General features: G+C 40.8%; 2 protein-coding genes across 2 annotated transcripts in view; both read right to left on the reverse strand.

Moving 5' to 3' along the window:
• Window positions 1–17,888: 17,888 nt before the first annotated feature.
• Window positions 17,889–52,968, reverse strand: crispld1b (cysteine-rich secretory protein LCCL domain containing 1b). The gene is made up of 15 exons (XM_017711718.2): window positions 52,831–52,968; window positions 50,932–51,230; window positions 39,411–39,529; window positions 34,980–35,112; window positions 33,167–33,282; window positions 30,723–30,823; window positions 29,540–29,707; window positions 26,139–26,199; window positions 25,029–25,095; window positions 23,472–23,602; window positions 23,336–23,379; window positions 21,840–21,912; window positions 21,645–21,714; window positions 20,349–20,482; window positions 17,889–18,415 (listed from the first exon to the last, which is right to left on the reverse strand). Exons 2-15 carry the CDS (start codon window positions 51,187–51,189, stop codon window positions 18,364–18,366), a joined length of 1,527 nt encoding a protein of 508 aa, XP_017567207.2. The 5' UTR covers window positions 51,190–51,230; window positions 52,831–52,968; the 3' UTR covers window positions 17,889–18,363.
• Window positions 52,969–69,638: 16,670 nt separating this feature from the next.
• pi15b (peptidase inhibitor 15b) overlaps window positions 69,639–72,089 on the reverse strand; it is a 13,936-nt gene continuing 11,485 nt past the window's right edge. The window contains exon 5 of the mRNA XM_017711717.2: window positions 69,639–71,433. Within this exon, the coding sequence (XP_017567206.1) occupies window positions 71,298–71,433 (136 nt within the window). The 3' untranslated portion in view covers window positions 69,639–71,297. The remainder of the gene's footprint in view (window positions 71,434–72,089) is intronic.

Genomic DNA, 72,089 nt, shown 5'->3' on the forward strand with positions numbered 1-72,089 from the left:
CAAATCACAGCCGGGATGTTATTTCAGGATAACACACTCCCTCTCAGGTTCTACTGCTTAAACTAGTTTAGTACATTTTTCTGTAAATCAACAGTGTGAAGTGCATCTATGTACCATGTTAGCATGAACACCAACCCTGTTTTAAACACGTATGGCATGCAGTCATTAGTGTGACAGATGTGGGGAATCAGGGAGCTCAATTTGAGGGCACGCCTGGTCTGAACCCAGCATGTAGAGGAAGTGTGTTCGGGTCAGTCCTGCTGGCATTGGCGTCTGTTCAGCCGCTGTCAGAGAGGAAAAACATGTCAATCAGCGGCGAAGGCCTGCAGCCAGACTTTCACCGGCCTTCAGGAGAGACCCAGCAAGACATGTGGAATTAATCTGGGTCCACTGAGGGCAGTGCAGCTTACAAAGACGTGGTATACACGGCTGTGGCTTAGAGGTGCGCTGACCGTCAAAAGTTTGGGGCCGTCTCGCTTTTCAAATAGATTTTTAAAAATGTTTTCTTTGCCGGTTAACATATTAAAGCCTAAGCAAGTTTATTTAGAAAAAAAAGCTACATCATACGTAGATTTATGCCAGTGTTACTGTGAGGATAGTGCTGTATGCATTATTCGTTTGCTGTGATGTCAGCAGTCAAACCTTTCAGGATTATCCAGCACGTTCTTTAAAAAACAGCTTGAAAAGAAAAATGTCAGATACGGTACCTACTGTTTTCATGGGTCGTGACTGAGTAGCTTGTCAGATGTCAGAGCTTGTCAGTTGCTACTGCACTAGACGGCAGCCTCATTCAGCTCAGCTCGGCTCTGACCGTACATGCAGGTGCGTTTAGTGTGTTCCGTTTTAGAAGAAGGCAAGGAGTCCTCAAACTTCTGACTTGACACCACAGAAACCTGAAGGGGGTGGCGGAAAAAGTTGGATTCAAGAGATTTGCCTTGCGTGACACCCTGAGGCTGCAGGAGTCACATGAGGAACAGGACGAAACGTTGCCTGTACCTACCGAGACGAAGAGAACAGAAATCCATATGGCTTTTTTAATGTACGCATTCATGAGTGAAGCCTTCGGAATCCAGGGCAGGCAAAAATGAGACATATCTAAGACAAAGACATCAAGTTCAGTCAGTAGGAGGCCATTTGTATGTATGGGTCATTCTACAGAAATGTCCACTTCTCTGTCTCTCCATAGGAGTCACTGGTGTTACCGACCCTCTTTGGTGTTACTCATAATAAAGGAAACACCGGAGACGTTTGTGTGGCTGCTACAGAGCCTCAAACCACATGTCAGGGAACGTCCACTAAAATATGTCATTTAATCCATCTGTGTTCTGCTTTTTCACACTGACCTCAGAATAAAGTCGGTCGCACCAGTGACGTCAGCTAGAAGCTTCATATGAGATCACGAGCTGAATGAGAAGATCTCTGAGAACTGAGAGACACGGTGGACTCACCATGAGCTTTTCTCCATAGATCCTCAGAAAGCAGGTCAAAGGGGGTTGAGTGACGTCACCGATGTGACTTTTATTTCAAAATAAGCGTTTTTTGTGTTACACCAGCGACACGACTCCTGGGGACCACAACTTTCATTATATATCTCATAATATTTATTTGATATTTGTTTTCATGTAATTTAATTTATGTATTCCATAGTCATGTAGAGATTATTGGAGTCAAAATATGCAGAAAATATGGCCTCAGCCTTTACATGTGGCACTTTTGTGGTGCTTGGAATTCTCGATAATTGATTATACCAATATTGCTAAATTGATGCTCAGCAAAGTGTAATTGTTAAAATTGTTATTTGTTTTATTTTGAAATATAAATGAATTGTAACCCTAATATATTTTTTAAGTGTAATATGTCTGTAAATGTTAGGGACACAAAAATGGATGTTGAATACATTTGTAGAATGACCCATATACGTGTGTGTGTGTGTGTGTGTGTGTGTGTTTGTGTGTGTGTGTGTGTGTGTACGGGTTTTGAGGTGTTTAAGGACTCACCAAAAGCAAAAGTGTATGAGAAAGGCATGCAGATACAATAGAAACGCATCCTGTCCTCTGGATAGATGTGAGTAGATGCGTGTGGTTTGAGGCCGAAGCAGCTGGTTTATTTTCCTTCTGCTCAGCTGAACCTCACAGCTCCCCTCAGGTCTACACACACCGTTTCTGCTGCATTCGCTCTTTCTTTGATAATCAGGAAGAAAGCGTTATAAACTGCGCCAAACTTCCCCCCCCGAAGCCAGTTGGATTTTGGCTGCTTTCTGTTTTCCCAGCGTCCCCTGCGTCCCTGCGTAAAGGCCTCCCTTGTTATCCAAGACTTGATGAGAGTGAATTTAAAACGCCGAAAACAGGGACAGAAAAAAAGCTCATAATGTTTGCTCAAGCATATAATAGACTTTAAAAAATTAACCAGCTCGCTTTGTGTTCTGCTGCAGTCCATGATAACAGTGATTAAATTAGAAGCGGTCTCGGAACAGCCTGTGCAGTTTTGTCGTACGATGTGAAACAACAGCGTGGGGAGTATTTATTTAGGCTCAGAACACAGTCTTACAGTCAGACTACACACATCCTGTTGCTACGACATTAGGGTTCACAGCAAGTTTAAAACTGCAGCATTCTTGACGTTTGCAGCATTAACAAATGAATTATCTGATGTTTGGGGGGTCTCATTGTGTCTTTTTGCTCTCTTGGGTCATGAGTGGGCTGCACAATGCTTCATTTGTCGTTACAAATGACTGCAGCCGTATGTCGAAATGACACAAATCAAATCAAACATTTACTGCAAAGGTTAGTGCACAATTTCTATTTGCTTTCTATTTTTTCCCATTTGAAAAAAAAAAAATTCTTAAAATATAGAATGTGCCATAACTTTTGCACAGTCCACATTCTATCCTATTTTTAACCCTCAATATGTCAAATTCAGCAAATACACAGTAAAATAGACAAAAAGTCAAGTCAAAGTTTATTTATACAGCATTTTTACAACCAGGTGTCGCAAAGCAGCTTTAGTGAAGTGAAACACCACATACACACTAGTAAACACACACACACACTAGGGGGCAGTGAGCACACTTGCCTGGAGCGGTGGGCAGCCCTATCCACAGTGCCCAGGGAGCAGTGGGGCGTTAGGTGTCTTGCTCAAGGACACCTCAGTCATGGACTGTCGGTGCTGGGGATTAAACCGGCCAGCTCCCTAACCTCCAGCCCACGACTGCCCCCAGTTTGAGTCTGTGCAGCAGCAGCATCAACAGGAGGGTCAGTTCAGGCAGGTGAGGTTAGCTTTCTTTACAGTGATGCTGATGGGATACCAGGTGTTTCAATACAGTCATTATACTTACAATCCCAAACAACCTGCATGTGTCTTCTGAGTATGTTTTGCCTTACAACACCTTGCAAGTAGCTCTCCACTATGACTGTAAATAAGTAAGTAAATAAATAAATAAATAGACAGACCAAATATTACATCTATCTATCTATTTATCTAAAACTACTACATCATATTTATAACCACTCCATGTTGATGCTTCTTGTGAAGTAGCATTTAGAGGCATTTGATGTTTCAGACGTCTGGCTCCTGTCACCATCACTGTGAACAATTCTATCTTTACGTTTATCTAGGATAATGCATTTCATGTCAAACTCTGATTGACTCTGTTTACACGTTAAAGATGTACTTATGTAGGAATTTTGACCAATTGTTAAAAGAGTTAGGAGAACTTAACTAAACTAATAAGTGAATTGTAGCTGTGCAAAAAGAAAAAAAACCCTGAAAACTTTTTTTACAGCGATGCGCTTACAGAGTAAAATGTTCAGAATGAGAAGAAAATAGAAGCACGAAAAGAGGCCCTCTGAAAGAAATGTCAGTGCAGCCCTGTTAACCTCAGATAACTGAGAAAATATGAATGTAGGCCAAATCAAAGCGAGAAAAGAATACAGGAAACTAAATTTATATCATTCAAGGCAGGGGAATCTTTTAGCTGCTGGACGTTACAGCGGGGGATGTGGAACTGGACTTAGGTGGCCGTCACTAAATGATCAGAGGAAAGTTTATTTTAGACTGATGGTGATTTCTCTTCAGGGCCACACAGCTGTGTTTCTGTATTGAAGGCCTGAGTGAATAGAGGATGAGTTTTGTATTAGAGTCTCCTGTAGAGGGCAGTGTGGCTCATCTATGAGAGCACATACATTCCGTTGTTGACTTTCAGACAAAGGATTATGGAGATGAGGTGGATGAGAAACCCACAGAGAGACAGGGAATTTGTGGACTGTATTTAAATATATCGCATTTTCTAATGTAGTGTAATGTAGGACTTCAACAAAGGTCAAGTAAAAAAATTACTGAGTGCTTTTTTTACAACAGGCAGTGTAAAAAGTCAGTGAGGCATGCAGGTGGGGCCTTTTGCAAGCACTGGTCAGCAGGAAGCTCCATGGTGGTCAAACTGGTCCAGAAGGTGGGCGAGCAGTGGGCACCCAATCAAGGCAGATAAAGCAGTTGCATCCGACCCCACAGGATGGGCAGGAAGATCCGATGAGAGAAAAACAGCCTCTAATGGTCTAATTTAATTAGAGTGATGTGCTCCAACTGCTTACAAATGTTTTTGAAAGCGAATTCAAAAAACAGGAAATGTCACAGGAACCAGGAGTATCTATATGTAATATGTCCTGTGTGTGGAAACCCCATTTCCAAAAAAGTTGGTACGCTGTGCAAAACGTAAATAAAAACAAATTGCAACGATGTGCAAATCATTAAAACCCTATATATAATTGAAAATGCTTCAAAGACAACAAGTTAAATGTTGAAACTGAGAAATTTTATTGTTTTTTGAAAAATATATGCCTATTTTGAATTTGATGCCATCAATACATTCCAAAAAAGTTGGGTCTGGGGAGAACAAAAGGCTGGCAAAGTTGTGTAATGCTAAAATTAAGGTGAGGAGTGGACACCACTCTGTGAAAGACTGCACCATCAAATAGAGCAACAATTCAAGAAGAACGTTTCTCAACATAAAACAGCAAAGAGCTTCTGCTTTTCATCGTCTATGGTGCAGAATATCATTAAAGACTCAGAGAATCTGGAGAAATCTCTGTCTGTGAGGGACGAGGCTGAAAACCAGTATCTGCTGGCCGTGATCTTTGGGCCCTCAGGCAGCACTGCATTAAAAACAGACATGACTCTGTAGTGGAAATCACTGCATGGGCTCAGAAACACTTCTGAAAACCACTGTCTGTGAACACAGTTCATCACTGCATCCACAAACGCTGTTAAACTCTAAAACACAAAGAAGAACCCAAATATAAACAGGATCCAAAAACGCTGCCACCTTCTCTGGGCCTGAGCTCATTTAAAATGAGGAGTGGATAAGCGTCCTGTGGTCTTAGTTTTTTGTGATCAACATTTGAAATTCTTTTTGGAAATCATGGACACTGTCCTCTGGGCTAAAAACCACTCAGCTTGTTATCAGTGCACAGTTCAAAAGCCAGTATTTATGATGGTATGGGGGGGGGCATTAGTGGTTGACTGGAACATCTGTGAAGGCAACATTAATGTTAAATGATAAATACATGTTTTAGCAACATATGCTGCCATCCAGATGACGTCTTTTTCAGGGAAGGCCTTGATTATTTCAGCAGGACGATGTAAAACCACATTCTGCAGCACTGCTCCGTATTAAAAGAGTCCAGGTGCTGCACTGACCTGCCTGCAGTCCAGACCTGTCACCACTGAGAACATTTGGCACATTATAAAATGAAAAGTACGACAAAGGAGACCCCAAACTGCTGAACAGCTGAAATCCTATATCACCTACATAACAGGAAAACATTTCACTTTCAATACTGCGGCAGTGTCTCCTCAGTTTCCAAGCACTTATAGAGTGTTGTTAAAAGAAGAGGTGATGAAACACAGCGGTGAACATGCCGCCGTCCCAACTTTGTTGTTGGAATCAAATTCAAAATGTTTAAAATTCAAAACTTACTCAGTTTCAATATTTGATTTGTTGTCGTTGCATTGTTTTCAATGAAATATAGGACTTAAATGAAATCATTGAATATCATTTTTATTTAAATTTGGACATGGGGTTGTGTAAGAACATCTGATCTATAGACAACAGAATATATACTTACATATATAATAGAAAAATTTTGAAGGTAGGTTTTCCTCTGACTTTGCTGTAGTGGGCTTGTTTACGTCCTAATGAGCTGTTCTAGTTTTGTCACAATTTGAAGCATTAAGTAAGACGACTTCAGTTAATAATCACCAAGCCATATATTTTTAGCATGGCTTTGAAATTTGGAAGTGTTTCCAGCTCCTTTAGGGGCACGACATGTTTTTTTGAGTGAACGGCCAAGAAGCTTTTGCATCAAACAGACCATATATCACCCCTCGCCTTCCTCTCGGCTGCATTATTTAATCTGACAGGTCTAATGCGGGCCAGGTGAGGATGAGGAGCGCCTCTCTCGTGCCATTCTTTCATGGCTGTTGGCCGCGCTCCTTCAGTCCCCCTCCACCTCCGTCCCATCTGAGACAAAGACACTCTTTTATACCCATCACCCCTTCCACAGCGGCCCATGTGTGAATATTGGGGGAGAAAAAAAAGAGGAGGGCGAAATCAAACACCTTCTCCAAACAGCAAAAAGGTCAGAAATGACGTGAGCTGGTAAAGCCACCCCCCTACACCACCCCACCCCCAACCCCCTACTTTTACCCCCCCAGCATGGCTCTGTCATTAAGCAGCAAGTTCTATAAGTAGCCAGAAAGCCGCTACCCAGATAAACACTGAGAGTTGGATGCGAGCTGGACGCCGTCACAGTGGTGCATTTGTGTAACTGCTGCACAGGCAATTCACATTCAAAGTCACAAGGGGTAATAAACCCCCACACCGAGAAGCAAATAGCTCATTTGTGTTTGCTATCTTTCAATCTCAGTGCTAAAATGAGCAGCGAACTCACATGTAGCACAACGAACAACTGCTGGGCTTTGATATGCACAAGTGAATTGCACGCATACAGTACAACACACTGTAAAACAATGTGCTAACAATGCGCTATAATAAGGCACTGGAAAAAAACACAAAATGTAAATTGTGCTTTAACTCTTGCACTTGCCACATTTTGTGGCCCCGATATGTTACATTCAGCAAATGAACAGTAATAGTGCATTAAAATGTTCTCTGTAGAGGATATGATGTTCACTTGCTTTCCCTCAGAAAATGAATAAAACATGGGCTATATGGAGAGGTGCCTAAACTTTTGCAAACCACGGCCTATACACGCAGATGCTGGGACCTCCTCTGGGAAAATGTACAGCATGTTTACACGAGCTTCAGTGGCTCAGTAGCTAATGGCCTTCAGCAGCATGGCTTCTTGGAGAGCTCCCAGATGAGCTCCTCTTAAGACGAACTGGCCCTTTATCACAGCAGTGAACTGAAGCAGTGCTAGCTGACTTTACATCAGCGTAAGGTTCTGAAATAGCAGCACATAGTCCTGTAATATACCTAAAAGTTGGAATCTGAGGAGGAAAAACGGAAGGAAAACGCTCTCTGAGCGAGGAATTCCTACTCGGAAAAGCTGAGATGGTGTTGCTAAACTCTGAGCCAGACATGGTTGCTTCTCTAATTCTAATAATCCTCTAAATGAGCGAATATATGGTTGGTTAGATGTACACCGTTGACCTTCAACATTGATCACGTTGATCACCATAAACCCTGCTAGAAAAACCAGCAAAGCCAGCACGTGTTGAGTTCTGGATGCTGGTATGCTAGTTAACCAGCATGACCGTGCTGGGTGACCTGTTAAAAATATACACGTGACCACCACAGGCCAGGATCGAAGAGCGAAGTTTCGCTTGAGAAAGAAAATACATCATGAATTTATTATTCACCTAACGCTAGCTGGCTGGCCTTTTGCTCTCAATCCCTGCTTTTCATGTTCTTATCACTTTGTCGGTTGAAAGTTTCCAGCCCAACCTGCTTTCGAGACCAATCGAATGCAGCATAACTACTGCAGCTAGCTGCCAGGCTTTTCTGTGCTCCCTACAAAGGCCCTAATGGAAATCTGATGTATGGAAGTATCTTCTTCTTCTTTCGGCTGTTCCCTTTAGGAGTCGCCACAGCGGATCATCTGCCTCCATCTTGCCCTATCCACTGCCTCCTCTACTTTCACACCAACCATCTCCATGTCCACCTTCACTACATCCATAAACCTTCTCTGAGGTCTACCTCTTCTCCTTCTACCCAGCAGCTCCATCTCCAACATTTCTTTGACCAATATATCCACTATTCCTCCTCAACACATGTCCAAACCATCTCAACCTGGCCTCTCTGGCTTTATCTCCAAACTGCTGATGTATGGAAATATATGGATTCTAAAACTGCATATATGTATTTCCCTTAAATCCAACTTATATTAGTCACATATGGACAGACATGTCACAAATATGCCAACTTATTTGAAACAGGTCATTTTCACACATGGAGATGTATTTCAGAAATACATCATCATAATACAAACACATCTGATGAAACACAGATATTTAACAATATATGACAGAAAACATTACTGTATTAATATATGGATGACATATTACTTATATACACTGAAAGGCTACCTGCCTACGCTCATTGTCCACTTTATCAGCTCCACTTACTGTATAGCTGCACTCTGTAGTTCTACAGTTACAGACTGTAGTCCATCTGTTTCTCTGATACTCTGTTACCCTGTTCTTCAGTGGTCAGGACCCCCATGGACCCTCACAGAGCAGGTACTATTTGGGTGGTGGGTCATTCTCAGCACTGCAGTAACACTGATGTGGTGGTGGTGTGCTGTGCTGGTCTGAGTGGATCAGACACAGCAGTGCTGCTAGAGTTTTTAAATACCTCACCTCATCAGAGTCCTGTGGGCAGCGTCCTGTGACCACTGATGAAGGACTAGAGGATGACCGACACAAACTGCAGCAGCAGATGAGCTGTGGTCTCTGACTTTACATCTACAAGGTGGACCGACAAGGTAGGAGCGTCTAGTAGAGTGGACAGTGAGTGGACACAGCACTGCTGTGTCTGATCCACTTGCACCAGCACAACACACACTAACACACCACCACCACGTCAGAGTTACTGCAGTGCTGAGAATGATCCACCACCCAAATAGTACCTATATGTAATACATATACGTGTGTAATATGTGCCACTTAAATATGTACACAACGTGTGTTCAGATTTTCAGAATACCTCACTAAACGTTGATGCCCTCTGGTGTGACACAATACAAATGCTGTTATTTTTTAAATACACTCTGAATGGTGACTACTAAAATCATTTGGTTTATTTCTAAATTGCTGCAACATTGAAGAAGTCAGTCCAGGCTTTTTGGAAGTCGAACCATCTACAGGCAGGTTTTTAGCTCAATGTTAGGGCTCTTTCCTGAAGGAGTGACTGTAAAACTATTTTACAAATCTGTGTACAAAGTAAAATCTGTGTTAATTTGTCTGTTGCAAGTTTCAGATAAAAACAGAATGCCTTTTACAATCTCCAAATGTCCATTTTTAACCTAGAATGGCTAAAATATGTTTATGTAAATTGCAGTTCCTTTAGCACTAATGTACTCCTGGAACCCCATAGAGGTGCTAGCAGAAACGACTGTTACCATACAGGTGTTCTTTTCCTTGTTTTGACCATGTTTTGACATTTATGGCCCAAGACTGAAGACCGAGAGCTCAGTTACTGTATTTGAACATGTATTATGAATATTATTTGCTGCAGTGCTGAGCTAACATATCCACTGCATTTCTGGGGGGTGAAAAAAGGACTTGTGTTCTGTTCAGCGGAGGGCAAACTGTGCAGAGCGATCAACGTCCTATTGCGCCGAATTTCCTGCGCTGAGCTGATTTTCGCCATCCCAGGGTTTGCATAGCAGACTTCACTCTCCTTCAATCTCCTTCACTCTCCCTCACTCTCCTTCACTCTCTGTACGTTTCCTTTCCTCCTCACCTTTCCTCGCCTTCACTCTCCCTCACTCTCCTTCACTCTCCTTCACTCTCTGTACGTTTCCTTTCCTCCTCACCTTTCCTCGCCTTCACTCTCCCTCACTCTCCTTCACTCTCCTTCACTCTCTGTACGTTTCCTTTCCTCCACACCTTTCCTCGCCTTCACACAGACTCACTCTTTAACGTCTCTGATTCTCTGATTTAATTACCTTTATAAATATGAAGCTGAAAATAGTGAGGGGTGCGTGTGTGTAATGTGGGGTCAGAGACAGGTGGGCACCGAGCGGCCAGGACAACTTTCAGGACACCTTTTATAGACCAGGGCGGAAAATTTTACCCAGGATCCTCAGGGACAAAAAGTGGGGCAAAGAAGCCAAAGGGAGAGAGAGAGAGAGAGAAAGAGAGACAGAGAGAGAGAGACAGAGAGAGACAGAGAGAGAGAGAGAGAGAGAGAGAGAGAGAGAGAGACAGAGAGAGACAGAGAGACAGACAGAGAGAGAGACAGAGAGAGAGAGAGAGAGAGAGAGAGAGAGAGACAGAGAGAGAGAGAGAGAGAGAGGGAGAGAGAGAGACAGAGAGAGAGAAAGAGGGAGAGAGAGAGAGAGAGAGAGAGAGAGAGACAGAGAGAGAGACAGAGAGAGAGAGAGACAGAGAGAGACAGAGAGAGAGACAGACAGAGAGAGAGACAGAGAGAGAGAGAGAGAGAGAGAGAGGGAGAGAGAGAGAGAGAGGGAGGGAGAGAGAGAGAGAGAGAGAGGGAGAGAGAGAGACAGAGAGAGAGAGAGAGAGAGAAAGAGACAGAGAGAGACAGAGAGAGAGAGAGAGAGACAGAGAGAGACAGAGAGACAGAGAGACAGAGAGAGAGAGAGAGAGAGAGAGAGAGACAGAGAGAGACAGAGAGAGAGACAGACAGAGAGAGAGACAGAGAGAGAGAGAGAGAGAGAGAGAGAGAGAGACAGAGAGAGAGAGAGAGGGAGAGAGAGAGAGAGAGAGAGAGAGAGAGAGATCCAGTGAGTTCTGCCATTTCAGGATAAATAAATTCTGAGTGAATACACATATAATCCAAAAGCCCCACACTGACCACACGTCACTCTGGACATCACCTGAAACTGTAACCTCTCTATAAGCACGACATAATGCCTGATCTCAGCTTCTGCTGCTTCTATTCACGGCAGCTTATTTTCACATAGACACTCTTATAGAGCATAGCTGTGGGATGAAAACGCCTCCAAATAGCCACGCGAGTTGTGTGGTACACAGGTCAGTGTGGACGTTTGTGTGTAAGGCCGATGTCAGAAAATAACCCATTATCATTATGAAAACCAGAAATGCAGAGAAAAGCCCCACCGCACCACTGGAGTGACCACTGCAAGCATGTAGAGATCACATTCATTAACCCTCCGTGTGGTAGAGCAGTAAAATAGAATAAAATAAAGCCCCGGCCGCCTCTGCCCGGCTTATGTGAAGGTAGTTATTGCTGACCCACAAATATATCACATACACCCGTATGAATGCACACACCAAAGTGGTTTATAGGTATTTCCAGCTGCAGAACGGAGGCCAATGATGATTCCTAACACATGTTGGTCAGCGTGTAATCAGAAACTCGTAATTTTCAGGGGTGCACTCTGCAAAGATCAACAATCTGGAGAAAGCTCAGAATAACTTCACATCACAATAGATTATCACAGGGTAGAATTCAGGGTAGAGTTGGACTAAAACAGAGCTGTAGGTGAAAGGATCTTGTTTTAAACATCCTGTTTTGATGTACTTTACACTGCCTGTCAAAAGCACTGCCTACTTTTAAAATTAAAATTTACTCCACTGTTTACTCTATTTACTCTAATTTACTCTCGCTAGGCTTTCAGTTTGGGTCATAAATATCAAAAACTGGTTGAAAACACCTTTCTGGTACCTTCTGGTAGCACCCCCATGGACTTTTGCTAGTAGCTCTATGGGCATTTAGGACGAGGACAGCTCTCCTTTCACGAGTTCTGCAAAATAAAAATGCATGTCAGTGATTTTAAGTTAATTTTTAGTCAATAGAATCCTTTTAACAAGTATTACAGTACTACTGTTGTTCCACTGGAAGCAAAACGTTCTTGAAACACTGAGCAGATAACTGGCCAATAGTTTATCTCCTTGGTATCTAGGTAGATATCAGAGGTGTTGCGAGGAGAACTGCTACAGTAACGTTCTCTAGATGGCGCTCCTGAGCGAGTCCGAAATGAATGGGTTAGAATGGAGCATTTCACTAAAATCAGTTTGTAAAACTTAAACGCTTTTTTTATATAGAAAAATGCATTAATTTTCTGAACACAGAACAGCACAAAACATTTTAACACTGTCCAATCAGCACTCAGTAGCTGTAATGCTAACCAATCAGCTCTCAGTAGTGGGGCAGGTTAGGGAACCAGCCCTAATTAACCTCTAAATTAATCTCCTAATTAACCTCTTGGACCACCTGAATGTCTCAAAATCAAAATTCTGGGAGGTCCTTGAAAATAGTGTAAACAAAAGTGGACAAAAAGTTATGGAAAGATAATTCCACTGTAAATTTACTGCAATTTGTTTAAGCGCAGATGTCCACAACTTTCCATGTGTAGTAATATCTCACAGTGAGGTTTCCTTCAATTCTACCCTCTGCAATTTTGAGTAGTTTGTTCAGCAAATCAGCTCACAGCTCATCAGCAGATCATGCATGGTCTCGTGTGTTTTCGCAGGGTTTCCTGGCCGCTGGCCGGCCTCTGAGTTCTTGCGCAGGCTTGACCTCCTCCCCTGGCCACACCAGACTGTGAATTTTGACAGAGATCTGATGCATGCCTCTTTTCTGTGCATTTCTGGAACCTTACACAGTATCACACAGTCTCTTCACAGCAGTCTGAGAGGGGCTGCTATGACAATAGGTCAGCAAACATTCATAAACATTCATGGGTTTTTCAGTAGAAGGTGGAGAAAACATTTATAACCGGTGGGTTTCCCTCCAAGGTTCAGAACTACAAATGTAATTCGCTTGACTGTTCTCCAAACACACACACACACACACACACGCGCTCACAACTCAACTCAATTTTATTTGTATGGAGTTTACTACAGCACCTATTGTCCCAAAGCAGCTTGCCCAGAAACGAGGGTGCAGTCCTCCCAGTGAACATCACAGAAGGAGACAGAAAACTCCCTAAGAGTGATGAAACAACGGAGAGGAGCAAAGACTTCAAAGAAAAAACAGAGCATGTTTTTCTTCCCCCAAAAGCATGAAAAAGAATCAAGAACCTCTCATGGGAAGAAACTTCTAAGAGCATGAGTAGGAACACTGAGAGGAGCCAAGACTCAAAAGGAACCCTCCCACCAAGAGCAGGAGGAGGAAATGCTGAGAAGAACCATGACTCAAAACGACAAACTCCCTAAGAGAACGAAGAAGAACCACCGATTGGACCCAAGACTCGAAAGAAGAAGCCCCTAAGAGCCGGGGGGCGGAAATACTGACAAAAACTAAGACTCGAAAGGACAGACTCCCTAAGAGCACATGAAAGAACCACTGAGAGAAACCAAAACCCAAATGAAAAGCTCCACTTGACCATGAGGAACATGTACTTTAAAAAGGAGCTTCTGGGCTAAAGTATATAAGAACTGAAACTTGTAGAGGATCTAGTGGACTATCAGTTGCATTGGTATAATATATACAGTTCATCATTGTCATCATCAGCAATCACAGGTTGAAAATGATGGTTCACGATGACGGCATTGGGGGAAAAAGTGATGCAAAGCTATTCACAGTTTCAAGGCTGGTACCATCAGTATTGTTGATTTAGTGCTGTCTGGTGGTCACTGGTGAAGTGAACTGCCACACTCAAAAAAAATATTTATGGCCATCATAAATATTAAGCAAGTACTTTACATAAAACATATTAATATTCATTTTTTCAGTTTTTGAGATAATTTCAAAGGACCTTTTGTCCTTTATATTGTGTGTGAATTTCGTGATGAATGGACCAAAAGAAACGGCCCAAAATGACTTGGAAAGACGTCTGGTTCCATTGACTTACATTGAAACTACAGTAGGTTTATTCTTTCTCCTGTAAAGTTACCATTTTGGAGATACGAGGTTTTCTCCTGACAACAGCGATATATACTTTACTTATTTATATAAGAATCAACCCAATTTGGATAAATCCAAAAGTGATTTAACTGAACTGTGGAAGACCTTTTAGGTTTTTCACTAAAGGAGGAGGCAGTGCACATGAAGCGCATCATCAACCAGAATATTGCTTCAGCCGTCATGATGAACATGAAACGGCTCTTTTTATTGTTACAGTCTCCTGCCATCCTTTGTTATTCAGTCCAACTGTTAATGCACATTAACTTCACTCATGTTTTTAATGTTTCTGACCAAATATTAATGTTTCATTTTGAGAGACACTCTAGACAACACTAGTATCCTTGCTAGGTCTGCTGCCATGTCAACGGGTAAAAAAGGCAGATTAAATAAACAAAAGGAGGGATTTATTGTGAAGCTGTATTTAAAGTTGTATTCCATTAATATTCAAATCAGCAGTTCATGGTTTTTGAAACTGTAGGTGACCTCGACATGTTAGCGTGGCATGAAGTGAGACAGCGTTCGCTGCGACCTGGTCAGCGTGAGAGCTGCCCCTCAACTGGAAAGTCGTGCACATGAACATCTGCTTTAGTTAGCAGTTCAGTTGGGAGTGAACAGAAATTCTAAAGCAGGGAATTTGATCACAGCTGGAATCTATAAAATTATGTTTATTTCTTTCACATTAGACTTTAAACATGAATTATAATTTTTTTTGTATTTATGTATTTAAATTGAGTGGATAATTGACATTAATTAAATATCTTTTGAGTGCAGGAGAAGGAAAGAAAAATACTTTTAATGTAAATCAATGGAACCAGAATTTTGTCATATTGGGTCGTTTCTTTTGGTCCATTCATTGAGAAACTCACACGCAATGTAAAGGACAACAGGTCATGTCAAGTTTATATATATACCGATATATACCGTTAACAGCCTCTTAACCTTAAAAGGAAAACACATCATGAGGTTCCAGGCAGAGAAAAGGCCAAAGTTTCACAGGTAAATCCTTCTGATGTGTTAGTGTCATGTTCACTTTAGCATAAGGAGATCAATGTAGAGCAGCAGGAAACGAGAGTCGGGAAGAGTGACGGAGGCCCAGAGCTGCTCTGCTATGTGTGTGTGTGTGTGTGTGTGTGTATGTGCAGGCAGGGAGGAAATGCCATCCAGGATGTGAGATTGAAATCAATACACACACACACACACACACACAAACACACACACAATCACAATGCCCACCTTTGTCTGCAGTGCGTTTACTGTGCCAGCAGGGCTTGAGCGTTTTAGCATGAGGTGTGATCGGCTTTCGTTCTTTTTTCCTTCTGCACATCTCAGCTTGTTAAAGCGCTGGAGATCTCCAAGACTAACACAACTGCACTGTAAAAACAATGCATGGTCATCAAGGTTTAAGCTTATTTGCAAAGTATAACAAGCTGGACAGGCACTAAAGGTTCAGAGCTGTATTGAAGGGGTATTTGAACTGCCGTCATCCTAGCACACAATTAAATCGGATAAGGTCCAGTTAGAGAGCAAATGTCCAGCAGCATCAATGGCGCTCCATTAGTTTTGTACTGGAACTACAAGGCTAATGTAACTAGAACGTAATATGTGGCATAATGAAAACACATTCTTATATAATCGGATTTAAAAGACTTCGTCTATGTGGTGTGTAACACCGTACAACATTATACAGTGGGAACACCTTGAGACCTAAAGTTATAGAATGGGGCTTGGTCACTTCAGGTAAGGCAACGGCTCCATCCCTAATTAGTCTTGGTCAAATTACATTTTCTTTATTTTCAAGTGAAAAAAGAAGAAAACTCTACAGAGAACGCACTTCTGCAGATTTTAATGCGCACTTGCTGTTTTTAGAAGTGCTGGGCATTGCAGCTCTTTACAGTTAGTCAGATCGATCAGCTCAGCTCTACCACAACAGTCGACTTTCCGGCTCCCGAACGGCTCTTCATTCAAAAGATCCATTTTGCTTAGCCAAATGAATGACACAGGGTGATTCAGAAAGATTCATCCGATTTCAAAGCACCATATTTTTACAATCATCAGGCGTATAGGAACCAATCACACTCCAACTAAGAGGGGGTCATAGAGTTTCTGACTGGCTCCCTCAGTCTGAGAGGAGATGAGACCCCTGAGCAGAACGTTCTGCGTTCTCCACGTCAATAAGAGTGAATCCGTCAGAACTGTGCAGCGGGATTTTCATGGGTAGTGAAGCTCCAGCATAGAGCATTCGGCGCTGGTTCCACAGCACTGGATGATCTCCGAAATCCCACTGAAAGAGCCGTGAGAGCAGCGACGCCCGACACGCTCAGTCCAGTCTGGGATGAGTTTGACTGTGGTGTTGATGTCGTCCGTACAGCTGGAGGAGGTTCAGACTGAGACCTTGTACAATTACATAATAAACTTCAGCTCATTTAAACCGTTTACAGTTCACTGCACTGATCTGTGATGATTTACAGGAGAAATGAATCATTTTGAAATCAGATGAATCTTTTTGAATCACCCTGTATTTCTATGGTTTGAGTGGGAACTAAACCTTCATCTACTTTCTAATAAACAGCAATTGTGTTAGGTAGATTTTGGTAGGCAATGAATGGATGAATTTCAAGAGGCAGGACTTATGGGACAAAAGCATCAACCAGTCTTCAACCAACAAACAAGGCAGGTCTGAGTCAAAAAACCAGAACAACTAGCGAGCTGCATGTAGAACTATGGCCAAGAACGAACAAAAGCAGGTGTTGGGAACAACGAGGGGGCAGAACCTTTTGTGTGAATAATAACCAAACAGAAACAGCAGAACCAAAAAAAATAAGATAAATAATAATAAAATAATTATAATATTATATAATAATATATAATAACAGAGAGCTGACTCACAGCATAAAATGTGGCCTGCGCAAAGAAACTGAACTAAATTCTGCGGAAAATTCCACATTGCATGTGACACGTCATAAAGGCTATTATACAGGAAAGAAAACCACAACAGCTTTTGTAATTTTCCAGTTTATTTTAATGTAAAAATAGCACTTGCTCCTCATTTCAGTCTTATTACTCAGAGATGGGTTAAATAATAATCCATAGCCATATGCCTAACAATACTAGCATACTTTTATTCAGCATGGTGGAATAATAAATACATGTAGAAGAATTTTTTGCAGCCCCCGTGTTCTCTCACGCTCCTCTCGTGGAAAATTTCTCAAATTCTTTCGTAACAAATTCTTTCCTGGCCTGCCAGGTAACTCCAACAGCCTGACCACTGACCGCGAACACGGTCAGCAGCATTGGAACCAACGCTGCTCTACAAAATACAAAAATAGAAACATCGCCGTAGTGTGTGATATCTCTCAAAAGCTCTCGGCTATTTCAAATACTGTTTATGTGCATGCACATTCTCTTACTTGACAACATAACCATAACGTTTATGTGCTTAAAATCACTGTACAGAACCACCACCCCCACCCTGCCTACACCCGCCTCACCCCCCCAAGCCCTCGCCAAACTCCCAAACAGAGAAAAGAGACGCTGAATAGCAAACAATCGTTTACAACATGATATCAAACATAACACACGCACTGCCTATCAAAAGTTTGGGGACACTTAGTTTTCCTAAATGCTCTCAGTACGAATGAGCTTCATCGGTCATCATGGCCGTTTTGTTCCAAACGAAAAACAGAAGGAACAACTTACAAAAGTCCCGCCTTAGTTACTCCGCGGTAATTTGAGGGAAACAAGATCACACGCAAATATATATATATATATATATATATATATATATATATATATATATATATATAATTTTTTTTTTTTTGTTATTAAATTCTAATTTAGTAGCCCACCCATCGTCTTATCCCCTAATGATGTCAGCACTCGGACCTTTCAGGTGTTTGAAACACCTGTGGGCTGAAAGAGATTTAAATGTGCACTTTTAAGAACAGTTTGGACTCTCCAATCATTATTTATGCGGAAGAAGATACTTTGATGAACATGTTTAAGCTGCGAAATTCTTAAGTTAAATGTGAAAATTTAAACTTAAAAAAAAAAAGGCAAAGTGTCCCTAAAATTTGATGGTCATCGTGCAGAAAAAAGAAAGCTGGAGTCGGAAACTTGCGGACGCTTCTTGGGGCCAGATGGAGTCAATGTCAATGTCTTTTTTTTTTTCGTTTTTCCCCGTTAAGAAGACTTTTCGGCCGTAAACAAGGCTCAGCGTGAACGAACGCTGTGATGGCTGGCCGCTGCGCTACGAAGTGCTGTGTTTGGATGTGTGTCCTTGGAGTTTGGCTTCATATGACTGCAAACACTCTGAACGCCTTGCCTCCTGTGGGATTCTGCAGGCTGAGGGGGAGAAAACAGAATAATGTCTGATTTTTTCATTTGGCTTTGGAAGGACAGAGATACGTTATGTATGTGCTTCATGAGTCAAATAACCACCCCCTACTTGACAAGCCACAGCCAGGGTGGTCCGGTCTAATCTCTATAAGCTCTGGGTTCATCTGCCCATTAAACTAAATAATCTGCTTCGTCGTAAAGACAGGAGGGTTATTAGTTGAATTAGATCAGCTGATTTATTTTCGACCTGTAACCGGCAGATAGACGAGGTCATCGTTGGCACACTGTGCTACCAAGACAACCACAGAGTGTTCCACTCTTCCTTAAAGAGGTGGTTTGACCCAAAATCAAATTTAAACCATTTTCCCACTTACCTCAAAGGCAGTGAACCATCCAAGTCATATTTTGGCGTCTGTAGTTCTTTGCTTTGGTTTTGCACTAGAGCTATGAGATTAATGTAGCTAAAAAGTAATGGAAACATGTACGCACCAGTTAGCCTCATGCCTATATGGTTACTGACACTATATGACATACAGTTATTGATAAAAACGAACAAAAGTGCAGATATTCAAGCTTCAAGGTGGCTGCTGCTCCTGATTTGGATTCCAGTAACCCGCATGCCTAAATTAACAGCGCTTAGATTACACTGTGTTGAGTTGTTAAAGCTACATTACGTAAGTTTTGGGGATTTGGAGACCTCTTTGGTATTAACGAGACTCGTTAATATCATCAATTACATCATGAATTTACTGAGCACTGATTGGTCAAACCAGGAGCTGATTTTTAACTACATATAATACTGGGCTTCCTCGAGGAGAGGCTTGGAAATGGGTAAACAAACACACTGACGTCCAGAAAGTCACTGTTTATTATATATATATATATCATTATTAATTCATATTCTACAAATTTTGTTTATTCAAATATTAACACTTTTCTCAGCAAATAAACCCAAACTACACAAATAGATAGATTTTGATAAATGATAACGTTGCTGTTGCTGTTCCATGAATACGATTTTTATTCCTCTTCTTTAATTGACCAGAGTACATTTTGGTTTGTCCATCTGAATTTACATAACCAAACCGTAAGGCAAATTCAGTAACTGCATGAAATAAATGTCATTTTTATTTTATTTATTGTGAAAGCTCCTCTCAAATGAACAGAACGTGTGTTTTATGATCTCCACACGTCACTACACGCTCACAATTTACTGCTGAAAGCCAAAAATCTCCGACGCTCTTTGTGTTATCTTCTAAAAGTGATGTTTCCAGAGCAGATCACTGAAGAGACGCCGTCTGTTTATAGTTTAGAGCCCAGATTTGGGGAAAAACGGCTCAACTTTCAGTAGAAAAACAAACTGAGTTCAGCTTCTTTTATTATAAGGGTTTAAAATGACATCACGGTCTATTAGACTGGAGAGAAGAGCTACAGCCTCACACGACGCCCAGCTTCTGAATGGAGCTTATGGAATATGAACGTTATGAAGAATATGATGGAGTGCGGTTTGGAACCACCGGTGGTCCCGAGGAGCTGAAGAGATTAATAAAAAGTGCACCAGATTTAAAGTTTCACTGCTTTTTTTCATCCATAAAAACTGACTCACAATGACTTCACATTAAACCGCTTGACAAAGAAAAGAAAGAAGTTTTTCACAACATTTCCTCCTAAACTGTGCATGACATTTATCAATCATTATAGATAAATCAATAAGTGGTCCCAGCCCACCTGCTTATGTGGTTTTGGACGCTCAGTTCCCGTTCAAAGCTAAAAAAGAAATCTTCTGGCTACATTAGCCGAGTAGATCCAGTGCAAAACTAAAGAAGCACACTTCTGACGTAAAGCATGTCTTGGCTGATCAGCTACATTTAGGCTAGGGGGAAGACAGTAAAGTTGAAGTAGTACATTCTATTGGTTTAGGAGGGAAGCAGGTGAATACCTCTCTGAGGCAATTCCATTCTGGTTTGAGCCAGTATACTGCCGCCTTCTGTCCACCGGCATCACGTCCAGGTAGCCTCCAGACTCACTCTGAATCACACCGGCATGAATCGCTGCCCGACAGATACTTGAACGCTGACCAAGAAGATAGAGAACAGACAGTGTGTGTACTGTGCAACACTACTGTCAACTGGGAATCTCGATTGGCATCACATTTTAGTGCAACTGGCATTATACCCACACTATGGCTCCACTTGATGTTGGCTCTGCCCTGCTGCTCTCACACTTATCTTACATAATCACATCTGTCCCGTTTTGTTGTATTGGTTTCATTTGGGTTGTATTGGGTTCATTTGATTTCTGCCTACATGTGTTTTCCTCACGGTTTGCCTTAAAAAGTCCCCGTGTTCTCTCCTGTACTTGCTAAGCTACATGCATGCTCCTACTGTCTTCCTATTACGGGGCAGTAATCCAGCCCAGAGGCCTGTCACTCATTTAATCCAGACAGGATTTGTGACAAATCTATAGCTTCACAAAACCTAACAACTTCTGTTAACTTGTTCTGGATAACTTCCTCTGTTAACTCAGGTCAAGATATTCAAGCTATGATTAATTCTGTTGCACATGCACATGACAGCATGATGTCTAGAACAGTAATGATGTACCAGGATCATATGAGTATTAGAAGGATTTTTAGATCTTTGTATTATATATATTTATATATATTACTGCGTTTGTAATGTTATATTTCTCTGAAATGCTAATGCAAGTACTCTTATTATCCAATTTCTACATTTTTTTAATGTTTATGCTTTGGCAGATATGAAATAGAAAAACACTGGACATCGATCCACAGTTCTCATATCGGTGGATGCCATTTAATGAACAGCCCATCATGTGAAACACCATGTGGCTTATTTTCTAGGAAAAAAAAAAGAAATTTAGACCTTACTGGAGTAATATTTGCTTATATGATTTAATATTTTTATTTGTGATTGACACCACAAACATCACAAAGAGGAAGTGACCCAAAACCAATGGGGGAAGGCCCTGATTGGTCAGAAGCTTGGCCATGACAAAATCCTGAACTTAACCTTCCGTGGAGCAGGTTATGTGTGCAGCAGGAGGTGCCACTGTGATGTAGACAATGAAAGATGATCCACCGTCATGAGACAAAAAATCCAGTTGAATTGTACTAAGCTTAAAGTGAGCTGGCTAAGCAAAAGCCTAGGTTTAATACTCGGCCGGTGATGCAGCCGAAAATGTTGACAAACAATAGTAAATAATAAGGACTTACATCTGCATAGTAACGTGTCCCAATGACGCTGGCATGGCTGTCGTACAGGCAGTTACGAGGACAAAACAACCTGAAAGAGAAAACAAACAAGTAAAACGACAATGGTCTTGTTATTATGTTGTTAACTCAATGAATAACCTGCATAAATGATATTTGGCCGTCACTGTTGAGCAGTTTTGCTGCTGAAAGAGTCACCTTGGACAATGTCTGACGGGCTTCTTGAAAGGACAGTACTGAGCCACGGTCACGTCACACGCGATGGCTTTAACTGCAAAGGAAAAGATTAACCAAGATCAGCCTCAGCTGCAAAAACCTGTCAACTGCTTTCCATGTAGTTACTAAGTAATAAACCTTGCAATGAGAATTTTAGGGCTTTAATGCCCTCAATGACTAAAGCATGTACTTAATATAAATAACATGAAGTATGGATTCTAAACTTTCAATTTATCTCACATTTGTGTTTGTACATAGAAGAGAATCTACACTATGTTGCCAAAAATATGTGGGTACTCATAATAAATGAATTGTTTCAGCCACACTCATTGCTAACAGGTGTATAAAATCAAACATACAGGCAGGCAATCTTCGTAGACAAACACTGGCAGTAGAGTGTGTTGTACTAAAGAGCTTAAACATGGCACTTGGACAGGATGCCTTTGCCACAAGTCTGTGAATTTTATGCCATGCTAGATGTGCCCTAGACAACTGTAAGTGCTATTGTTGTGACACAAGCACTGTGTGTAGCAAGCTTCATGAAATGGGTTTCCAATACTAAGATGCTCTACATGTAATGCCAAGCGTCGGCTGGAGTGGCAAATCTATACGCTGCATCAGTACAAACTTGCTCTCTGGAAAGACAAATCACACATCACTATCTGGAAGTCTGATGGTTGAATCTGGGTTTAGTGGATGCCAGGAAAACGCTGCCTACCGGGATGAACAGTACCAACAATAAAGTTTGGTAGGGGAGGGATAATGGTATGGGGCTGTTTTTCAGGGTTTGTGCCCCTTAGTTCCTGTGAAGAGTGATGTTAATGCCTCAGAACACAAATACATTTTAGACGTTCAAATGCTTCCAAATTTGCGGGAACAGTTTGAGGAAGGCCCTTTTTTTTCCCAGCACGACTGAGCCCCTGTGCACAAAGCAAAGTCCATGAAAACATGATTTGATGAGTTTGGTGTGGAGGAGTTTCCGTTGGACTGCACAGACCCCTAAACCCAATCCCACGGAACACCTTTGGAATGAACTGCAATAAAGATTGGGAGCCAGGTCTTCTCGTCCGACATCAGCGTCTGAACCCTCAAATGCTCTTTTGACCGAACAGACAGAGATTCCCGCAAACACACTCCAAAATGTTGAGGAAAGCCTTCCCTGAAGGGTGGAGGCTTTTACAGCCATGAAGTAGGGGCAACTCCATATTAATGTCCACGATTTTGGAATGCGATACAAAAAAAAAAAACAAAACTCAGAGGTGTGATGATTGAGTGTCCACATACTTTTGGCCACATAGTGTATGCATTATGATTTAAATTAGATGAAAACATAGCGTTTGTGGATGGAATGTCAGACTTGAACCAGTCAATACAGAACATAAACCAAAGGTCATTATGTCATCACATCTGAAGAATGACTACTCTCGACCCCTAAAAGGCCTTTACAGGGTTTAGAGGGTTAACCAGTCTGTACTGACCTGGTACTTTTGATACGGTGAATGCATTAGCGCTGTGGTTTTTCCTGCGGAGGAAATGGATGAAAAATAAACATGAGAGCGGTGCTGCATTCCTCAGAGTTAGCACGGCCTGCAGCGTGACGCAGCTGTAACTTACGCCAGAGTCTGAACTCCGTTTTTGTAGGACTTTGCAAAGCGCTGCCTTCTGCCCACTCTCGTGATATCCAGCCAGCCTCCATCGGCGTCTATAATTCCTGCGTGTAAACCTGCTCCACAAATGCTGGATTGCTGGAAAAACAGCAGAGCGGGTGAAGAAAAAACTCCAGTGACCTTGGGAAGTTCTACAGTAGCAATTTATCTTATATAATGGACTATAATGGAAAGGAAATACGTCCAAATGGTGCTGTCATACAAAACCTTGGATCTATGAAACATAACTACACAAGAGACATACGACAAAATCTCATCTTCATTGTTTAGCGCTGAGCCAAAGAATCTGCCATTGCTGCCCTATAAAAAGGCACATATTCCACATTTCCTTGCATTTTTATATAGGCTCCACTTATAATGTCCGTGTGGTTTAATTATTTTTATATGACCAATTTCCAAACTCTCTTCATCCCTCATAGCTAAACTGCTTTTGTTACTGTGCCTTTTAAGACTGATAATAAGACATAAATAACCTCTGTTCTGATTGGCTGTCCTGTATTGTGCCTGGGCTGGAACACTACTTATAACTTGTAACATGTAAATACATTATTTTTCATAACATCACAGAAACAGTGAGTTTCAAAATGGGCTGTTTTTGCAACGTAGTTTTGGAATAGATTTTGATATTTTAATATTTGGTGTCACTTTATTTGGACCGTTCACTCTAGATAGTTTGTAAATGTTCAGTATATCTTTAAGTAACAATCAACTAAACATCAATTAAATGCAACTGAACTTCCGAGTTCAGCATGGAAGGAGTTTAATCAATCTATCCCTAAACCTAAGCCTAACAGTAATGTTGATAATCAATTTAACCTGACCAGAAGGTTAGTTAATGAGTTTTGATTTTTAATCTGTAAAGCATCTATAGGGGGCCATCCAAATAAATTGAGCCCCAGTATTTATATATTACGTTAAACTCAATATGCTTATTTCAAACAAAGTGAGGAAAATTTGGTTTTCCAAGATGTGGGTCCTTTTCTATTGGTGCACTCGTCCTAAAGTGCTCACAGAGTTAAAACGTTAGTTGGCAATTTCAAATTAGTTTATAAAATTAAAGACAAGAATTAAAAAGAACTGACAAACAGCGATCTAATTTTTTATATCACCTTTCTCCAAAATGGTCACTTTTACAGGAAAAGTGAAAAAACGACTTTACTTGCAATGCAAGTCGACGGAACCAGACTTTTTCCAAGTCAGGGCCGTTTCTTTTGGTCCACTCATCATGAAATTTTGACATGTAAAGGGCAACAGGTATTTACAAATTATGTCAAAAACTGAAAAACAACAAAAATGGTGATGCGACATTTTCTTCCGACAATAAAGACACAACAGTGACACAACAGGCTGTCAAATGCAGAGGGTCTGAGCCTGGAAAACTGAGTGTGTGTGTTTTCATATTCAGTGTCAGGTGTGTTAAACCAGGGAAATGTGCTGTAGCAAAGACTCCAAGACTGCTCAGTGTTACTGTAGTATGGAAATTGGGTCTGTATGCATCACTTACCATATCATAGTGTCCCGATCCGATCACTTTCCCATAGCTGTATAAACAACTCGCTGGACACTCGTACCTGTTAATAAAAAATGAAACTATATTTTGGCTGGGGAGCCAAAGATTCGTCACTTATTGAATAAGTGAATGTGGACACATTCTCATTAATCGGTGTCATTGTTTACTAGGGATGTGCACGCTAACTCGTTTTGATATTTGAGTATCTGTATTCATGAACCACGACCCAGAAGGAGAAGCGGCTAAGAAAACCACAGAAAAGAAAAAAAGCAACATCAATAAACAAACAAACAAACAAAAAACAGATTTTGGCTGAAATGAATGTAGAACTATCACACTTCAAGGTGACTTTTGTGTTGCAAAATTTCGCGTCACACAGAGAAACACGTTTCAAAACGTTCTATTATCCAAAAACAGCCAAAGGAATCGGTCATAACAGAGGCTGCTATTTGAGCTATTTCTGGACATAATATCATCCAAACCTACAGCGATAAAAGCAGATTTATCCCTTAGCTTCACAGGCCACGTTTGCACTGCAGACAAAAGTGGCCCAAATCCAATCTTTTTCTCCGCATGTGACACCATTTGGTTCGCGTCCTCGGATTCTTTAAACCTCGGGCTCCTCCAAACCTCTTCGAACTCGGAGCGGCTGCGACGAGTCTCTTCTAATTTTTAAAGTACAGAAACATCAGCCTAAATGTTTCTGAGTCTCAGCAGCACAAAATTATGACGAATGTCGAGTTGGACTGACGGAAAAAGTCGCATGAATTCCGACCTGGCTGTTCAGACTTAGTCCCATTGCCACAGATCGGACACGGATCGGATTTCAGTAGCACATATGAAAGCGTCTCAAATCGGAATTGCAAATGTCCGATTCAGTGCATTTCTTACTCTGCACACCGACACACATCTGTGTCCCATATGAAGAAAAAGACTGGGCCACTTTTACCTGCTGTGTAAACATAGCCAAAGTAAATTAGCTGGTTAACTGACACTGGTGGAGCACACAATAGAACCCTTAACACAAACGGTGGTCAATTATGGTCACACATCCAATGTCCATCTGGTTATACAATGTCAGAACTAAAGAACTAGAAGATGTACCTGTTGCAGGTGGTTCCTTTACACTGATCCCGTAATTTTGTATCACATGACACTTGCTGTGCTGCAAAAAAGGGACAATCAAATCAATCTGACTGCATGAGTGAATTATGCAGTGTACAGTTGGCTCTTATTAGGATTCATGTATTTTAGCCACTTAAGGTCTAAAGCTTGTTGAGATTCCTACAAAGGTGTTAATAATTGTCTAGTAGTCTTTAAGCCTTAGAAATGTACTGTAAATGACCGTTTTGTTATAATGTTTAAATGTAATTACATAATTAATTATATGGCTACAGTTGCATGCAAAGGTTTCAACACCCCAGTCAAACTGACTGCAAATATAACACATAATAAAATAATAAATAATAAAAAGAAAATAATAAGACGGAAAATCTGATATTTTTCTGCCAAATATAGTATACAGTTTGCATTTATTTAGTTTAACATAATAAAAATAAAACATAAATAATTAAATGCAACATAACCTTTTCATATTTCCCCCCAGTATGTTAAATTTGGAAAATAAACAGTGATTGTGCATGAAAATGTGCTGAGGTGTGACTTCTGTAGAGAATGTAACTTATTTTCATCAACAAATTATGCAAATTGGCCACCTTTCCATACGATTATGTGTAATTCATTACATTTACATTAACATTACATTAAATCTGCATTCTGTATCAACAGGTTCGTCTATACTTAAGATTTTTTTCTGTTTCAATGTCAGAAAATTGACCGAAAATATGGCAAAATATGAAGGATGTTGTTTCTTTCTGCAAAACAAAGCTTGTTTCAAAGAACTACATTACAGAAATAATCAACTAATGTGATGAGAAATGTTTCCTTTTTGGGGGCATGAACAGAGTTTGGGTTCCAACACACTACAGTATAGTAATGTAGTATGGATTCATATGAAAAGCCCTGAGAGCGTAAAACACAAACAGCACAGCTGCTAAACTCATCAGCGCCGACAGCCTCAACACACCAAGGGGCCGCTCGTAGAGACAGAAGCCGTTTCTAACCCCCACATCACACAAATAAACATTCCCTGAAAGAACCGGTCAAATACAAGTCCAGAGTCCTGTCCGAGGTCAGTGACATCACCCAGCCAGAACTCGTACACGCTCCATCTGCACCCACGCTTACTTTAGCACGAATGAAGTCCATCTGTAGCTCTACAGGAAGGAATTCAGAAGAAGATCCCAATACATAGCAGCAAACAGAAGAATAGCCTGGAGCGCTATGGGTGGTGGTGGTGGCCTAGGACTGGAATTCTCTCTTCCAGAAAGTGCTGACGCTTTATTTTAATGGTCCACTGTAGATGCTTCAACTAACACAGCTTTGACTAACAACCAGCTCAATTCAACATCCCACAAACCCTGAACCAGGGGTCGGCAACACGCAGAATCATTCTAACACAATTTAACAATAAATGATCTTAAACCCTGAAGACTGGCACGCAGACAGCTGGTCACCATAGCAGCGCAGACAACAGAGGTTAATTAAATATTTTTCCACTTGTTCATGCAGAAATTTCTAGTAGTTATGGAAAGTAGAAGCATGACAGTATTACGGCATCTGTCCGTTTATCTACAGAAGACAGCCAGTATTATTACTACAGAGCGCTGACTGGTTAGTGCAGGGTTTGGAAACACGCGAGTCTGGAGCCACATGCAGCTCTATTACTGCCCTGTTGTGGCTCCATAGCTGAATCAGATCATCCATCCATCCATTTCCTAAGCCGCTTCTCCATCAGGGTTGCAGAGGGTGCTGGAGCCTATCCCAGCAGTCTTCAGGCGAAAGGCAGGATACACCCTGGACAGGTTGCCAGTCCATCACAGGGCAGACAGACAGACAGACACTCACACACGGGGGCAATTTAGCACATCCAATCAACCTGACTGCATGTCTTTGGACTGTGGGAGGAAATCGGAGAACCCTGAGGAAACCCACGCAGACACAGGGAGAACATGCAGACTCCACACAGAGAGGACCCCAGTCACCCGACAGGGGAATTGAACCCAGGCCCTCCTCACTGTGAGGCGATAGCGCTACCCACCACGCACCGTGCTGCCCTTGAATCAGATCAGTAGGTAATAATAAAATAATCCTCCTTTATATAAATAAATAAAGCTCCGCTGATCCTTCAACACAGTTTAACAGTAAATGGTCTTAAACGCTGGAGTTAATGTAGAACTGCTGATTCACCCTTTAACCCTGAAGATCAGCGCAGACGACTGGTCACCATAGCAACACAGACAACAGCCTTGCCCAGCTAGTAGCTACGAAACGGCAAAGAGAGAGATTTAAGACGAACATCGATAATCTGGAAACGAATGGACTGATTAGTGTTTATAGTCACTCCAGCTGGTTTCCTGATAAGTTTAATCTGCAACGAGAAACTGAAGCACTAAAGTCACGAGGATGAAGTCAGATTCTCATTTACCAGCTTTTTGTTCAAATTTTCAGCTATAACTGATCTAAAGATTAAAGCAGAGCAAAGCCAGTCTGTTTTGTTTACATTATATTTTTTTGCATACATTTGGACATCAACACATACTGAGACATATTTACAAGCACAGAGTTAAAATGGACATACAATGCTGTGGCTCCTAAGACGGTTTGATGTTTTTTGAAAGGACAGACTGGCTCTTCTTGTCATTTGTGCTGCCGACCTCTGCCCTAAACTTGCTACATAATATCAACCTTCTCCTCAGTCAGTCGCAGAACAACATAACGGTGAAGTTATTACATAAACACCAATGGTTTTTAATAACTTGCTGTATTAACAGCATATGGTTTGTAAAGTATCACTGAGCAACACCTTGTATTTCCATTTCTGTTGTTGGTCATACAGTGTTCTCATCCTGTACAGAGAACACACTACTCGCTTTTTAATGCACAATTACTGTTTGTTTGCTGAATTTAACACAATGGGGGAAAAAGTAACATGGAATGTACAAAACCTACTACACATTTTATATTTTATGTCTATAACAGTGACAGTCAGATGTTAAATGCAGTGAACAAATAGAAACTTGCACTAAATTTGCAAGAAAATGCCATATTTAGGTGTGCCCAGGGGGCTTCCTACCCAAGGTTGAAGGACATCTTATAGTGATGGTGAGGCAAGAAGCTTTATAAGATTTTGGGGTTTTTTGTATTATAAAAACAGCATTGGCTGCTGTTTACATGGTTTCTGCATCATCCTACAGGCATGGATATGATTGCACTTCACAGTAAATGGGCACTGGTCATAAACGGGGCATTTCCCTTTGTATGTTAAGCATCACCTGAGATAACAGAAGGCAGCTCTAATCAACAAAGAAGTTTAAAACAGTTAAAAACATCTAACCCACATGTAGAATGAAGTCACGTGAGAATAAAGGGGCGGAAAATCTTACACATTTGTTCAGTGCTGGAGACGTCGTTCCTGTCCAGGCTGTGGCTGGGAGGCGGAGTTGGTGAAGGTTCTACGGGGTGGGACACCTGACTGCGGGCGGGCTCTCGCTCCGGCTCTATATAGTTATTCTCCTCCGGTTCTGGATCATAGTATCTCTGACTGCCATCGTCTTAAAAAAACAAACAAAGATCAACACAGTTAACAGTGACAGTCAGATGTTTGGGATACCTCTTGTCTGGACATTTTCATTTTCTCATGGTGCCTTTTCACTGCAGGGTCCAAAAGGCTGAAACCGCCAGGATTTTTTAATTTTGACATAAACATAAAAATAATTTAGCAAAATTTTAAACAACAATTCTGCAATTTTTCTAGATCTTTAAGCAAATTAAAGTAAATCTATGACATTGACTGTGTTGAGGCCTGTCTCCGCTCTTCCAATGAGGCTTATTCTCAGACGACTCTCAGGAGCAGTTTAAGTCATCAGAGGCGTCTGCACCAACTTGTGGAGTTATTCCCCAAATACTGGGGAATTCTGAAATTCATCTAAAAACATCAAAAAGGATGCTTTTCATTCTAATTGTTACGCTGAAAATAGAATTTGTAGTGAAATCTTTCTATTAAATTAGAAAGAAATATAGATAAATATAAATAAATAGAAGCGTTTGCACTGGTGGTGTCAGACTTTTGGACCTCACTGTATGTAAAAATCCCTGCAAATGTTCTGTTAACATAAAACAGCCATTTGTTTCAACACTAGCTTCATTATAGTGCTTCCTTTGGTATGAAGAGCATGTTTGTCTATATGATTATAGCCGTTTTTTTTTTTTCAAACTTGTTTGATATTGTGTTTGTCTATATAAACCCGCGTTGTCTTTAAAGCAGACTTTAGGAGAGGCCGAAACGGACCCGAGCCCAAGAAATCTTTATTTGAAACTGAACAGATATGAGAGATCTGAGCAGATCTGACCTTGAAAATAGAGGAGAAGAAAAACGTTAGCAGAAAGCAGAGGTAAGAGAAGAATGTGAGAATTCAAACATGAAACTTGAGCCTGAACCGAACCAATCCAACTAGACATGATGCAAACACTCAGGTCCAGCCAGGTTCTGACAAATATTTCAAGTTCTACTCTTTGGGCCTCACCAGTGACCATTTTGGTTGATTCAGTTAATGTTGACTAACATACCTTTATAGCAGAGGTTGTCTCTGCAGCCGCCTCCATAGCTGGCCGGACAGGCGGAGCATGGGTGTCCGTGTTTATACGGAGCATGACCCCACCAGTTCCCTCTACAAAAACAACACACTTTTCACAAAACTCCATCACTGCGGAGACCAAAGGTTTAAATCAGCCCTGAAGAACCACATCACAATTAAACTGACACCAACTAAGGCTATGTTTACACAGCAGGTAAAAGTGACACAGATGTTTGTCTGTGGAGCAGCGTGATCCACAAAACACACTGAATCTGACATTTTCAATTCCGATATGAGACGCTTTCATATGCGGTACTGAAATCTGATACGTACTCATAACGCGAATCAGTCTGAAAAGCCAGATTGGAATTAATGCTTTTTCAACTTTTACGTCTGTCCAACTCAACATTCTTCATAATTTCGCACTGCTGAGACTCAGAAACATTTAGGCTGATGTTTCTGTACTAAATTAGATGTTAATCTGTATTAATCTGCAATTAAATTAATCTGTAAATAAATTAGAAGAGACTCGTCGTATCCAAAGAGATTTCGAACAAAATGGCCGAACGTTTTGCAGAATAAGGCAGAGCTTGGAGATCAGAGCAAGGGTCCGTCCATCACTCGGGCTGAGGTAGCCAAGGTGGTTGGAAAACTCCTTGGTGGCAGAGCACCAGGGCTGGATGAGATCCGCCCGGAATTCCTGAGGGCTCTGGATGTTGTAGGGCTGTCTTGGCTGACACGCCTCTGCAACATCGCGTGGACATCTGGGGCGGTCCCCCTGGAATGGCAGACTGGGATGGTGATCCCGCTTTTTAAGAAAGGGGACCAGAGGGTGTGTTCCAACTTTCGGGGGATCAAACTTCTCAGCCCACCCGGTAAGATCTATGCAGGGGTACTGGAGAAGAGAGTCCGACCGATAGTTGAATCTCAGCTACAAGAGGAACAAAGCGGGTTTCGCCCAGGTCGTGGAACACTAGACCAGGTTTTTATCCTCACCAGGGTCCTGGAGGGTGCGTGGGAGTTCACCCAACCAGTCCACATGTGTTTTGTGGATTTGGAGAAGGCATTCGACCGCGTCCCTCGGGGGATTCTGTGGGGTGTGTTCCGGGAGTACGGGGTGAGGGGCTCATTGTTACGGGCCATTCAGTCCCAGTACAAACGGAGCAGGAGCTTGGTTCGTATAGCCGGCAGTAAGTCGGATTGGTTTCCAGTCAGGGTTGGACTCCGCCAGCCTGTCCGTTGTCACCGATTCTGTTCATAACATTTATGGTCAGAATTTCTCTGAACAGCCAAGTGGCGGAAGGTGTCCAGTATGGTGGCCTCAAGATTTCATGTCTGCTTTTTGCGGATGATGTGGTCTGGTTGGCGTCATCAGGCCAGGACCTCCAGCTCTCTCTGGACCGGTTTGCAGCCGAGTGTGAAGCAGCTGGGATGAAAATCAGTACCTCTAAATCTGAGACCATGGGCCTCAGTCGGAAATGGGTGGAATGCTCTGTCCAGGTCGGGAGTGAATTTTTGCCCCAAGTGGAGGAGTTTAAATATCTTGGGATTTTGTTCACGAGTGAAGGAAGGATGGAGCGAGAGGTTGACAGGCGGATTGGTGTGGCGTCTGCAGTAATGCGGACCCTATACCGGTCCATCATGGTGAAGCGAGAGCTGAGCCAGAAGGCGAAGCTTTCAATTTACCGGTCAATCTACGTTCTGACTCTCACCTATTGTCACAAGCTTTGGGTAGTGACCGAAAGAATGAGATTGGGGATATAAGTGGACAAAATGAGCTTTCTCCACAGGGTCGCCGGGCTCTCCCTTAGAGATAGGGTGAGAAGCTCGCCGATTCAGGAGAGGCTCGGAGTAGAGCTGCTGCTCCTCCACGTTGAGAGAAGCCAGTTGAGGTGGTTCAGGCATCTGACAAGGATGGCCTCTGGACGCATCCCCAGGGCCGAGGCTGTAGAATCCAAGGAGTTCACTGAACCAAAGAATCCAAAGTTTACTGAACCAAGAAGTGGCCATGGCCGAAAAACGTGCCCTTCCAACACATTCTGGGTGATGAGCTGAACTGTCAATCATTGGAATTTAAAATAATCGCTCATGTGACGCTGGCGAAGATGAAGCTGATCCTTTGGGAGCGACAGGCGTTCACTGGCCATCATGAATGTTGACCTCTGGACGAGCCACGTGAAGCTGTTCGCATGTGGGTCGGTTTATGAGCTGATCTGTTCAGACTGATGTCGCATACAGATCACATTTACAAGATAATCTGAACAGCCAAACAAAAAATAGGATTTGGTGAGAAAATCAGATTTGGGCCTCTTTCACCTGCTGTGTAAACTCAGCCTTAGAGAGCCAGCTAAGTGCGACTGAGAAAGGATTGCTAAAATGTGCAATGCTCTTCATTAATGCAGTCAGAAAAGCCTGAGAAAGAAAATATCTACTTACGGTGGAGAGTAATTGCAGACCAGATAGACAGCTTTGGCCCAGATCATGCCCCAAACATTCATGTTGTAGCACACATTGATGGCACACCCAATTTTGCTGCTGGTGGCCCAAACCAGCTGAAGTCAAACAGCAACACACAAAACAGTATCTGATCAAAAGCCTTAAAGCACAATAAGGTACAACTTTTATACAACAGTTAGTTCTGACCACTGATGACTGATTGCATCTCTACCCCTTTTTACTGCATGATTTATCTCTCCATACGTCCATCGTTTTGATGAGCGAAGCCAGTTTATACGTATATGCACACTTCTATAACCAAAGAATAGCTCAGCTAGTTTGCAATGAAGTCCCTGTAATTACTGAATAATAAGCCTTCATATGTAATAAGCCTGGGATTCCAAGGGGTTCAAAGATAGGGCAGGTGTTTTATGTTTGAAAGAGCACTGTACAAATGCACAAATACTTCTTATATTTTTAATTTAAGTTATTTAATAATAATAAATACTGGCAGACATATTGGCCACACATTTTCTTTTCCCAATTGATTATGGAAATCACTGTTAGTTACAGCCCTAGTTGCTTTACTCTAAGTAGAGTTAGAAACTGCTGGCATGAGAAATTGGCAATGTTTTTTCTCCACATGGCAAAACTGTTGTACAAAGCCGTTTGCGGCAAAATGCCCTCTTCTACTGTTTCAGTATAGCAATGATCATCACTCTCTGAAGCAATAGAAAGTCAGATTTCCCCAAAGCCTCACAGCACAAAACTCATTTTACGGCTGTGATATTATTGCTTTGAACGCTCCATCATACAGCAGTTGTTGCAATGCACCATCTTCTTTTGGGAAACATTGCCCAAGTCAGATATACGTGTTGCCACTGCAGTACTGTGCACTGAACAACAGGCTGATGTGCATATCGGGACCTAAAGAGAAATGTGTCGTATGATTTAACCTCTTAAAATAACCGTTATTGCTGTAATATTAATGTATATTTCAAAGTCTAAGCCCACTGATGATGAAACAGAGACATTCTGTTTAAAGTGGCACATTCTAAGCTTTCAATCTACAACCACATTTATATTTTGTAAATAGAAGATATTTTATTATTATGGTTTGAATTCGATGTTCGGCAGAAAGAAACAAATTAATTTTCCACATATTATTTTCAGCAACATGAAAAAAAAATGTTGAAAGCAGGCGTGAAACATCTGTTGGAGAATATAAAACATTATATGTACTTGTTTGTTGTATGTATAAGTAATTCACTATGTAACTAACTATAGACCTGTGCAAATAGAGACCGCAATTTATTTAATTTCCAGTCAAAACATCCACAAAGTACAAGATGTTTATTTTTTTTTGCAGTATCAGAAAAAAGCAGAAAACAAAATTACACTTAAGCCTCAACAATTGAATATAATGCCTTTACTAGAGCTTATATTCAATTCAGGAGTGTTGCTTTAGTTGCACAAAGAAATCTGCAGGGATCTTTTTCCACAAAAGTTCAGTCACAGAAGTTGTTGAGGTCTGGACTCTTTGACCTTCGCCTGTCTTATGCATCTTATACCAAATTTTCTCAAAAATATCTCCTGAAAAAAGAGTAGCTTGTACTAAATGACAGTTTTGACTGGAAATTAAACAAAGCTGGCACCTGACTTTTGCACAGTACTTTAATAATTCATTTTTTAGTTATATTGTTCTCTTCTGTATTGTAAACCACATATACAGCAAAACAATGACAACTCTGTACATCTTCGAGTTAAAAAGCACCTGTGCCCATGTGCACTGTGAACTCAACAGCATTTATACCTGTGTGTAGTGAGTGCAGACGGGTCCGGAGCATCTGTAGGGACAGTAGGGGTTACACTCCTGTGGATACGGGTAGCTGAAATAACGGACCTCATCATACCAGGCCTGCACATGAAAGGTTGGAGGCCTGTCTCTAAAAGTATAAAAAAACAAAGGAATAACATCAGTCACCATGCGGATTTGGCAATAACAGAGGCAGAGTCCTGTTTAAGGTGCATGTCATTGTTGTCGAAAAAACCTTGCACCGTTATAGTTTGTCACTTCTTGCCATTGCCTAAAAAGCCGCTCTTTACACTGTGTGAAAACTTCATGATGAATTGACTAACTCAATAATTAGGAGGGGTGTCCCAAAACTTGTGTAGCTTTAAAGGTGCAGTCTGTAAGATGCAGTGGCATCTAGTGGTGAAGTTGCAATCTGCGACCAACTCAACACCCCCCCCCACCCGTCTTTGTAAGCCCAGCACCAGCAGCAATCACTGATTCTTCTTCTTTCTACGTTTTTCCAACCAGCAAATTCAAGCTGCCACTTCAGCAGAAAAAGTCTAGCGCCAGAGCTTGGTGTGTCTGTTCTGAGCTACTGTAGAAACATGGTGGCCTCTGTTAAAAGAGGAGATATCAGACATGAAGGGGTTATTATGAGCCAATGAAAACACAAAGATTCGTAGTTACAGGTGATTATACACTTATAAAAACATGCTTTTGTTTACTACATTCCAGTAGCTTCTCCAAAATCTTACACACTGCACCTTTAAAGGCATTAAATGCTTTGGACATGTGTTGCTATCAACTGTAACTGTGCTGATGTAATACCTGTTCCCGCTAATTAACAACTTCCCAAGACCATGATTGGCCGAATCAGGTGTATTGAATGAGTTCAATTTAATCAGTGAACACAAAAAAAAAGAAAAAAAAAAGTAATGTTTGACGTACAAACAAAAATTCAGTAAACATTAACTGGACATGCATTTTATGCTGAGGTTACTAAGTCTGCTTATGCCATCTCTGTTCTATTAGACTGCATGAAAGTGTGTGGCATAATTAAATCAGGTCTGATTCATGTTCTGACTGTAGGCAGGCTGCTGTGATTAAAGGACAAAAATGCTGATGTTGATAAAAATTCAAATGAAAATATATTCGTTTTTCCTCTCTTTTCCATGGCACTGAAACAGACAAATACGGTTTGTGGCTTGGAGCTACGCTTGTGAAATAATCTCTTTTCAAAGAGCATCAATTATCATTTTTTTATTTATTCATCAACAGTACATATTCCTGCAGTTAACTAGTTCACCCAAAAAGGCTGATGATGAATGAAAAGCTAGTAGGAGTTCCTCAAGAAGCTCACACTAACTGGATCAGGAATCTTTCATTAAAATTCAATAAGGTCCAGAGTAATTTTCCTCAAGTGAAGGTCCAGAACATCATGATGTCTAACTTGCATTACGACTCAGTGCCATATACTGTTTACTGAAGTGGCCTAGTAGGTATATCAGCATCATACAACCAACAACTGAATATCAAATCAAATAAAGGCCAATTCAGTCAAATTTCAACAACATTTATCATCAGTTTGTCTTTTTACATCACAGTTAAGTTTGCGGATGATGACACCACCCTAACTGGACTTATATCTGATGGTGACGAAACAGCATTCCAGGAGGAGGTCCAAAGGCTGGTGGATTGATGTTCAGACAACCGCTCATTGTAGACTTCAGGAGGAGGAAGTCCGATCTGCAGCCGATCTGGGTAAATGGGGAGTGTGGAGAGGGTATCTAGTTTCAAGTTCCTGGGGGTGCACATGGACGCAGACCTCCAAAGGAGTTCCAACACCTCAGCAGTCGTGAAAAGGGCACAGCAATGTCTCCACTTCCTAAGGATCCTCAGGAGGCTCAATCTTAGGAAGGAACTGCTGACTGTTTTCTACCGCTGCTCCGTGGAGATTGTGCTGACTTGTATCTCTGTGTGGTTCTCCAGTTGCACCACGGCACACAAATAAAGGACTTACAAAGGGTCATCAACACCGCCCAAAAAAAAAAAAAAATCACTGGACATCCCCTACCATCCCTTAAGGAACTCTACAGCATCCGCTGTGTCAGAAGGGCAGACAGGATTAAAAAAGACAGCACACACCCAGGGTACCGAGTGAACTGATGCCATCTGGCAGACGTTACAGACAAATGAAAACAAGGACAAACAGACTAAAAGACAGTTTTTACAACAGGGCCACAGTTAAACACAAACATGTGACTGATCTGATTAATAAAAACATGTGACTGATCGGGTTATGGTGCAATGTCATACTGTGCTGGGCCAATGCAATTTATAACTGGAAAAAATTCAAGTTTGATGGGTCGTGTGTAATCATCTTTTCTGTTTACGTTTTGCTGAGTGTAAATTTGTATAGTATTTAAGTTATTTTATCTTATTTTAACGAGTACAATGTGCAATGACAATAAAGTTCATTCATTCATTCATTTATTTTTAGAGCACGCCATGTAACATAACTTCCTTCTGACTCACTTTCTTATCTGACTGCTGTTTCTCGCCTCATTTCTCCCCTTGATTCTCAGAGCTCACCCTAATGCACAGATCTGATTGGCTGAGTAGCGTCATGTGTGATATTCACAACGCATGTGATTGGTCTGTGAGTCTCCGGCTGCCAAAGCAATCATAAAGGCTAGAAAAGTTGCACTGATTAAAATAGGACCACCCCATCGAAATTAAATAATTCTCCAACCATTTATTGGTTATAGGCCCAGGTCCGCATAGAACAGAGTCTGGGCTCAGACTCAGACAGCGGTCCGCCTACTAGTGACCTCTGATCTAGATCTAACAAGACCACTTGCCTCCACTGTTTGTGAAATGTGTCGGGCAGTCTTGCTTTAAAAGACTGATAACATGGAAAACTGATTTTTTTCCCTTTTTTTAAATATGAGAGTTTGATGTGGTATATAAACTTTAGAGATGGACTCTGTGAGGTCGATACTGACTGGCTACTGTCCTATAGCACGACAGGTCGAAGCCAATTACTAATAGGGGTGAAAACAGGATTCCAAGGTTTGAATTGGTTTCACAACCCTAACTGCAACAAGCTCACGTGAAACAGGTGCAATCCTAGGCCCAATCCCATTTCTTATTTTTGCCCCTAACTCTTGTTTTTCGGGTGTCTTCCCGGAACTTCTTCTTGGAACTAAGTTACAAGGTGTAGAGGTTCAATTCTTCCCTACAACAAAAGAGCATTGCTTCATTAACAGCTACTAGCGCCGCTCTGTAGGCGACCCTGCCCGTCTGCAGGGACAGCAGAGGAGGGGAAAGTTCAGCTCCTCACTGCTGGGCTTTAGTTACATTTAGAGAATCATATGACTTCAAAGTGGGGGGCAGTTATTCATTATCACCCTCCCCAAGTCAGAGATTCACCAGATTCTCATTTTAATTTTTTTCCCTTCCACCTTTCATGATGCAGCAGTCCTGAGGCGCCAGAATGCTGCATCATGTAAGGTGAAATGGGAAATTTAGCTGGTTTATTGTGTTTTTAACAGAGAAAATTTGTGTGCTTCTTTTGTTTCTTGTGCTCCATCTTGTCGGCTTTTCTTTTTTTCTCATAACTCCCTGTTTGGTGTTTCTGAAAAACCTCTTTTTGGAGGGACATGTAGCCCCAACACTTCAACCCCCCCCCCATCTCAACAAATCGGGACATCCTACATGTACGTGCAGAACAGAGGGGTAGGGCTAAGTGGAGGGATGAGGGGTGAAAAAAGATTGAGCCTTACAGATTAATGGCCAAAGCTTATATACCATCAGTGGTGACGACAGTTTGGGAATTCGGACTAAATCGGCTGTCGGTCAGATGTGATCTTAACAGTGTCCGTTTTCTGCTTGAGGCAAAGTGAGAAGTAAATATGTTCAAATGGCTTGAGCGTCTCCTACAGCTGTCAGACTCGTTGCTTAGCAACAGCGTCTCAGCGGAGAGATGCAGCGTTTGTGAAAAACTTGTGATGTTATGGTGAAACGATCACAGTTAGACGCCTCTCAGCCAATCAGCTCGCGTGGCCGGAACTCACTGTTGTATAAAGTATAATTACTCATAGGTATAAGCAAATACACATGGCGCAATCTCACAAACTTATTTTATGAACTAGTTTTATTTTCAGACAAAAATTCTAGAGGTAAGATAAAAACACAGAACAAAGAGCCATGGGCACAAGCATAGGCAACTGACTCACGGGCTTACCACAAAGCTGGAGTTGGCTTCTTATTAGCATTGTCTATTCCACCTTAAATGGTCCAGCACTTACAGTTGGCATGACACCATTTCCATGATGCTAACTAAAGCTTTCTGATTCGATTCACTGGTGAGAGCCAGTGCCTGTTAGCATCCAGCTAAAGGAGTATATGCAGCGTATGAGTGCATTTGTGCTTATTTCTGACCCTCACCTGCCCCAGTGTGCCCCCAGGTTCTGACCGATCTGTGTGAGCAGGTGGGGAGGGCCGTGCTCCCACCTGCAGGTGTGAGCCCAATCCTCCGCGCTGCGCTCCAGCTCCGTGTCCCAGACCTGACACAGCACACACACACACACACACACACACAGTAAAATCAATGGGGTTAACCTTCAGAAGGTTCAAGCTGCAGTTCAAACACTACTGGTGATAAAAATTGTAGCTCTGTGTTATTTCTGACTTGTAGCTCATTGAAAGAAGCAAAGAAACAAAGCTGAATTTCCACGTATCCAGCTTTTAGCAGTTTAGCTCCACCACTGAAGTTGTAAGGAGTGTTTCAGGATATGAAAATCATCAGAATATGAGAATCATCAGAATATGAAAATCATCAGCATATGAGAATCATCAGAATATGAGAATCATCAGAATATGAAATTTATCAGTATATGAGAATCATCAGAATATGAGAATCATCAGTACACAGAAATAAAGGCATGAAACTGTCACTGGGACAGGACCCCTCTTGCCTCTGGGGTGGTACCCTCAAAGGTACATCTCAGTACCTTCAGTCAGGGAACATATCTGGACCATAATCCACTGAAATGATATTTTCTACATTTTACTGACTCCACACACCCGCCTCGCCTCCAGGCTTTTATTTTATTGTTCTGTTTTAAAACATTCGATGATGAAAAGGTGCGTCAATGTACTTTTCCAGTGGGAAAAGTATCCCCAGAGCCGGCAGCACATGACTGTTTTCACTTCAGCACATTTCACTTCACGGATGGGTTAAATGTGGAGGTGGAATTTCCCCGTTTGTGGGATTAATAAAGTATCACTTAACTTTAACGTAACAACTGGACCTTAAAACCACTGTTGTGCCTTCGAGGGAACATTTACATTGTTTGTACCTTGATTAATGAAAAATGTACCTGCAAAGTTTATTTCTAACAGTGTACATGAGAATCAAATATGAGAAAAGGAGAGGTAAGAAAGTGGATTTAAAAGGAATTACAACTATCTCGGTATATAACATTATATAAATATTGTAACTAGACCTCAAGAAAATACTGAATATGGGCTCATAAGAAACAGTCAATTGTGCAAGAAATTTCTGCCACTAAAACAAACGCAAAAAAAACTAAAAGACTCAAACGTGTCGATACAAGAATGCAAACGGAAGGAAAATGATGTATTTCGGCACAAAACTAATTATATACACACCTTTCAGTAAGAATATGGAAACTGGATGTAGAGCAAAGACAGTACTAACTCTAGAGTCCTCAAATTAACATTGTGGAGTATCATTACGTCCAAATGTCTCAGTGAACACTAAAGGTTGTAATTTAACCCCAGTAATTTTACTGCGGCAGAATTCAAAAGCACAAGGCATCAACATTACTCAGTAAAGCTCCTTGGCTGATGAAGCAGATCACTTTAAATCACATTTGTGTTGAGAAAACGTCTCACTGTATGTGGTACACCACGTCAGAAAAACAGGCCCCTCTTAAAATAACTACAGCTGCCAAGATTTTTGTTGAATTGTTGTAATTTCTCGAGCCTGGCTCTGCCCTCTGTACGTCAGTTCATGGCTGTCTGGTCACTACAACACTCTGATAGAGATCTACACGTGGGTCAGCAGCAGTTTAAAAACTATAATGTGTTCCTGCATCGCCGGGTTTGGACAAAGAAGTCAGCTGTACCCGAGCCGCTGCCCGCTCTACTGGACTGGTGCTTAACTCACATCAGGCCTAATTGAAAATTACTGATACACCTCCAGCTCCTCTTAGCGGCTAATCTGTTCCATGTGTGAATGTGCGGCGTTCTCAATCGCGCCAACAGTCATTCTTTAAATCTCAGAACAGCTACGGGTTCCAGTAAATCATGTTACATTAAACAAGTTCCTGATACAATACAAAGGACAGAAAGTCGAGTTCTTAGCCGACAGCGGCGTTCAGGCTGCCTGCTTTTAGCTTCGCTATGTGCTCTTCTATGTTCTTATAGACAATAGTCTGTCATATGGAGTCAGACACCACATAATCCAGTTTATTTGAGGTTACTTAGCAACGTGGTTTCAGACAGTGCTGATTAGAGCATTAGCTTCCACTTGTCAGCCAAATTAGCTTCATAGCCCCGAAGCAAATTTCAGACACCAAACGTCTTGGCTGATGGACTAAATTTTGGGAAAGTAGAAAAATGTTAAGTGACCCTTATTAGTCCCTCAATGGGGAAATTTCACCTCCGCATTTAACCCATCCGTGGCGTGAAACACCACATAGACACTATTGAGCACATACACACACTAGGGGGCAATTTTTTGCAGCCAAAAAATGTTCAAAACCTACCAGAATGAAAAGTCACACAAACCAAGGAGGATAGCTCTCCACTGTCTGTTTGCCACTGCTGTTGCCCCCTCGGACCACCCACGATTACCGTCCTGCATACAAGCTCTAACTACTTTTTAATCTTCTCAAACAGATTTTAAATGCACAGAGACTTTTAGTTTGGAAAATAAACTTAGAAAAAGTGGCAATAGAGGTGCTCCTGTCCGCCAGGTGGACCTCTTCAAAAGTCTCCAAGGCCTTTGCGACGCCTCAGGTGTAAACCAGGCTTACTACTGCACCCAAAACCACTACTACTACACATACCGGCTCATGAATGGACTTCTACTGATGGTCCACTAGTGTTCACATACTATCAGGTATGGCAGGACGCAGTTGTGGACGGACAGACGGACAGTGGAGTAGGGCTCCCGTAGCTTCTGAAACTACTTTTTGCTTTTGAGGCTCTTTTCAACACTGTTTACTTGACGTAACGCCTCATTAGAACTTATGCTAGCCTTTTGGGTGCAATCCAACAGAAATATGAATCCTCTGTGACCCACTTGGCTTCCTGTTCAGAGCAATTACCCTAAAGTCCCGAGTCGGCAGGGGAGCTATTGTCCCCCTCCTCCTCTTTTGGGGGCCCACACACAGCGGTGGGGTTCCAAAGATGGACAGATTAAACACAGAACCGTTATTAGGCCCAGCAGACCACAGATGGCTTCAGCTTAAAAAGAGACTAAAAGCACCGCTCTGAAGAGTTTTTAAAAGCCATTTTTCTTTAGTGGACAGGGACAGAGTCCAGTGAGACTACGGCATAGCAGACAACTCTGTTCTCGCCTTCTGCTGCCACGCTGTTATATGTGTGCAGTGCATTGTGGTTTGGAGCGCCACAAGAAGTGTACTGACCTTGAATTATCAGGACGTTTCAATAAAACACAATCGGAAAGGCTTGAAAGAAAGAAAGGCTTTGTACTTAAAACCGTACAAAGACAACAAATCAAATTATGAAATATTGTTTTTTTTTAATATATGCCCAGTTTGAATTTGATGCCAAAAACATGTTCCAAAAAAGTTGGGACAGGGGCATGTTTACCACTGTGTTTCATCAGCTCCTCTTTCAACACTCTGTAAGTGTAACTCTTTTAATCCAGAGCTGCTGTAATACATGCAGAATGAGGTTTTACATCTTCTTCCTTAAATAATCATTCAAAGCATTTATAGCCCAGTGGCAAAGATTCAACTGAAAGTAAGGCTTCTTTACTTTGTTTGCTGGAATTTTACGGTTTTTTCTAGCTCTGAATATTATTGAGGTAAGTTAGTTGTCTGCTAAGGTGGACACAATTTTTCACAACTAATATCATCTGATATACATGGAATGTGTAAAGACAAACAAATGCATCTGTGAGCTCCTGCTGGTGTGAGTTACCTTTTTTCAGTGATGCTTATAAAAATCTCAAGACTGCATTAAAACAGAACGATAAACACTAATTAAGTGATTAAATGTGAGTGCACATTTTAATTAATTACATTTTTAACTGACTGGATAGTCTTTGTGGTGCTGTGATCATTCTCCGACAACAGATGACCAAAAACAAGTTTCTCGGAAAGCCGCTAGTCAAAGCCTTTAATTCACAGCTGTGACGCCACCTGTGTTGTGTTTCAAAACCCCCGAACGCTTCATAATGCTATCAGGTATGTATCAAAACTGCTTAGTATCCGCTTCATCGCCCTTCACGTACTTGTTGAACTGTTGCCAGATCAGTCACAGTTGGTGTTTCACAAGCGTTTCTTTTAACGTTGCATGTTTGAGTAGGTGCTATAATTGTATAAACACTATTTAAACAGATAAAACTGTAAGGTGTGGGAGCGATGATGAGGCGGACGCATATGCGAAGAGAAGCGAGATTTATTAAGGGCAAATCCATTATCAGGGTCAAAACGGTCCAGGGTCAACAAGCCAACATTGAGAGAACGAGGGATAGACATGACAAAAATGAACACATGAAAAACACACAACGGACGCCGGAAGAACGACGCTAAACAACACGATACAAAGACCAAACAAAGACCAGCAAACGAACAGGGGAAAACACAGGGCTTAAATACAAGGAATAACGAGGGTTAACAAGACACAGGTGGTTACAATCAAGGGCAGGGTCTGGAAACAAGGGGGTAGGACCGGGAAGAAACAAAACAAGGAATCGCATGAAGAAGACCAAAAGCGCATGGAGGACTGGGAGGGGCCAATCATGACAAAAACACAGAAAACCTACTGACAGTCTTCAGTTTAGGCAACCACATGCAGCAAGATTGAATCTACCATTTTAAATCTGTGAGATGGAAAAAAAAGGCCTGCAGTGCTGAACTTCACTGAAGCCATGAAATCAAAGCAACAGTTTGAACAAAAATCCAATACAAGTACTGCAAATGTGGTAGATCAATTAAGGTGTCTAAAGCTTGTTTTCATCTTTAAAAAATAAAAATAAGGCTGACATAATATATCAATTGGCCAATAATATCGGTCGATATATTAGCGACGTGATTTAAACTTGCAAACCCTATAACACTGGCCAGCTCAATATGAGGCACTTTCTGTTTTGGAGTAGCTCCGTCCCCAGAGATATATTCATTTAAGTCTGACAACTGGGAACTGACAATTATATCGTCCAAAAATACACTGTTTATCTAAAACTTTGGCGTATAAAATTCCAAACTATAAATATTAAATGATATTAGCCAACACAGTCCCATAAAATCAACATTGCCCAATGTAATTTCATATCGGACAGGCCCTAAGATATAAACAAAAGTACAGGCAAAATTACAGCTTTATGATGGCAGCTATAAGAAACTACTGTTTTTGCTATGCAATGTAATATTTTTATCCATTTTTATAGATAATAGTATGTCATACAGTGTCAGAAACCACAAGATTACAGTCTACTTGCACGCATGAGCCATGTTAGGTCTTTCACAACCATCATAAAAGAAGGTAGAAACATCTATATAGTCACATTTTGGGTATTACAAAATCAAAGAATTAGAAAAAATTCAACCTTATAGGACACCAAGTGAATTACTACACCACAGAGTGCAAAAATTCCATGTCAGTCAATGTCACGTTTCAGTAAGCACTCAGTCTTAGCATGCTTGTTTCATAATCTAACAAATCTAAGAAACATATGTTGTTAATGTGAAATCTTCTCGATTAGTTTGCAGTCTTTTACAATCATTAAATACGCAGTATTAGTGCTGCTCTTTCTTTTCCGTTTTTTTAAGCCACACCCAGCTTCGGTTTATAATTTAAACTTTAAAAAAAGTATCGTTCAGGTATCAGCACTGAAGCCAAGGTGTCGGCATTGGTACTAAACAATGATCTGTCCTGATCGCGACAGGCCTAAGGCAAATTTGATGAGCATGCATGATGCCAATTGTTGACTATAAGCTTCTATTACTTGTTAGCCACGATAAATTTGGACACCATCATCACCTACGATGATCACCTGTAAGGCACCTTCTCATCATGCATTAACCATTTCAGACCTACATTAAAGGGGAATCTCACCACTTACTCAAAATTTCAAGCAAATCAAAGTCATTCAGAGCGGTTCGGTGCGAAATGCACTGTTCTACAGAAACAGAGACAGAACTGTTCGCAGCGGTGGTGATAGGAACCCGACGTCGGAAGCATTTTACGTCTCTTTAAGCTACGTCAGCTTACTTTCTCAGGTTCACCACTGTTTTATGATGATCACCACAGTGTCTCTGGTTGTTTTGGATACTAAGATAAAATCTCAATATATGACTCGTATGGTGAATCTGACTAAAACTGAATTGTTGTACACCCCTACTAGTTAACCCAGTATCATAACTGCCCGCTCAATATAAGATCAATGTACAGTTACAGTCAGGTCCATAAATATGTGGACACCGACAATGACAACTGTAATTTTAGCTGTATGACACAGCATATCGAGCTGAAATTTAAAAATGAATGAGAGTTCAAAGTGTAGACTTTCAGCTAAAGGCCAAATCAACTCTGTTACATTCTCAAAAAGAAAGAGCGCACTTGTGATCTCAGACACACTGAAAGGCCAGGAAGACCACAGGCTCATCGGCTTTGTTTGGGGTTTAGGGGGGGGAAATTGTGCAAATTTGATATCTGGCTGAACTGTTGCTTTAAAGTAGTTGCAGAGGACACTGGCAATCAAACAACTGATCCTACTCTGAAATCTCAGGGAAGAACTCAAACATTCTGTAGTTACAGTGTTAGAGGCACTGTTACTATAAGACATTACAGCTCAGCTGGAAACCTCATTATGCCTGACTGCACTGTGGGAACTATCAGCAACAGCCGCTGCACTTCATCTCACTACTTTTCTTTTAAAACATCGTCTCAGGGCGAAAACTCCTGACCTTCTACTTGACCACCCAGTGTTCGCCTCGATTGAGAGCAGTGCTCTGCAAAAGGACGTGACAGAAGATTTTAGAGGCGCGTTCCAAGAGCTACTGTGTGATATTTGTTGTAGGCCCACTGCTTCACAAGAAATGAAATTTCTGGCTGGGGGCCAGCAGCAGCAGGCCGGTGAAGGCTGTGGGAGAGTGTGTGTGTGTGTGTGTGTGTGTGTGTGTGTGTGTGTGTGTGTGTGTGTGTTATGGGCCCCCCAGAAAGCCTAAACTGTTTGCAGTCAACCACAAACTTGTCTGTAGTTCAAGAACCACTTTTTTTGCACCTCTGCTATCCCAGTGTGAAACCCCCGCGCTGATTTGGACAGGTGTAGGCCGCATGCATACACTGAGCAGAGATTTACTGAGCATTAACAATGCTGCCTTTGACTCACACAGCTGGCTCAAACTGTTGACCTGTAAGCTCAAAGTCTGATAGATGTTGAGGCCCGTCACCTACGATAATCACCTGTACACTGCCTTCTCATCATGCATTAACCATTTCAGCTACAGTAAAATAATAAAATAATCAAATTGAGGGTGAATATTGAGATTTTGTGTTCCGGTGACGTGTATAGTGAATCTGAATCTAATTGAATTGTTGAGTGCCTACTAATTAATCCAATATCATAATTGCCCACTCAATATTAGCTCAATGTAGTTATAGTCAGGTCACGGGGTTTTGTCTCAAAGCAACTGAATTGTGGTTTCATTATGACGTGCAGTTGTTTTTTGTCACATTGGGTTCTGGTCTCATGCAACCAGGTTTTGGTCTCACACCATTGGGTTTGGGTTACATGCAAATGTGTGCTGGTGACAAACGGTTTGCATTTTGTTTTCATTTTAAATGCATTTTGGCAATAAGGTTTCAGCTTCATGTTCCCCCTCTGACCTCATTTGAATGTCTTTCATTGCTCATTACTGCCTCTAGATCTGTTTTAATTCTGCTCATATACCGACCACCGAAAATGTCGCCTGTTTTTATTTCTGAACTCTCTGACATGCTCTCTTCTTTTATACCTGTGTACTCAAATTTGCTGCTGCTTGGTGATTTTAATATTCATGTTGACTCCGAAAGCTGCTCATTTGCCAAAAGTTTTTTAGATCTTCTTAATTGTTTTGACATTGTTCAGAATGTGAATTTTCCTACCCATAACAAAGGTCATGTACTGGACATTGTCTGCTCTACTGGCATAACTCCTACTAACCTGCATGGAGTTGAGCTGTTTATATCTGATCATAAGGCTGTGTTTTTTAATGTTGTTCTACCATGTTTTCAGCGTGGGCAGCGCAATTCACGACAGTTCTCATTCAGAAATACAAAAAACATCTCTCCCTCTGTCCTTATGGACATGCTCAGTCAGATAGATCACTCTGACTTTAATAGTGACAATGTAAACCAGCTTGTGACTCACTATGACATTACCCTCTCTGCTATCTTTAATGAATTGGCACCATTAAAGACTCGCAAAGTATCTTTCACCCAGTCTGCCCCCTGGTTTACACCAGAGTTGCGCAAGCTAAAGTCTGCTGGTCGTCTGCTTGAGCGTCGCTGGAGGAGAACTGGCATGATGGTGCATGCCCTCGCTTATAAGGATCATGTTGGTTACTATAAAGAGGAGCTGCAAAAAGCAAAAACACTTTATTTTTCAAATGTCATTCAGTGCTCCACTGATAATCTGCGAGGTCTTTTTCAAACAGTTAATAAGCTGATCCGCCCTCTGAATTGTTTTCCTTTAACACCTTCGGCTGATCTCTGTTCAAAGTTTATTAATTTTTTTAATCTGAAAATCGACTCTATTTACTCTCAGTTTGCTTTTACGCGGCCTATATTGAATCATCAATCTCTCTCTGTTCAATTCTCTGGTAGTTGCCTTTCTAATTTTTCTACTGTTAATGAGAGTTTTGTTGGTGAGCTTATTATGAAATCTAGAGCCACTACATGTCAGTTAGACCCCATTCCAACACAGTGGGTGAAATCTTGTCTCCCTGCTATTTGTCCCCTTATCACCAAGGTCATAAATGCATCACTCACTGCAGGCTTGGTCCCTCCCTGTTTGAAATTAGCTGCTGTTACTCCTGTGCTAAAAAAACCTGGCCTTGACCCTGAGAATTTTGCTAACTTTAGGCCCATTTCTAATCTTCCACTCCTGGCCAAAGTATTAGAGCGAACGGTTGCTTCTCAGCTACACGAACATCTGGAATCGAATGATTTGTATGAAGTGTTCCAGTCTGGTTTCAGGAGGAACCATAGCACAGAAACGACTCTACTCAGAGTTGTGAATGATTTGTTATTAGCTGCTGACCAGGGGATGCTAAATGTATTGATTCTTTTAGACCTGACTGCTGCGTTTGATACTGTTTGCCATAACCTGCTACTTACCAGGCTTGAGACACTTATAGGTATAAGTGGCACCGCTCTTTCCTGGTTTAAGTCCTACCTATCTGATAGGCAGCAGTTTGTTTCTATTGGTGGCTACAAGTCTGATTTGTGTGCGCTGTCCCGTGGTGTCCCCCAGGGATCTGTACTTGGCCCTCTACTTTTCATTTTATATATGCTTCCACTTGGCAACATCATTAGAAGGCATGGGCTCCAGTTTCACTGCTTTGCGGACGATGTGCAGATCTATGTTTACTCTAAACCATCTCATACCTGTCCGCCTGCTGTGCTAAGTGACTGCTTACTTGATGTACGTGCCTGGCTGGTTGAAAACTTTCTAAGCCTTAATGGTACTAAAACTGAGGCCATACTGATTTCCTCTCCTGCTACTGCCAGAAAGCTCAGTAGCCTTGCTTTCTCTATACCAGGGTTTGTTGTCTCCTCCTCTGCTCAGGTTCGAAATCTGGGTGTAATTTTTGACACAACACTGTCGTTCGAACCCCACATAAAAAATGTCTGCAAAACAGCCTTTTTTCATTTAAAGAACATTTCCAGAATTCGCCCATTTCTGTCCTCTGCTGCTGCTGAGATCATTACTCATGCATTCGTGACCTCTAGATTAGACTATTGTAATGCAGTGTTGCATGGTCTCCCTACCCGGCTTTTAAACAGACTGCAGTATGTGCAAAACTCTGCTGCTAGGGTGTTGACCCATAAAAGATCTTGGGAACATATTACACCAGTATTGAGGGATCTCCACTGGCTTCCAGTCCAGTTTAGAGTACAGTATAAAATACTGGTAACTGTTTTTAAATCTCTCCATGATCTTGCCCCCACTTATTTGGGTAATCTACTTCAGATGTATGTTCCAACTCGCACTTTACGCTCCTCTTACTCTCATCTCCTAATTGTGCCTTCTACAAAATTCCGTACTCTAGGTGATAGAGCGTTTGGTGTTGCTGGCCCAAAACTCTGGAATGGGCTTCCACTACAGCTCCGTACATCATCATCTCTATCATGTTTTAAAGCCGGTCTTAAAACCTATCTCTTCCAGCTAGCATTTGAGTGAGAATTTCTCTCGAACTTCTATTTATTTTAGTTAAGTCTTTTATTATTGTTTTATTTTTATTGTTGTTATTTTATATATTTTTTTTTTCTTAGTTTATTTTATATATTGTTATAAATCTTAATGTATTATCTGTTTTACTTTTTTTGTATTGTACAGTGTCCTTGGGTCTCTTGAAAGGCGCTTTATAAAATAAAAGTATTATTATTATTATTATTATTATGTACTGTATTTGGGCTGTTACCTCATGCAATTAAGTTTTGGTCTCATGCTTTTGGTTTAATGCAGTTAGGATTTGGTTTTGTGCAACTGGGTCCTGACTGATGAAACTGGATTTTGATCTCATTTGGCCGGGTTCTGGATACATGCCACTGAATTTTGTTTAAATGCATTTGGGTTTTGATTTGATGCTCAAGGGCTTTGGCCTCATACGGCTGGCTCAAATTCATGCTGTGGGGTTTTGGTTTCATGCAGCTGGGTGAGTACACGCAATTATGTCCTAGTCTCATGCAGCTGGGTTGTGATTCAAGCAGTTGTGCAGCCTTTCAGATAATGGCCAAATCAACTCTTTGGTACATTCTCAAAAAGAAAGAACGCACTTGGGAGCTCAGACACAGATTGAAAAAGGCCAGGAAGACCACCTAAAACAACTGCGATGTACTGCAGATGACAGAAGAAGAAAAACTCTTCACAACAGCTCTTCCAGGAGGCACGCATTTCTGTGTCAAAGTAAACAATCGAGAAGACTAAATACAGATAGTTCACCACAAGATGTAAACCACTGGGTAGCACCAAAAACAAGAAGACCAGATTAGTTTGCAAAAAAAAAAACATCTAAAACAGCCTGTACAGTTCTGGAGAGACATCTTATGGACAAGCATGGTGGAGGTAGTGCTATGGTATGGGCATGTATGGCTGCCAGTGGAAAGTATTTCTATGGATTTATCAATTATGTGACTGTTGACAAAAGAAGTAGGATGAATTCTGAAGTGTACAAGCCTATATTATCTTCGGATTCAGCCAAATGCTTCAAAACTCAATGGACAACCCTTCACAGTGCAGATGAACTATGACTCGACTATGCTGTGGTAGACAGCTAACATAGCAATAACTTTCTTTCAAGTCCAAATATTTATGGACCTGACTTTAGCAGAACAGCTGGACTGATTGGGTTAATACTGTTATGCAACCAGATGTCGCACACATCACGTAGATGTACACTCACCAGTTCAAACGATCCACTAATAAGCGCAAAAGCCTCTCGCACAGCTATAAAGTGCCTGATTGTACGTATTCTCTCACCATGTACTCCATGTTTGAAGCAGGGGGATACACCTGACCCCGCAGCTTATTGTGCAGGTCTAGGATAAGCTGCATGTCACTCGCCGAAATTGCCCTCCTGCCCCTCGGTCTCGCTTCCCACCACGACTCTTCTTTCTCCAGGTACCTCTGCAGCATGGCCTCCACCTGCGTTCCGTTGGGGATCACAATGGCAACCGCTGCACGGGCAGACAGCAGCAGTAGAGCGCGGCACAGCCAGGGCAGGGGCGGACGCTTCATGGCCAGCAAACTCCCACAGTTTGGTGCAGTCTTGGTTCAGCCTTCAAAGAATGCAAAGGAAAAAGCAAGGAGGAATAAACACCATCTATCTGCAAGATCTTATGAAGACTACGGTTTTAGGCATATGTCATCTTTCTCTGGGTTCTGTTTCATGCAACTGGGTTTTGGTCTTACGTGCCAATTTTGTTCTCTTGAATTGTTTTCATGCAGTTTCATGCAATTGTTCTTATTTTACTAGGCTTTTGTCTCATACAGAGGGCCTTTGATCTCATATAATTATGTTCTGGTTACATGCAATTGGGTTTTGTCTCAAATCAACTGAATTTTGGTTTTATGAAAATGAGATTTGATGACGCAGTTCTTTTTTGTCACATTGGGTTCTGGTCTCATGCAACCAGGTTTTGGTCTCACACCATTGGGTTTGGGTTACATGCAAATGTGTGCTGGTGACAAACGGTTTGCATTTTGTTTTCATTTTAAATGCATTTTGGCAATAAGGTTTCAGCTTCATGTACTGTAGTTGGGCTGTGACCTCATGCAATTAGGTTTTGGTCTCATGCTTTTGGTTTAATGCAGTTAGGATTTGGTTTCGTGCAACTGGGTCCTGACTGACGAAACTGGATTTCGATCTCATTTGGCCGGGTTCTGGATACATGCCACTGAATTTTGTTTAAATGCATTTGGGTTTTGGTTTGATGCTCAAGGGCTTTTGAGTACACGCAATTATGTTCTAGTCTCATGCAGCTGGGTTGTGATTCAAGCAGTTGTGTTCTGGTTCAATATAACTGAGTTCTTGTTTAATGCAATGATGTTTTAGCTTCACACAGCTGGTCTTATACAAAAGGGTGCCCATTTATGCAACTGGAATTTTGGTCTTATGCAACTTGTTGCTGATTTATACAGCTTGGGTTTTGGCCAATGCGAATGATTCAAATTCATGCAAATGGGTTTTAGTTTCATGCAATTTGGTTCCGGGTACAAGCAATTATGTTCTGGCCTAATGCAAATGCGTTGTGATTCATGCAATTGTGTTTTGGTTCAACATGATTGGGTTTTGGTCTAATGCAATAAGATTTTAGCTTCTTAGTCCTGGTTTTACACATGGGTTCTCATTTATGCAACTGCATTTGGTCAAATTGATTCTGATTTATACAATTTTGGTTTATTGTCTATACAAATGATTCTAATTTATGCAAACAGGTTTTGGTTTTATGCAACTTGGCTCTAGATGTATCTGGGTTTTGGCCTCGTGCAACTGGTTTCTGCTTCCATGCAACTGGAGGCAGGTTTACTTGAGTCTGGCTGGGAACTGCACAGTAAGCACTTTTACACAACAAGCTGTAACTATCATTCCCTGCCGGTGTAAAAGCTGTTCGTCACACACGTGCAGTATTTCATAAAATGTGCAAACTGCAAACAGCCAGATTCAAAGAGCAAAGGCGAGAAAACGTGCTGTGCATTTTCTAAAAGAATCTAATAAGATAAGCATCACTTTGCACCAGTCTTGAAAGCAATATTCGCGTTTTAAAGATCAATTCAACACACAAAGAAGGTCTGTTTAAAATGTAAACTCTGCGGGGAGCGATGATCAATCTGACACGCAAAAGATCAACAATGTAAAGTTATTAAACTCCAACTGACCTTCTGTACGTGCACGCGCGCGTGGACTCTCCTCGCCCCCTGGACAGTCTTAGCGTCCGGCAGAGAAGTCCTGAGCCCAGCCCGTCTCTGCAGGGACTGTTTGATTGCCCTGCTCGGCCACCTTGGGTAATATTTGCGTTGGAACTCGAGTCGCTGAGGCTGCCTCTGCTCCTTATATCCTCCATGTGGGTTCGGTTAGGCGTGACTTGTGGGCCCCTCCCCACCGTCCACCCCACTAACACAGAGAAGCCCCCAGGCTCGAGTCCTGACCACGCACTTTCCTCTAGGAATAGCCGCTCTGCACTGAAACGAACTGAATTTGCCTACTGAGAGGACACAACACGCAATATTGCAGCTTTTCGCTTTTGCTTAGTGATTTTATTGTATTTGAACACAAAAAAGCACTTTTAATATAAGCGACCTGCGAGGTGGATCCATGGAAGCCCACCCCTGGAAAAACATACAGCATATATAGTCATAAGTCATAATAACCAGAAGGTTTTCCATAATTATGACCTAGTGTCTCATAATTAAAACATTCTAACAATTATGACTTGTTATCTCATACAGTTCGACATATTCCTAATACTTATGAGGAAGTAAGTCATAGTTCTAAGAAACTTTCTCATTATTATGAGATGAGGTGCTATGTCAATTGTGAGATACTTTCACGAGATGAGATATTTTCATGAGATACCAAGTCATAATTATGAAATGCTAAGTCATAATTATGTGATAGAATCTTATTATTATGAGATACTAAGTCAAATTATAAGATGGGATCTCATTATTATGAGATGCTAAGTCATAATTATGAGAAATGTTCTCATTATTATGAGAAAGCTGGTTATGATAATGAGATACGTAGTCATAATGATGTGAAAATAAATCATAAGTATGAGAAAGTACATGATAATTATGAGAAGCTAAGTCATAAATAGGAGATTGAATCTCATATTGAGTCATAAATATGAGACAAGATCTCATTTTCATGAGATACCAAGTCACAATTATGAAATGTTATATCATAATTATGAGATACTAAGTCGTAATTATAAGTTGATATCTCATTATGAAATAGGATGTCATATTCATGAGACGCTAAGTTATAGTTATGAGATATTAAGTCATAATTATGAGATATTATGAGATTATTATGAGATAGCTAGTCGTGATAATGAGTTGCCATGTCAATCATGAGATTCGTAATCATAATGATGTGAAAATAAGTCATATAAGTATGAGAAAGAACATAATTATGAGAATGTAAGTCATAATTATGAGTTGTCATTATCATGAAATATTAAGTCATAAATTTAAGACTGCATCTCATTACTCTGAAATGTCAAATCATAATTATGTGATAGAATTTTATTATTATGAGATACTAAGTCATAATTGTAAGATGTGATCTCATTATTATGAGATAGCAAGTCATATACACCAATCAGTCATAACATTATGACCACCTCCTTGTTTCTAATCTCATTGGATCCAGCCAACAGCGTCCTGTGGGCACCGTCCTGTGGGCAGTGATGAAGGACTAGAGGATGACCAACACAAACTGTGCAGCAGCAGATGAGCCGTCGTCTCTGACTTTACATCTACAAGGTGGACCGACAAGGTAGGAGTGTCTAATAGAGTGGACAGTGAGTGGACACAGTGTTTAAAAACTCCAGCAGTACTGCTGTGTCTGATCCACTCGTACACACACCACAACCACGTCGGTGGCCTGCTCATTGAGGGTCCATGGGGGTCCTGACCACTGAAGAACAGGGTAACAGAGTACCAGAGAAACAGATGGACTATAGTCTGTAACTGTAGAACTACAGAGTGCAGCTGTACAGTAAGTGGAGCAGCATTCAAAACACAGCGTGTGTTGGTTTTGCCAGTGATCAGTCACGCTGGTCTCAGCTTCTAGCAGAGAATAACAATTTTCCACACTGTTTATTCTGAAAGCCAAAGCTGTAACGGGGTGTTAACGCTAACCCCGCCGTGGGGAGGACATACTTTAGCCTGACTGGCTCTTTCTCAGAATTATTTACCATCTTCAAAACGGTGCTGTATAAAAACCACCAACAGGGTGATGATAAGAGTGAATTCTGTGACTTCTACTCAAATCTTAGCAACCAGAAGCACTCAGGTTGGTACTGTCCTGGTGCCGAAATGATCTTCAGGGTGAATTTCTTGAAAAGTGCTGTGCGACTGCTGACAAAACTTCAGATGATATCACTGTGTGAATAAAAGAAAATAAGACAAGTTCTGCTTGAACCTGTTTAACCTCTCCAACTCCTCAGGACCACCGGTGGGTCCAAACCGCTCTTCATCATGTTCTTCATAACGTTCATATTCCATAAGCTCCATTCAGAAGCTGGGCGTCGAGTGAGGCTGTAGCTCTTCTCTCCAGTCTAATAGACGGTGATGTCATTTTAAACCCTTATAATAAAAGAAGCTAATGTGTATGTTTTAAAAACATTTAAAAACAGCATTATTTTAATGTGTATGTTTTAAAAACAGCATTATTTTAATATGTATGTTTTAAAAACATTTAAAAACAACAACAAAATAAATAAAATTTGCATTTATTTCATGCAGTTCCTGAATAATTTGTCTTAACATAATACATTACCTAACAAAATACACCTGTGTTACATTTTACCCTACGTTAGGTTGTGTCTTGCTCTCTCTTAATTTCTAAAAATATTAAACCAACAGTCATTGGTAAAATTTGCATACTCAAAGGTAAAACTGTGTAAAAATAGTTTGTGGAATGTTGAATACACAGGGAAATTTAATGCATAGCTTTTTCAGGGCAGGTTTATTGCTTGTTCCACTGACTCTGTATCAAAACCAGTGAAAAACTACTGTAAGGTGCTAGTAAAGCTAACAGCTGTGCACAGTAATGCTCTGGTCACTTGGCCTACGTCTCAAAGTAAACGGGCTTTGAAAGCAACTCTGGATTTGGAAGTTTATATGTACCAGTTAGCTTCAGATTCTGTGTTGGTCTAAGCTGGTTTATGCTGGTCTGGTGCTGGTTTAGCTGGTCACCCACCATGGTCCTGCTGGTTGACCAGCATACCAGCATCCAAAACACAACAAATGCCGATCTTGCTGGAACTTCAACGTATTTCCAGATCAAACATTGTCTCATGGAGGGTCTCTGAGCTACCTGAGCATTTCATGTAATGATAGGTGGGGGTGGTGGGAGGGGATAGTGAAACAAGATATTATTGCTTAATATTATTTTTCCCCACCCACTGGTGCGCAGTGATGTCATAAAAACTTAGAAGGCATTTTTGAAACAGCTGACGTTGCTACAGTTTGATTGAAGATTGCAGAATTACAAGAATTTTGCCTTTTAATGCATATGGTACTTCCATGAATGATGGTTCTTCAAGGGTTCTTTAGAGAGTACGGAACCATGTGCACCCAAAGAACCCTTCGCGTGATTAAAGTGTTGTTTGCATCGTGAAAGCGTTCTTCAGATTGAAGGAGAATGTGTTCTACATGGTTCTATAAGGAACCTTTCTATGTAGTTCTATGTAGCACTAAAATGGATGGGTTCGTGCATTGTCTGTACAGGCTTGACATCATAACAACACAGAAGCCTTTTCACAAAGGTTCCGTATAGAACCCTCAATCTGAAGAACCATTTAACGATGCAAAGAACTCTTTATTCATGCAAAGTGTTCCTTGGGTGCACATGGTTCTATATAGAACCATTTTCTTTACTAAAGAACCCTTGAAGAACCATTTTTTTAAAGAGCGTAGATGATGAATTAACCTAAACTGATTTCAGGTTGACTTTAAAAGGGACGTTGAGCCAATAATTTACAAAAAAGTTCACAAGATTTCTTTATTATATTGGCATATTGAAGAAAACTTGGCATTTTTGACGTTTTTTGTTTTTTTGCATAATTTGAAAATACCTGATACCCTTTATATTGTCTGTGAATTTCAGGAAGAATGCACCAAATGAAAGCACCCAAAAGTACTTGGAAAGACGTCTGGTTCCATTGACTTACATTAAAAGTGAAGTATGTTTATGGATATGGATATAAAACTAATGTAGCTAACACAGAAGCTTTGGAAGCTACCCATCTATTAATTATTGTTCTAAATGCATGCCTAAATCATTGCCTATAGCCATCAAGCAGACTTGCATTCTTGTGGTTTCTGACACTATATGAGCAACAGCATGTGTCTTGAAGCCTGAACTTTTCTCGATTTCTATAGATAAAAGTGCGGTAACAGTGTCAGAACCACATAAGCCAGTCTATTTGAGATTATTTGACAACTTTACAGTTTAAGGGACTTGCAGTTTGATGCCAAATGGTACCTCAATTACTTGTTAGCTAAATTAACCTCATAACTCTAGTGCTAAAACCACATAAGCGAACTCTAAACGCAGACCCTGTCCTGGCTGACCGACTTCATTTGAGCGAAAGTGAAAACTGTAACGTTGATTTTCTGCCAAACTGTCTCTTTAAGCTACGACGCTGTCGTGTGCAGATGCGGTGCGCCTGTTTTCCGTGTGCCAACCTAAAGACTGAATGTGACTAAAATCAGCAGCTCTTCCCTCTGTGGCCGCTGCCGTGCATCTGGAACAGCTGGTAACAGTGAGCCCCTCTGTTAGGAGAATTCCCAGAGAAAGCCCACCACACTGCTTTAATTCATCATTCACTGCTGCTCTGCCTGCGACTGCTCAGCACAACAAAAATAAATCTGGGCAACTTTTAAAAATAACCGCAGACACAAAAAATGTCAAATCCTGTGACGTTTAGAAAGCGCTGTAAAAACATGTTCCACACAAATGAGCTGTGAAACGAGCAGGTAAGAGAATGAGCAGCGTGAAGTGAACACAGCATTGAACTGCTGGAGGTGTTAACTCCACTTGACAACAGCGAAGTCTGTCAGAGCTCTGAGGCTGAGCGCGGCTGAGCTCTGAGATTTCTTCCTGCCACTGCATCACGTCTACCTAAGGTACTCCCAGTGCTTCATACCCTATACGGTTTAGACCTCACAGAGCAGGTACTATTTGGGTGGTGGGGCAATCTCAGCACTGATGAGGTGGAGGTGTGTTAGTGTGTGTTGTGCTGGTATGAGTGGATCAGACACAGCAGTGCTGTCAGAGTGTTTACACACCTCAGTGATGCTGCTGGACTGAGAATAGTCCACCAACCAAAAACATCCAGCCAACAGCGTCCTGTGACCACTGATGAAGGACTAGAGGACGACCAACACAGACTGTGCAGCAGCAGATGAGCTGTTGTCTCTGACTTTACATCTACAAGGTGGACCGACAAGATAGGAGTGTCTAATAGAGTGGACAGTGAGTGGACACAGTGTTTAAAAACTCCAGCAGCACTGCTGTGTCTGATCCACTTGTACCAGCACAACACACACTAACACACTTGCACCACGTCAGTGTTACTGCAGTACTGAGAATGATCCACCACCCAAATAGCACCTGCTCTGTGAGGGTCCATGGGGGTCCTGACCACTGAAGAACAGGGTAACAGAGTATCAGAGAAACAGATGGACTACAGTCTGTAACTGTAGAACTACAGAGTGCAGCTATACAGTAAGTGGAGCTGATAAAGTGGACAGTGAGCGTAGAAACGAGGAGGTGGTCAGAACGTTACGCCTGGTCGGTGTATATTGATTATTATTATAACAAATCACCAATAAAGCGAATAAAATACTGGCCACTTATTTTCCTGTCATGTACGTCAGCAGTGAAATAGAACACAGTGTATTCTGACTGATGTCATTTCTTCATGGAAGCCAAAACCCAGACTCAGAGAGAAACTGACCTCTTCAGTGTCCAGTGCAACTGAGTAGATCATAGGCTTTCGGAAGACGAAGGTTATGAACCTTCAGTTTCCTTCTTCTTCTTTATTATTATTATTATGATTATGATTATGATGATGATGATTATTATTATTATTATTATTAGTCATAGTAGTAGTAGTATTGTTGTTGTTGTTGAAAGATTACATATATTATTATCTGAAATTGTAATATCAATAACATGCTTTTACAAATGAATGTACATTATTCAACTTTAATTTAAAAATCTATTTTATAATCTAGTAGAATCATTTATGTATTTATATAAGCGTACAAAATAACAATGAGTTAATAATAATGAAAAATAACAGTAATAATAATAACAACAACTAAACAATACAACAACAATCATAATATATTGTTGTTTTGATGTTTTTGTTGTTATTTCCTTTATGTTATTATTATTATTATTATTATTATTATTATTATTATTAACAGTTTGTTATTTTGTAATTATATGTAATAATATTTTAAAAGAAATATTATTTTATGTACAATTGTACTATTAATTTAATTTCATGCTTATTTAAGTACAAAAATGATTGTACTAGATTTTTAAATGGCAACTTTACTGAATATGATGTACAAATTATCATTGTTAATTAAGAGAGTCAGTACATTTCAGCTAATAATAATGATTATACATATATATATATATATATATAAGTATTGTTATTATTATTATTATTATTATTATTATTATTGTTATTGTTGTATTTTTTAATTGGTGGCTCTACTGAATATAATATACATACTGTCACTGTTATTAATGGAGCCACTAGATGGCAGTGTTGAGAAAGTTTCATGCATCCCACTCTGTGTGAAACTCTGGGAACATGTAATTTTATTTTAATGATTTATTTTGTCAATCATATTTTATGAAGGTATCAATGATGATTTTGTTTCCAATCAATAAGTCAAAAGTATTTTTTGGTTTATTTATAGAATCGATGTTTTTGTATAACGATTCTGTTTCCTCTGTTGATCATTAACCCCTTATTATTTATTAAACCTAGAATTAAAGGGAAAGTCCACAGCTTTTCTCAGAAGTTCTGCATAATTAAACACAGTCATTCAGCTTGGATGTGAAATGTTTGTTGAAAAGAAACTTTAGGGACTTCTTTAGGGACTAATACTAGGTGCCTCTTTATCATATATACCTCTTTTTATTTGTAACCATATTATGTAATAACTTTTCGTGATGTAGCTGTAGTTCTCTGGTTCCTATCACCACCACTGTGAACAATTCTGACTCTGTAAGTTCCTCTGTTATGGAGCGTTTCACACCAAACCGCTCTGAATGACTCTGTTTATGACTTAATTACTGAATTATGCGTAAATTTTGTCAAAAAAGTCGGGACGGGGCAACAAAAGGCTGGAAAAGTAAGTGGTTCAAATAAAAAAGAGCTGGAGGAGGAAATTGCAGCTAACTCACATGAGTAGATATAAAAATAGCATTTTAAAGAGGCAGAGTCTCTCAGACACAAAGATGGGCAGAGGTTCACCAGACAGCGAAAAACTGTCTACAAATTGTGGAACAATTTCAGAAAAAATGTTCCTCGGTGTAAAATCGTGAAGACTAGTGAAGATATCCCACCATCTACAGTACACGATATAATCAAAACAGTCAGAGAATCTGGAGAAACCCCTGTATGAAAGGGTCAAGGCCGACGGTCAATATTAGATGCTTGTGACCTTTGGCTCCTCAGACGGCTCTGCATTGAGAACAGATATGATTCTGTATTGGAAATCACTGCATGGGCTCAGAAACACTTCCAGAAATCGGTGTCTGTGAACAAAGTTTGCTGTACGATCCACAAATTCAAGTGAAATCTGTATCATGCAAAGAAGAAGCCACATGTCAACACGATCCAGAAACACTTCCGTCTTCTCTGGGCCAAAGCTCATTTAAAATGGCCCAAGGCGAAATGGAAAACTGTTCTGTAGTCAGATGAATCAAAAATTGGCATTCTTTTTGGAAACCACAGATGCCGTGTCCTGTCCAGAGTAGAGGGACCATCCAGCCTGTTATCAGCACCCAGTTCAAAAGCCTGCATCTCCAATGGTTTGGAACACATCTGGAAAGGCTCTGTCAATGCTGAACAGTTTATAGAGGCTTTAGAACAACATATGCTGGGAACCAACTTTCAGGGAAGCCTCGCATATTCCAGCAAGACAATGACCCAGAACTGTTGAGCAGCTAGAATCCCACATCAGACAGGAATGGGACAACATTCCTCTCCCAAAACCCCAGCATTTGGTCTCCTCACTTCCCAGATGTTCACAGTGTTGATAAAGAAGAGGGGATGCCTCACAACAGAAGACACGAACCTGCCCCAACTTTTTTGAGATGCATTGCTGCCATCAAGTCTTAAATGAGTTCATGAAATGGTAACTTGCCTCACTTTCAGCATGTGGCATTTGTTCTATGTGCTTGTGAATAACTTGTGGGTCTATGATGTTTTTATTTACATTTATTTATACATCGTACAGAGCATCCCAGCTTTACTGGAACTGTGATCATAGATAACAGTATGTCATACAGCGTTAGAAACCACGTGAGCAAGTGTGTTAGAACTGGGCGTGGTTTGAGTCAAGTGTGTGATTTAGCATGGTGCTAATGCTAATTGGTGGCTATAAGCTTCCATTATTTTTTAGCTACATTAGCATTGCAGCTGCATTGCAAAGCCAAAGAAACAAATGGTGGACAGCAGTCCTGCTTTGTCTGATTGACTGCATTGGCGAGGCAGAAAGAAAGAAATGAGATGTTTGGCTGAAGTATCGCTTTAAAGCAGCTGAGTCCTCAGTGCAGATCTGCAGTGGCTCCTACAGGCTGGGACTGATGTATTCCTCTGCATGCAGCAGTTTGCCCTATATTTTTCCAGTGAAAACTGAACTAATATAGATTTGTTTTCCGAAGGAGGGCTATTTTTCAATTTCCAAAAGCCTCTGATGCAGAGCCAGCTCTGGAGGCCCAGAAAGTTAGATAAACAAAAAGGGACGCAGACTCTGGCCAGAACAAGCAGATAGTTGATTTGTTGTTTCTCATGGTCCAGCTTGATCAGCAGAGTGGTGCTGCAGTTTTATTCGCTCGGTCTGTGAGACGATCAGGAAACACGCAGTCATCTATTAGGAGTCGTTTAGTTGGTATTCTTCTTTTACAGAAGGCCTGTACCACTTCACAGCGATGCACATCAATGTAATATGAAAGCTGCACAGTCTTAAGAGAGAAGCTGAAAAAAATGAAAGAAAAATCTACAATATTTTCTAAATATTTGCCTAATTCTACCTTTGAAATGTACAGAAAGTTATTCTGAATGTTTTGATGTGCAATGATTAATTATAGACAATTGTAGAGACTTTTTACAGTGGTGGTGATGGGTACCAGGGGTCACAATGTCTACAGTGCGGAAATATCGTCATATTATTTACTGGGCAAAGTGTCCTAAACATCTTATGAGTTTTTGTCAAGTTGATGATGGTAAAACACTGATAAATCAGAATTTTTTTTTTGGGGGGGGGCTTCTTTATCTAATAATGCTCTGCATGTATCACTCCATCATCAATGTGTTTAAAAAGACTCATTTTAGACCAAAACGCTGAGTTTACATGCGGTAATGCGTGTTTTTGGGGACCGGATCGTGTTCAGGCCTCACTTAACTGCATGAAACGCCGGGTGTGAACACACCGAGGACGCACTGTGAGCCGTTTGTGATCTGATCATTAAAACCACATTCGGGACTGGTTTCGTGATTTATGTGAATTATGTGAGGGGAAATGCGTCTGACCAGCAGGTCAGAGAATAAACCAGAGGTTTAATGGAAGTCTGGACACTTCCTGTTTCACACTGTACTGTATATCAAAAGCACGACTACAAGACGCCACCAGAGGGTGCCTGCGAGTGAGTCCTCAGCGAATGACAGAGAATCGAGCTAAACAGCTAAAAAGAAAAACTGTAAATAGTTTCTAACCATTTTAACCAGCTTTCTCTTCAATTTGGAAAGTTCAAGGATGTATTTTACTAAAAAAACTGAGCTGCATATTTACTTTTTTTTTTTGCTAGAGTAAATGATTGGTTAATATTACTGCTACTGAGAGCTGATTGGTTAGTGTTACTGCTACTGAGAGCGGATTGGTTAATATTACTGTTACTGAGAGCTGATTGGTTAGTGTTACTGCTACTGAGAGCTGATTGGTTAGTGTTACTGCTACTGAGAGCTGATTGGTTAGTGTTACTGCTACTGAGAGCTGATTGGTTAGCGTTACTGCTACTGAGAGCTGATTGGTTAGCGTTACTGCTACTGAGCTCTGATTGGTTAGCGTTACTGCTACTGAGAGCTGATTGGTTAGCGTTACTGCTACTGAGCTCTGATTGGTTAGCGTTACTGCTACTGAGAGCTGATTGGTTAGCGTTACTGCTACTGAGAGCTGATTGGTTAGCGTTACTGCTACTGAGAGCTGATTGGTTAGCATTATTGCTGCTGAGTGCTTTGTTCAAATGCTCCATATTAACTCATTCATTTTGGACTCGTTCAGGTGCGCCCTCTAGTGTTTGACAAACAGAGTACTGTGTCAGTTCTCCTCTACAAATTCTCTGAACTTTCTCTTTAATATCCAGATAATATTTAAAAGTGGTGACTGAATCTTGAGATGGATAATGTGACAACACAGTGTTGCATAATTACAATGTATATCATTATTAACTTATGCTGAGTAAAACACACCATATATGCCAAAACTATATGAACACCCCTTCTAAATAGTGGATTTTAGGTACAAGAACACAGGCTTTGGAACGAGAAGTGGAAACATTCTCTGGACTGGTAATTCATGATTTACCACCTGGCAGTCTGAAAAATCTGGCTTAGGCAGATGCCAGGACAACCTGACCGAAAGCAGCATGCCAACTGTAAAGTTTGGAGGGGGGGAATGATGGTCTGGGGCTGTTTATCATTAGTCCTAGTGAAGGCAAATATGCTACAACATACAATAACATTTTCGTGCGCTTCCACTTTGTAGTAACAGGTCACTGATTTTCTTTTGATTTTCCACTTTCTTATGCAAGTGAAATATATATACAGTTGTATGCAAATGTTTGGGCACCCCTGGGCAAATTATATTTTAATGCATTTCTAAATGAAAATAAGTCAACACATCCTTTACATATGCATTTTAATATACAATTACTTTTTATTTGCTGAATGTAGATTTAATATTGGAAAAGAAAACTATAGCACATTTCATACGTTTTATTCTTTCTGTTAAAATAAACAGCAAATAAAATGTGTAAATAGAAAATCTGCTAAATTTTGCAGAAATATGCCACATTTAACTTCTCGTGTTGGTTTATTTTCATTTTGAAAACCAACAAAATGTAACTTTACCATGCTGTTAAAACATTTGCATATGGCACACAACATTTATGTTCATACACATTAAACCACATACACTACATTGCCAAAAGTATTCAGTCATCTGGCTTCACACGCATATAAACTTGAGTGACATCTCATTCTTTTTCCATGGGGTTTAATATGATGTCGGCCCACCCTTTGCAGCTGTAACAGCGTCAGCTCTTCTGGGAAGGCTTTCCACAAGGGTTAGGAGTGTGATTGGGAATTTTTGACCGTTCTTCCAGAAGCGCATTTGTGAGGTCAGACACTGATGTTGGACGAGAAGGCCTGGCTCACAGTCTCCACTCTAATTCATCCCAAAGGTGTTCTCTGGGGTTGAGGTCAGGACTCTGTGCAGGCCAGTCAAGTTCTTCCACACCAAACTGGCTCATCCGTGTCTTGATGGACCTGCTTTGTGCACTGGAGCGCAGTCATGTTGGAACAGGAAGAGGCCATTCCCAAACTGTTCCCACAAAGTTGGGAGCAGGAAATTGTCCAAAAACTCCACTGCTCTAGAGTCCAGTGGCGGCGCTTTACACCACTGCATTCCATGCTTTGCACTGCGCTTGGTGATGTAAGGCTTGGATGCAGCTGCTCGGCCATGGAAACCCATTCCATGAAGCTCTCTACGCTGTTCTTGAGCTAATCTGAAGGCCACATGAAGTCTGGAGGTCTGTAGTGATTGACTCTGCAGAAAGTCGGTGACCTCTGCGCACTATGCCCCTCAGCATCCGCTGACCCGCTCTGTCATTTTACGACCACTTCGTGGCTGAGCTGCTGTCGTTCCCAATTGCTTCCACTTTGTTATAATCCCACTGACGGTTGACTGTGGAATATTTACTAGTGAGGACGACTGGACTTCACAGGTGACTGGACTTCACTGGACTGCACAGGTGGCGTCCGATGACGGTACCACGCTGGAATTCACTGAGCTCCTGAGAGCGACCCATTCTTTCACTAAAGTCTGTAGAAGCAGTCTGATTTGGATGGGTGAGTGAAAACTTTTGGCAATATAGTGTACACTAATCTACAACCCCAATTCCAGTGAAGTTGGGACGTTGTGAGACGAGATATTTAATGTTCAAACGGATTAACTTTTTTTTTTTTTTGCAAATATTCACTCATTTTGAATTTGATGCCTGCAACACGTTCCAAAGAAGTTGGGACAGGGGTAACAAAAGACTGGGAAAGTTGAGGAATGCTCAAAAAACACCTGTTTGGAACATTCCACAGGTGAACAGGTTAATTGGAAACAGGTGAGTGTCATGATTGGGTATAAAGGGAGCATCCCTGAAAGGCTCAGTCCTTCACAAGCAAGGATGGGGCGAGGTTCACCACTTTGTGAACAACTGCGTGAGCAAATAGTCCAACAGTTTAAGAACAACGTTTCTCAACATGCAACTGCAAGGAATTTAGGGATTTCATCATCTACAGTCCATCATCAAATATCATCAAAAGATTCAGAGAATCTGGAGAAATCTCTGCAGGTAAGCAGCAAGGCGGAAAACCTGCACTGAATGCCCGTGAAAGAGTACGGGTACTAGACTGGCCTGCCTGCAGTCCAGGCCGTCTTCCATTGAAAATGTGTGGCGCATTATGAAGTGCAAAATATGACAGCGGAGACCCCGGACTGCTGAGCAGCTGAAGCTGTGCATCAAGCAAGAATGGGAAAGAATTCCACCTACAAAGCTTCAACAATCAGTGTCCTCAGTTCCCAAACGCTTACTGAGTGCTGTTAAAAGGAACTGTCTTTGTTCCAAATGTCTTTGGAACGTGTTGCAGTCATCAAATTCAAAATGAGTGAATATTTGCATTTGAACATTAAATATCTCGTCTTTGTAGTGTGTTCAACTGAATATCGGTTGAAAAGGATTTGCAAATCATCGTATTCCATTTTTATTTATGTTTTACACAACGTCCCAACTTCACTGGAATTGGGGTTGTACTCATTCCCATTCTTTACTACACAAACATATGGCACATTATAACTCAGCACCACTTTATTGATTCATTTACAGTACAAAATCTGAATCATACACTCTGGGCAAAAATAATAATATAAAATAAAATAAAATAAATATACATCCTCAGTGCATTCCCTGCCTAGTGATGACTCTCTTGACATATGTAGAGAGTTAACATTCTCACCATCTACTAAACACACACATGCACTGTGTGCTCAAAACAAACTCACAACAGTTACAACTCAAACTCAAAGCAGCCTGATGGAGTTCCTGTCCGGACAATGGCGCTGTAAATGCAGGATAACAGTATATTGTGACAACAACTTCTTTGCACCTGTCTATGTTCAGCAGAGGCCGCTTTAAAGGGTAAACTGCACGGATGTTTAATGTAGTATGTAAACATTACTGAAGTTTCAAACATACTGCTTATTTCCCAGTCAATATAGTTCATATACGGAAACTAGTTTAGCAGTTGAGCCCTGCTCATTCATGCTGAAGTTATAAGGAGTGTTTTGAATGGGCATCCAATCCGGACAGAGGTCATTTACATATAACAGTCTTAAAGGCACAGTAACAACAACATATTGTTTGATTCTAAGGCACAAAGAGCTGAAACTGGTTGAGTAAAAATGAATTAAGACATATTTTTGGTACATAAAACCAAGTGGACCTTATACAAGATAAAATACAAGAGAAAAGTAAGATAAGGGCCGTATAAATAAAGGCCCAATTCAGCCTATATCACAGACAGCATTCAGCAAGTGGAATACTGTAATAAGGTATGAAGTAGCTGGTAAAGGAAACTGGCAGTTATTTGAAAACAAAAAAAAGCATAAAACATTACACACTACAGTAAATAATCTACAAAAAGTAACAAAAGGTTTCTACTTTCTGATGCTATTAGCTTATAAGTGCACAGACTACCTGGAACTCTGATACTTGTTATACAGATGTTATTAAGTGTTGAGTGTGTACACAAATCAAACGCAGTACAATATCATCTACTATAGCATTAATGAGCACCGTTTGTGATCAGAAGTAATAGCAATATTAACAACTAGGGATGCATTGATATCATTTTTTCAGACCAAGTATGAGTACATTTTAGTATTTACCAATACCGATACCATATTGAGTTACCTACTTAGAATTAAGACTTTGCATTTACTCCTAGTGTAAATAAGTGCAATATACTTTAACAGTTAAATCGTTCAAATCTAACTGATTCTAAATGATGTGCATTAGTTTGCTATGCTACATTAATGACCTTAAATCAAGTCACGCTGCAGTGAATAAGAGTGGGTTTTGATCCACGCCGTAATAGCGCTTCTGTACAGCTGTGAGTAATGTATGTTTCATAGTTTTGATCCTCATTTGTCTCTTTCGTCAACAGTCTCTACAGCACAGCGACAGCAGGAATCATTTCCAAGGTTAGCGCATCCAGAGAGCTCACACTGAATATGTTTACATGCACTGAGTAATCCGATCATAATCGGATTTCTGCAGTAAATGGTTATGTAAACAGGACACTCTGATTTCTTAGACCGGAGTAAGTGCTAGAAGGTCCGAGTAAGAAATCCAATAAAGAGAGCTGGATTTTAGCTCAGTAATCCGATTTCTCAGTGCATGCGAACTCTTACTCTGATTTCTTTCGAATTCTGTCTGCACGTGTGTGAAAACAGACAGGACAAAGGCGAGCAGCATTAATGCGAGATGGCAGCTTGATCTTTGGTGACTCACACTGTTTGTTTGAATAGACCAGAGGTCACTTACAGGCGAACCGCGGTCCGAGTTGGGACCCGGACACTGTCCTATGTGGACATGGACCTATAACCAATAAAATAAGGAGAATTAATTCATTTTGACCTGGGTATTCCTATTTTAATCGGCGTAATTTTTCTAGCATTTACAACAGTAAGTTCCTCCCTTTTGACCTCCACTTGAGTAAAAGTACTAAAGTATTTACCTTCAAATGTACTTAAGTATAAAGTAAATGTACTAAAAGAGTAATTCTGGCTCTGATGTCCTGTTATCATTTTTATAACAAGACTGGCTTCATGAACTCATTTCAGGTGAAAGTCCTCCAGCGTCTCTCTTGGTAAACCAGTCTTTTAATAGAACATCATTAATTAGTGACGCTGACGTCTATTAAAATGATCATAAGCACAAAACACTGTAGGTAAACAGTTTCCATCAGGGAGAACCGAGGGGCTCTGAAATCACTTTTTACACACAAGCAAAGTTGCAGTTTCAGATTTATTTACAACTTAGTTCCAAGTTTAAGTTTAATAAAAACTGGCTTTAAACTCAGGATCACAGATGAGCTCCTTTACTATGTTGATCTGTAGGCCTCTGTTCATAAACATAAACCAGCCCAAACTAATTTACTATAAAATGAAATGGTGTTTGTAGAAAAAAGCCGCGTCAGTCTCGACTGCATATGTGGACATATTTCTATATTGTGCTCTATTTACACAAAGTTAGGTTAGTTCATCATTTATGTTGAACAGACTCTCCCAAAGTTTTACGCTGCTGCGCTGACGTTGAACCGTGTGCTGCACTGGGTCGGTATGACCAACAGGTCAAAACCAGCTCTAAACAAATACTCTGAAATGTAGTGGAGTGAAAGGAAAAAGTCGCCCAGAACGGAGAAACTTCAGTACAGATACACCAAAAATACTAAAGTACAGAAACTAATTACATTTACTCAGTTACTCAGATACTCAGATACTGTCCACCACTGTAAAAATGCTGATCACCAGCAAAACCAGCGCATGTTGCATTTTGGATGCTGCTTTGCTGGTCGACCAGCATGACCATGCTGGGCAACTAGCTAAACTGGCATGAGGTGAGCACTAGACCAGCATAAAGCAGCTTAGACCAGAATTCCATGCTGGTCTATGTTGGGTTTTTCAACAGTGGATGTACATGGGTAGGACAGTACAGGCGCCCTACGGCCTCTGATACAAGGACAATATTAATGTTTATGCTTTTCCTTTCTCGTAAACTTTTTTGCCCTGCCTACTTGTCTCCACCCGTGTTGGGGAAGTGGTTGAGGTTTGTGTCCCTCTAATGTTCAGTGTATATCTGGCAGGAATTTAAACATTCCAAGGTGGTAAATTTAAAATGACCAATGGTGTCAGCAGTATTTCACCTTCGTGAGCAGACCGTTAATTTTTCATCTGGACATTAACGCAGTAGTGAAGTTCACACTCGGCCTACATCACATGGTATCGGGCGACATTGGATGCGGGTATCAGTGCATCTTTTGCGAGTACGAGTGCCTGAACACGGTATCAGGCTGATATCGGTATCGATGCATCCCCAGGTATAATATTGTCTCAGCATGGATTTCCATGTCTGTGCTTAAATGACTGGTAAGAGGTACTGGTAGCAAAAAAAAAGCCAAGTGTCTGCATACTGGTTATTCCACACCAGTTCACCGAAGGCCTAGCAGGTTGTGTCATCGATTTCCATAAAAAAAAAACTCAGGTAAAAACTGCTACTAGGGGTGGCAATAGCTAATGTGGCAGTTTGGTGCCACACGCTGTCACTATGTGTTACTTCAGCTTGCCTATATCACACTGGGGGCGGGGGGAGGGGGCTGGGGGGGGGTGGATACCATGACCACCATAACAGCAAATTTTTAAAATTTTTGTAGAAATATAGTACCACCTGACCGGTTTTCAGCACTGAACCATGCTTCGTAATTATAAGGTTTGTGACTGTTAATTGTGGCCAAAGTTTAGGGAACCTGATATGGCATAATTAAATATGGCATCATTTCTATGCATTTGGTGAGCTTAACATAGTAGAAAAAAAAACATATAAAATGAGCCATAAAATATTTTCTGTTTTATTTTTTCTTTATATGTCAATCTCAGCAAATAAATACTACTTGCGCATTAAAATCGGTGTTCTCTATAGACGGTGTGTAGAAGATGCGCTTCAAATGTTTAAACAACAGTTTACAGAAAGATTAACATGATTAATATAAACATTAATTTAAAATGAAATATTATTTTAGTCTTGTACTTATACCCACTTAATCTCTCCGCTCAGTTCAGTCACTCTGCAAGCGCTTTAACTCAATATTTAATATGCTATTTAAAACCTGATGAAGAAAACTTTATCAGTTCAAAACTAAAAACCCTTTGAAATTTTGCAGGGTGGCACGAATAATATTGAAGCTATTTCTTGAAATTTTACATAGAAATCCATGTGATCTGTTAGGCCTCAGGTGAGCTGGCATGCAATTTAGCTGATCAACACACACACACACACAAACACACACACAGGCCACTTTAAACACTATTATCAGACGGTAGCTGCTGTATGACCATGGAACAATTACCATATCTATATAGACATAAAGGTTATGGTTAAGCACCATGGAAACATCCTGACAGTAAATCATTCTAACAACTCGTCAAAATAAGCATCAGCTACAACGAACCATACACACTAAGTACGGAAAGATAGATTTATCACAGGCTTTAAAGAGGAAGTCCACATTTTTGTATCAATTCTGCGTAATTCGCTCATTCAGAGTGCTTTGATGGGAAATGTTTCATTCTAGAGAAACGCACTGTGTTGTTCTCAGTGGAGGTGATAGGAACCAGATGTCTGAAGAGTTCAATGCCTCTAAACGCTACTGCATGAAATGGTTTGGAATACACTGCTTAACGTGTAAAATGTTGATTCACGATGGTTTTGGCATAAACCGTAAAATGCACACTCCATCAATAGTGGAGAGGTTTAGTCAAGGTGTAAGACGGCAAAATAGCCCCAAAAACGTTTTTCACTATTGCTTCAATATTACATGTAAAACTCTTAGAACATGCAAGTCAACTGGTCATTTTGGGTCGTGAATGAAAATGTTCATATTGATATTGTGACCCCTGGTTCCTATCACCTCTGCTGTAAAGGTCAGAGTGAGCAATTCTACAATGAACCACTTTGTTTTGTTTACATGAATTGAATTGTGCATTTGAAAAAATGATGGAATTCCCCTTTAACTGTGTACTGGTACAAAACTCAAAAGCATCAAAAAAGTCATCGAAAGCATCAATATGATGGTCCACACTAAAAAAGAGCCATAAAAATTCTTAACATTTGCACAATTTCTGGATTTCTTTCCATATTATTCATAGAAAATTACACACAAAAATGTTGCTTCATAAAACTGACCGGTCTGATCTCCTCCGACACATTCCACACTTTAACTTCTTTCCCGAGGACATTTAAAACAGACAGCTTACTTAAACCAGTACATGAAGTTTGAGTTCATGGCAGGGAAGCACATGTTGTTGCTACACGAGCCTCCGTAGCTGGGGGGACACGCCGAGCACGGGACGCCCACTCTGTATGGAGCTTCTCCGATCCAGTTACCCCTGAAAAACAGGACTGTAAACTTTTTTCTGCATGGTTATCAAACATTCCATCCAAATACAATGAGAAAATACTTTAAATGCAAGTCAATGGAACCAGAATTTTTTTGGGCCGTTTCTTTTGGTCCATTCATCATGAAATTGACACACAGTGTAAATTTTCAAATTATGTCAAAACTGAAAAACGACAAAAAGGGAGATATGAGGTTTTGTTCCGACAACAGCGATATATACCATTTCACATTAAAAGGCCCATATCAGGAAGAACCTTTCTATTTTTTAAAGAGTTTGATGTATCATGAAAAATGTGAAACATGTAAATTAGGCTTTGAAATCAGCACATTTGGAATTCATTGTTTCTATGATCTTAAGCATTTACTACAACATTTTAGCCCCACCCACTGACAGTGAAGTTATAAGGAGTGTTTCAGCCTGGACTGCTCAGTACAGGGTAGCCAATCAGAGCAGAGGTTCTTTACAAGCAGTGAGGGTGAACAAGTTTTTAGACACTTTTATTTTTGTTTTTTTAATATGCTTCCAGGGCATATATCCACTTCACATGTACACACGCAACGCGTTTTGACATATGTGTTCGTAAGCCTGGGTATAGTTGATGTTTTCATAAGCATAAACAAGGATAGGTTTAAAAACGAAACGAA

The sequence above is a fragment of the Pygocentrus nattereri genome, chromosome 19, assembly GCF_015220715.1.
Source record: "Pygocentrus nattereri isolate fPygNat1 chromosome 19, fPygNat1.pri, whole genome shotgun sequence".
Taxonomy (NCBI): domain Eukaryota; kingdom Metazoa; phylum Chordata; class Actinopteri; order Characiformes; family Serrasalmidae; genus Pygocentrus; species Pygocentrus nattereri.

Excerpts from the sequence above, each read along its gene's own strand:
- crispld1b (XM_017711718.2), bottom strand. The coding sequence starts at position 51,189 with ATGAAGCGTCCGCCCCTGCCCTGGCTGTGCCGCGCTCTACTGCTGCTG. Across the intron at positions 26,200-29,539 it reads CTCCAGCACTGAACAAATGT|CACAGCAAGTGTCATGTGAT; the intron begins GTAAGATTTTCC and ends CCTTTTTTGCAG. Across the intron at positions 23,380-23,471 it reads AACGGAGTTCAGACTCTGGC|GAAAAACCACAGCGCTAATG; the intron begins GTAAGTTACAGC and ends TTTCCTCCGCAG.